This window comes from Zalophus californianus, chromosome 10 (assembly GCF_009762305.2).
Source record: "Zalophus californianus isolate mZalCal1 chromosome 10, mZalCal1.pri.v2, whole genome shotgun sequence".
Taxonomy (NCBI): Eukaryota; Metazoa; Chordata; class Mammalia; order Carnivora; family Otariidae; genus Zalophus; species Zalophus californianus.
This window is the reverse complement of record NC_045604.1, coordinates 49,956,316-50,028,404: the sequence shown is the minus strand read 5'-3', so window position 1 is coordinate 50,028,404 and position 72,089 is coordinate 49,956,316. Positions and strand designations below refer to the sequence as shown.

The 72,089-nt window shown below is 43.2% G+C and overlaps 1 protein-coding gene and 1 long non-coding RNA gene across 2 annotated transcripts; one reads left to right on the top strand and one right to left on the bottom strand.

The window, feature by feature from the left end:
* Positions 1-33,333: 33,333 nt before the first annotated feature.
* Positions 33,334-34,141, top strand: LOC113932845 (V-type proton ATPase subunit E 1-like). Its single transcript, XM_027612322.1, has one exon. It carries the CDS (start codon positions 33,461-33,463, stop codon positions 34,139-34,141), a length of 681 nt encoding a protein of 226 aa, XP_027468123.1. The 5' UTR covers positions 33,334-33,460.
* Positions 34,142-34,401: 260 nt separating this feature from the next.
* On the bottom strand, positions 34,402-45,609 carry LOC113932846. The gene is made up of 3 exons (XR_003523146.2): positions 45,213-45,609; positions 37,185-37,333; positions 34,402-34,624 (listed from the first exon to the last, which is right to left on the bottom strand). It is a non-coding gene; the product is annotated as an uncharacterized LOC113932846 (long non-coding RNA).
* Between the last annotated feature and the right edge of the window lie 26,480 nt (positions 45,610-72,089).

The window sequence follows — 72,089 nt, the reverse complement described above, 5'->3', positions numbered from 1 at the left end:
CTGTTGAGGTGTTAAAACATGGAGAAGCTCTGGGGCACCTGGGTGGCTCAGATGGTTAAGCGTCTGCCTTCGGCTCAGGTCATGATCCCAGGGTCCTAGGATCGAGTCCCGCATCAGGCTCCCTGCTCCTTGGAAGCCTGCTTCTCCTTTTGCCTTTCTCTCTCTCTCTCTCTCTGTGTCTTTCATGAATAAATAAATAAAATCTTAAAAAAAAATAAAACATGGAGAAGCTCTGTCGCTAGTATTGGTAAATAGTTCAACAAGTAATACTCCTTTGGGGATCCCATTTCCTGTTTCATGAGTTCTCCAGCCAGCCTCTTGTTGATGGTAAGCTGATAGCACTGGAGCTTCCCAACCTAGCATGTGTCCCTGGTTCTTGCCAGGGACATGCTCTGACTTAGCTATCTGTGACATGAGTCCTCACGCAGACTGTACTTCGCTTCTACACAATCCAGCCTCAGTTTTAGTGATTATTTGCCATGCCATACCATTCAAACCTATGTATGTCTGTTTTTTTCCCATTTCACTCCTTTCTTCCTTTGTCTACTCCGTCTCTTTGACCAAAGGGAATCAGTACTGCTGCCTCTGAACTCCTTCTTCAATCTGGGGAGAACTTTTTTCTTTTGGACTTTCTCCTTCATTGATTCATAGCTCTTCCATTTAAAAATGAATATCTGTATATCTTCAGTGGTTTTAAAAAAATCATGAAAATATTATACTCATATTTTAACAGGAATAATCTTCATCCACAGTCTAGATGGCTTCTCTGGAATTTTTAACCACAGCTCTAAAAGATTCTATGCTATCTCTTGAAGGACTGAGTGAAACTCTGGAGTTGGAAGGTACTAATGAGGTCAAAGGGCTCCCTCTGGAGCCAGAAATCTCTGTGACCATCTGTCTTAGATGGTCCTGCCAGGACAAGGACACGGGACAGAGCAAATCATGGGAGGTTTGGTGCTCATGAGATTTGAGTTTGGCCCAACTAGACTGGACCTCTAAGGTCCTTCGGTACTTCAAAGTCATTCTTAGACTTTTCCAGAATTAGTGTGAGATACAAAGTCTATAGAGGTTTTATCCATTATGACTCATTGTCTTAAAAGCCTTCTGCCTATGAATCAGAGCCATATATATATATATATATATATATATATATATATATATACACACACACATATATATATATATACACTCATGAATATATATATGAAATATATATATCTTAATATATATATGAAACCTATTTAAGGCAGAGCTATAAATGGCCTTTGAAAACAGAAAATTATATATCCAATTGCAAGCAATGTTCCAAATTAGAATATACTTAATTTGGGTGTTTTCTTTGATCTTTCCTTACAAAGAAGAGTGGTCTGGGGACAGACTGCTTTCATCGTAGACTTTTCTGGATTTCAGGAAATTCTTATTCTTCTTACCCTGATCCTCCTTGGACCTGGGAAATCCAGAGGCTTAAGTAGGTGCTTGTATAGAAAGAGTATTCTATTTAATACACAAAGGGGCCCATATGGTACATCTGTTGCTGCCTAGGTAGCATAAGAAAGTCCTGAATTTCTGGCTGCATTCATGCTCTGCACTTGGAAAAACCTATAGCAAGATAAATACATTCAATTGTCTTTTTCCCTCTTTTACCTTAATTTTTTATTTCTTCATCCTAATATCTTGTGAACAGAGCATATTTCTATTATGTCCAATATTATAGATAGGCAAAAGCAATATTTATGTTATATTGTATTATATATTATTATATATGTGTACATAAACATATATATATGTACATATCTACATATGTGTGCGTGTGTGTGTGTGTATATATATATAGAGAGAGAGAGAGAATCATATAATAATTGTCTAGGTCCAATAAGATATCCCTATCATGACAGCTCGACCTGAAAAAAAAATGCTTTGTTCCATTAGGACTCATTGTCTCCTGGCTATAAGTGTTGTTGGAAAATGCTCAGTGGTGAGAAATACATGAGTATGGAAAACAAATCTTGAAAGGAGAAAGTATGTCTGATGATATGCTTAAGCCAAAGCTGTTCTAGAGGCAACCTGAGTCCCTGATTGTGAATAAAGTATTGATCAGAAAAACAGAAACTTGAAGGAATCCTCAAGAAAAAAAAAATGTGTGTGTGTGTGAGAGCAAATTATTGTAATCATGGGGGAAGTGGTCTTAAGGCTCTGTTATGTGGCTTTTCTCATTCTTTCTGTGTCAGCCTGGCCTGTAAGAGAGAAAACACAGGGGTGTCAGAAAGAGCCAAGACCCAGAAATTTAAAGGACAAGTGAAATCTGTCCCTCTAATTCAAAAGAAGCTGGGTAGCTGGTAATAAATAGCAAGAGACACAACCAGGACTCAGCAGTTTGCCCTTTCTCACCCACTCTGCTCTGTGAAACTCCCAAGGAGTGAGATTCCAAGTACCCTAGTGTCTAACCTAGAACTGGTATAACCACCTGCTCTAGGCCTTCTAAGAGCAGCGTGAGATTCTAAGTGGTGTGCTATGAAAAGGAAGACCTCAGAAGAAATATCATCTCCAAAGAGATAAAGAGAATGTCTCCGACATTGGCTCAGTAAATCTCTTTGACTGTGGTCCGTTTATATCATCCTGTCTTCACTAGGGGATGGCAGTGAGTCAGGGTGGAAGAGGTAGAGAGAGGACTGAGGACCGAGCCTAGTGCCTAGCTCTAAACCCCAAACAGTGTGAATAGATCAATAATAATGCGGGCAAAGGAAAAAAACAGTCCCCAGGTCTCTGGCAGCTGAGGAGGGCCCTTCAGAGCGGCTGGTGTGGCAAAAATTCTCCAGAGTAATGTGGCAGTTTAGAAAAGCAGCACCACGATAGGATGTGGAGTTCATAACAAAGGAAGAAGGTAATTTTAATCAAGGTATGAGGATAAGACGAGACTTAGATTACCATAATTTGTGAGAAATATTCTATAAGAGCTTGTTCTTTCTGATTAGGTGCATCATCAATAAATTACAAGTTGGTAGTATAAAATTTCTATATAAAAGTTGCAATAAATATATGTTTATTTTCTTCCAAGGAAAAATGGCCAGGATGTAAGTAGTTTTGCCTTGCAACTATTTTCCTGGCATATAGTATGTCTACAGTTATATGTTGAATTAATGAGTTCCTGAATGAATAAGCTACAATCCATATTTTTAACTTCACGGTCTTCTATTACACATTTCCATCTAGTGGCTGCATCCTTATTTGTAAGCAAAGTGCCGAATAAAAAGACATTTAACAACTTTGAAGTATTAGTAAATACTACTGGGAAGGGGTTTGTGGGTTTGTTTTGTGTTTGTTTGTTCTAACAAGGAAACCACTAACCATAGAATGTCTAAATGTTTGTATTCTTACTCTGGATGATTCAAGAGAGCCAGAGAAACCCCATCTCAGAAGTTCTGTCTTCTTTCCTTGGAATATATCCTGGCCTTCGGAACATTTTCTCAGATTTAGGACTCCGAAACAGTGAAACTCTTTTTACGATTCTAATGTCCCTTGACTCCTAAGTCACAGGAGAACTAATGACTTCACACTTTCAACTTTTCTAAAACGTTTAAGGGAATATTCATTCTCCAACATGAGATGAGCCCAGAAGTCCAGTGGGCTTTCAGAGCCACCTCCTCACTGACAGTGATGGACTTCTCTTCTAGCCAAGAAGAGAACATAGGGGGCTGACACAGGCTTTCTATTTTTTACTCTAATGAATGCTATTTTCATTTGCTTTAGAGAGCAGTCCCTAAGAACACTAGTGACAAGATGAAGGTTCACTGGTTTCCTTTTTCCCTGACAGGTTCAAAAGTGTGGTGCAGGTGGCAAATTAGACTTGGCTTCCCATTAATTGGTAGGAAGAAACCTTCTCTCCTGCTGTTCAGATTGTCATTGGATCCTTTAGCACACATTGAGGTTTTGTAGAATTATCATTATTATATTTATCATTGCTGCTGCTAATGCTGTAGGCAATTTTTCTGAGAAAATGATGAAGGGCTTATGTCAATTAGAAGCCCCTGTGAGTAAATGTCTTAAAGTAACTAGAAACTTGAGATACCTATTTGCTGCTGTGTGAGCGGCAAACCAACTGATATAAATTCTCAGCTCTGGGTTTGGGTACGGAACTCATTCTGTGATTGTCTTTAAAGACTTTGAGAAAGGAATAAAAATATTGAGAGGATAATGATTATGATGTGTTATCTCATTTATCAAACTTCTACTGTGTGCAGGCAACATACAGTGTTCTACTTTTATTTGGTCATTTAAGCGACAGAGCTATGCTAAGAGATGATTATTTCTTGAGCCCTGGAGAAGTAAGGGATTGGCCCAACTTCACACAGCTTATAAGTGGTGAAGCCATTATTCAACCCCAGTTTATAACTGGAAGGACCACAAAAACGTAAACCACTAGAATGAGAGTATAAATCCTTCCTTCCTAGGACATTCCAGTAAACAGAGCCAAAGATTGCCATGGTGAGACTGGATAGGATTTGAGACCAAAGAGGACAAGCAAAGGAAGAATAGAAGAGGACAGTGTGTCTTTCTAAACCCTGGTGGTCTTTTCCATGGGATTCAGGGAAGATTCTTTTGGCAGACCGGTCCTGGATGTGTTAAGGGGTAAGAACATGAGTGTGAAGCAGAAGGACACATGTGAGCATTGAACGCTGTGATGGCTTTGGGATGTGTCAATCTGGCTAGCTAACCTACATTCCTCCAAACTCCATTTCTCGTATGTTTTTGATGACAGTGGGCTACCCGGGAGGTTCTTTCAGGAGAGTTAGAGCTTCAAAGCGAGAAGGGAGCCATTTTGTAATATACACACACATCCTCCCAGTTTTTCAATTAAACATTAGTCTAGATGCTACAGTGAAGGATTTTTTGGATGCAATCAAAGTCCCAAATCAGTTGATTTTGAGTTAATCAAAAGGGAGATTACCCTGGATGGGCCTGACTTAATCAGGTAGAAGCCCTTTAAAGGGAAACTAAGCCCTCCTAGAATATAAAAGATTCCAAGCAATAGAGGAGAAAGCAAACTGTAAACTCTTCCTGCGTTCTGAGATCTGTATAGTTATGTCATTTTTGCAGATCTGCTGACTCACCTTGCAGGCATGAAGCAGCAGCTGGGGCTGTATTTGCGCCCCCCCACCCCACACCGCTTCCTGCCTGCCCTGTGCACTGTAGGATTATGGAGCCAGCTCCTACAACTGCACAAGCCTGTTCCTTGTAATAAATCACACACACACACACACACACACACACACACACACACACACACACACACATCTCCTACTACTTTTGCTTCTCTGGTTGCTCTCTGGCGCAAACACGGAGGGACAGCTGAACCATTGCACATGGGAACACCAGCCCTGTCCACCAGCGAAACAAGCTTATATAAGGAGTTGTCTTTCCAGGAGAGGAGGGGATACTGATTGGTATGGCATTCTAGGTAAAGGAGAAAGCAGGAAAAATTAATATAAAGCCATGTCCAACAGGTAGGAGGCAGGTGTTCTTTTAATGGAACACCACACCATAGTAGTCTGCCTGGGCTGCCATAAAACAAAATACCACTGACTGGGTGGCTTACATAAGGAAAACTTACTTTCTCACAGTTTCGGAGGCTGGGGTGCAAGAGGAAGCTGCCGGCAGTGCTGGTTTCAGGAAGAGGCCTATCTTTCTGGCTTCCAGGCTTCTCTCTTCCCAGTGTGCCCTCACACCCCACACCCCACACACTGCTGTGTGTGCAGAGACAGAGAACCCTGTGGTGTCTCTTCCTTTTCTTAGAGAGACACCAATCTTATTGAATTGGGGCCCCACTCTTAGAACCTCATTTATAAGAGGTTAATTACCTCCCCAAGTCCCCATCTGCCCCTATGGGAGCACTGGGGGTGAAGACAGCAACCTATGCATTTTGGAAGGACCCAATTCAGTCCATAACACACTGCTAGTGAACAAAAAGAAGAAAAATGTTTCCAAAATTAAGGAAACTGAAGGCTGGCCACTCCTCCTAAGGATGAGCTAGTTATTGGTAGAAAGAGGAACTGCTCTATTATTCAGGTCGTCCCTGGGGACCTACGCACATTTTTTTTTATCCGACTTTCCTTTTGCCCTCTGCCAGATTATATCTCAATCTTGACTCCTTCACTGTTTTTTTTTTTTAACCCAGTTCATGGTTTGTTTATAGATTTCACTGAAGAATCATAAGAAAAACAGAAAGGAGAGTTTACACTGTACACTCCAGAGCAAAACACTTTAAGTCTTCTCATCAGAGAGAACTCTCCTGTACTCCTCCTATGGTTCTCACACAAAGCTCCCACACCCAAAGTCAGTCTTTTATTCCTCTATTGTCTCAAGTCGTTCTGCCTCTAACCTGCCCTCATCAGGCTGCTACTTCATGTAAGATAAATTTGAAATTTTACCCACCAAACCAAGTGATTTATCAAGCAACACACAGTAGTCTCCCTCAGAGAAGGTCTAGTAAAATCTACTTTTCTCTCTCTCTTGCTTTAAGAAAAAAAAGGCATAGTTAAAGGAATCTGATGCCTGTACAACACAGGGACACCCAGTCCCAAGGGCCCCCGCAAGTGAAGGGCTGTGGCACACCTATTTGTGAGTCATTGCTGGAGTGTAGGCTGATGCAGACGTGGACAAGCCTACCCAGAGAGGTGGGCTTCAAGTGACCAAAGATGATCAGATATAATTTCCCAAAAGCTAGATTAAATTCTTCAAGAAAGAAGAAATTCAGCAAACCTAGTATCATTATAGTCATCTGCTCCTAATCATTGGGGAGAAACAGGCACTCTCTTGACAGCCTGTTAGGACAGTTGGGCTCATGGAATATAGTGCAGCTCCCCCTGAAGGAATTCTCTCTGCTGTTCATAAAAATGGCTAATTTAACACAGCGTCAAATTAATAATGGAACGTAACTTTGCCACAGCACTGAATGCCTCACATTTGTCTGCTGCACTGTTGGGACATGCCCTCCCTATGCCCTTCCCTCATCTCATTACACAAGCTCCTCTTTCTGGAACTCACAGAGAATCATTCCCTGTGGAACTCTTATACTTGGGTGCCTGAAAAATGTTGCAGCAATTCAGTTTGGAGAGGCAACACGGTATAACAGGGAGAGTTTAGGGATAATGTGTGTGAATGTGCTTTGCTAATGGTTAAGGTAACACATAAATGTAAATTTTTCTATTGTGAGTCAGGAGCTGAGGGTACTAGTATCCATTCTACTAATGACCTTCAGCAAGTCCCTCTCCATCTTGAGAATTATTTCCTTATTTGCAAAACTGTAGTATTTAACCAGAGGCTAAGAGCCATTCTGGACCAACAGTGACCATTGTCCTATGATGACTTGATATTTACTGCATGCCCAGGATGCTCTTCTATTTCTTTGACATGTGCTGTCTCATTTGGTCATCAAAACAATCCTATTGAAATAAGAGCATCATCATCACGCCCATTTTTCACATTAAAAAAACTGAGGCACAATGACATTAAGTAGCTGGTCCAAAGTCACGCAGTGAAAAGAGGAGAGCTATGATTTTAGCCCGGACAATGTGCCTCTAGCACCTACGCTCAGCCACTATGTGGTACTGCTACCATGAGTCTATTTTAAAGATATGTTCTATAAAAACAAAAACAACAACAACAACAAAAAAAAACCACCCTTTGAAATTGCCAACACAACATCAGTAGGCACAGCAAGTAATAAACTGGGTTTTTTTTTTTTTTAATGGTGGTGGCAGATTTATCATAATCCATTTATGTTCTTGTCCAGGCTTCTTATGACTAACATGGAACAGTTGGCCCAGGGTTAACAGCACAAACCCATGTAGTGAAACAGGCAAAGCTGACGGGCCTACCCGGGACTGAACCCTTGACACTTTATCATGTGCAAATGTTTCACTTCCCAAATTTTGGACAGATATTTACTCATGCTATGCCTAGAGAAGCAGGCTTTAAGATCACCAGCACAGTCTGCTTGGATTGCCGGTGCACGGGCAGATGGCACATTGCCATACCTTCACCTTGGGAGAGCCTTCCAAAGGGGTAGAACAAAACTCAAAAGAGGGGGACGGCTAAGAGCACCAGCTGAAGGTTAGCTCTTTGCTACTACCACTGAGCACATTTTCCATACCCTGAATGGCCTTCCTCATCTGCCTGCTCACCCCAACACTGCTCACCCCTACAGAACAGCCGTCCACATTGGTTTAGCCTTCTTTGACCTCATGTGTTATTGTTAGCTCTGCATCAGGGTGCAGGGCCTGAGGATGAGTGTGAGCCTGCTGCTTTGCCTCTGTTTCATGCGTAGGCAAGTCTCATTTGCAGCAACAGGTAGGTACCTCCAAAAAAATGAGGCTTACTTCTTTAGTTCTTCCATAGAAGAACTTCCATCATCAGCGATATACGAGCACATGGTTCTCTTACCACTAGCAAAACATTTGCTGAATTGGACTGAAAGGAGCACTTGCACACAGGGTCCATCTTCTGAAAAAAAAAAAAATCCTTAGAATCCAGGAGTCATTGTAGAAATGAGAAGGGGAAGGGAGGGAAAAATGAAACAAGAGGAAACCAGACAGGGAGAAAAACCATAAGAGACTCTTAATCTCAGGAAACAAACTGAGGGTTGCTGTAGTGGTGGGGGGTGGGAGAGATGGGGGTGCTGGGTGATGGACATTGGGTAGGGTATGTGCTATGATGAGAGCTGTGAATTGTGTAAGACTGATGAATCACAGACCTGTACCCCTGAAACAAATAATACATTATATGTTAATAAATAAACAAATAAATAAAATAAAAATAAAAAAAGAGATGAGAACCACTGACCACAGTGTGCATGGGAGCTCCTATCAACCTAACCCCATACTCGGTGTGACCACTAATCACATATCTTCAGATTGTGAACATCAACAAAAGCTTTTAGAGAATAAACGCCCTTGCTAAGTCCGTTCTAATTAGGCTGGTATAAAACCAAGAGGAAAGTCAGATCCCCATGGCAATCTCTCCAAGAATGCACAAAGGTCAGGCCTAAGGCAGGACAGTCAGCTCCCAGACAACAACAACAAAGAAGGTGAGGAAGATAGGAAAGTAGGAACACCAAAAAAAGAAAGTGAGGAAGCCAATGGAAAATATTGTTATCCGGCCAACCTTTGGGAATGCCTTTTGAGTACGTTTCTGTGAGGACATGTGCATGTCTGTAAGCAGGAGACACCACAAAATAATACAAATACCACATCAGTTCACAATCTAAAGGAGCCAAAGACTCTCTTTGTGTTGTCCTGATCTGATCTGGCATTGTAGGTCCCAATGGAGTAGTGATGTCTTATTTTGAAGAAATCACTTTGTAATTATCCATCACCTTCTGTAGAGAAATTATAACCATGGTTCTCTAAGAGGGTTTACTGGGTTGAAGGGACATTTGAACATCTTCCCTTCATGAAGTTTCCTACGGTGGGTGGTAGAATGTCCAATCTGCTCAGCTGGATGTGTGTGTGTGCAGAGTCTTCTAAGTGCGTATGTGATCAGGTCAGGGTAGGGCAAGAGAGCATTTGAGTATTTCCGTCACAGTATGCGTGAGGTTGACTGGGAAACAAATGTGGGCAGTTCTGAGCCAAACGGCCATTGCTGTCCAAGGCATCTGCTAACCACATTTGTTTTTTGGCTGTGATGGAAAGGGGTTGACTATTTCTGTCTTGTCTTCCTTCACTGCCCTAATCCCCTGAGCCAGAGGAAGGTGTTGCCAGTGAGGTCTTTCCCAGGCATGGTTTGTTGTTGTTCTTTGTAGATTTTGTGCATCGGTGGCTAAAAGCCTTGAGTAAGGAAATGATCCTTTAGGAACAAAAAGCTCTTTTGTATGTGACATTTAGGACATCAGGCAGAATGGTCTTTCCAGATAAAGTTGGCTGGCGATGGGAAGAGTGGCATCTAAGGGTCATAAAGCACCATGTTTGTACATGTTTCCTGCTGACAGGCACTTCCTCTGCATGCCAATCCCATGTGTTAATGTCAGTACTTCCTTCCTTGGGATGGCCAGGCCTTTTTGCTGAATAATTCTGCCAGTGGAAGGTCGTTTGGTAGAGCTAGGAAGGAAGAGTGCCCTTTTCACCTTTTCAGATGATTTTAGTTTTTAGTTGGCTATTTCTAAATGTTTAAATTTTTCCAAGAAGCAAAACAAAAAGGTAGAAAAAAAGAAATAAGCAGTAGCTACCTATTCTTCTTTTTCTTCTTTTTACTGGATTCAGAATTTAGAATTTGACTGGGTATTGAATCTAGCCCTACTGCAAACTCTTTAGAATACAACAGTGTAGCCAAGAGAGTCCCAAGCCCCCCCACGGTACCAGAAGTGTCACAGAATACATGAGCACAAATATTAGCCACTTGCTAGAAGCAGAGCATCTTGTCAAAGTGACTTGACCGTGTATGGAGACCTCAGCTCTTTTCTGTTAACCTTGTCATAGCTCCCAAACTGGTTTTTCCCCCCCTAGGGCATTTCTATGATCTTTTATGTCATGAGAAAATATACACACGAATTGTACTTTTAAGCCCAAACTGGAATTACCCCCCAGTGATTTGGGAAAAAAATAATTTTGGATTTTTTGTTGTGGGGAGGAGGGGCAGGGGTCAGAGGAAGAGGGTGTTTTTCCTACTGTTCACTGATACTGCCTCCTACAAGGAAAAAAAAAAAGCTACAGAAAGGTGAGAAAAATGTAAGTTTGTCTGACCAACCTTTCCCCAAGGTAATGGAAAGCTATAAATCTTAACTGAGCAATGGATAAGAGAAGTTCGATCACTTTCATTGATTTGCATAAATGGTGTGTCATTACGATCAATGATTTTAAAAATTGTTTCAATTCTTATATGCTTTATAACTTTAGGTTTGGGGTTTTTTACATAGATAAAATGTAGGGCAACAAGAGGAAATTGAAAATGTATGTTTCCATTCTTAAGTGAAATCAGTTGGATTCTTAAATAATATTTATTCAAAATATGTCACATTGGAAAAAGCCTATCTTTGCAGCTTCTCTGTGATGCTGTCCTCAGGGTCCATAACTCAGAACTGCCTCAGTCTAAAAATATTTCATAATTCTGATGCTAAAAGGACAGAGCATTCAGTCTGAGGTAGAGGATTCTGAAGAAAGACATATGAGTTGCTTTCAATTATAGGGACCATTATTGCATGAGGGATGACCGTCAAATGTTCTCTATTCCTAATGATGAGAAAAGGGGAAAACTGAATAAAGAAGAGCTATAGTTAGATCCGAGGAAGAACTAGCTAATGGTGAGGCTTATTAAAAATGGGAGAGAACGTGGGGTAGTTTCTTGTCTCCCTTCTAGAACAGTTTTTTTAGATGAGAAGATATCAATAGACTAGAAGTTTTACCTCAGTGCAGGCAAGAGACTAGGTCTTCTGACTCACAAAGTCTAAGTAACTGAAAAATTTAGTACAAGTGTTCACAAACTTTAGTGTCAGGAAAAATCATCAGGGAGTTTAAAATATGGATCCCATGGCCCGTTTCCAGAAATGGTCATACAGTGGATCTGGGGTGGTATCTGAAAATCTGTATTGATTTTGAAGCCTATCAAGGCTTGAGATGCACAGATGTAGTATTAAGTGTAGGCCTCTGACTTAAGTGCCAGAAGCCTGCGGTTCCCCGTCCCCCCCCCCCCGCCCCCCCGCAAGCCCGTTGCTAATTCATCAAGTGATCCTGTCGAGCAGTAGCTTCCTTGCCTGAAAAATCCATACTTTCCTTGGTCCTTCTATCCTGAGAGAGGGGCTGCAGAAGATTTGGTAAGGTAGAAAAGCCCTTTACAAATCTGACGGCATATTCTTTTTATCAAATTTTACATTCCTCATTAATCACTCTCCCAAATTAATCAGAGAAGGCCTTCTCTTCTCCCAGCTAATTTTGCACATGGCATGGACTCTCCACTCCACAGATATTAATTAGGAGGCTGCCCTGGGTGCGGACCTATAGAAACCAGTGCTTACTTCCCACCTCTGGGACCTTGGGCAAATTATTCAAATGACCTGAGTTTCTATAGCCTCCTATCTGAAATGGAGATGCTCTCACATGGCTCCCTGGTCATCATCAAGATAAAATCTGCCAAGTCCCTGCTTCCTTACAGGAGCCTGGTTCTTCTTAACCATAGGCCTTCCCTTTCTCCTTCTCCTACAATGGGACATGACTGTCTTGTGACAGATGCTGACGGGTCCATTGTATTTGGCAAAAATCAGATTAGTAGAAGATTACCCAGGATGAACAGAAAAAAGCTTTTTATTTTCTCTGAAAGCTGATCAGAGTTCTCACTTAAAAAAAATACATATATATCCAGAAATGAGACAGCAATTCCTGTACCTGTGTCTGTGGCAGGGGATAAAAAATTCCCTGGGGCTTCTGCAAACCCAGCTTTATTGAGAACTCAAGGCCCCTCAGCAAACAACACATGGAATGTCCAGAGGCTCTTGTAATGTAAAAAAGCAACCAAAGGCATATTCATGGGGTCTTTTCTGGCCTTGGCTCTGGAATATTTTTGGCCCTCATTCTGCTAAGAGATCTGGGAGAGAAATGGCTCATAGAAGCAGCAGTGTGACACGGGAAGACAAATGACCCATGATTTGGGAGGGACTTTAAGAAATAAGGCTATGGGACATTTCGTCCATAAAAATCTTTGACATCAATAGAGAGCAGGTGCCTTTGGGTTTTCTTTTTTTGGAGGGGAGACCTTGTTGTTTAAAATACATTGGTGGATCTGTAGCCTGTTGTGGGCATAACTGCAGTTCTCAAAGAGAATCTAACACCCAACTAGAAATTTCGTACTATTTTTTTTCATCGCAGACAAGCTCAACACAATGGGGGAGACGTCCTTGCAACTTCAACCTGACGGTGTGTTTGCAGGAGGTGGTGACATCGAGAATCAACTGAGGACCTGGGCAGGTGTTCTGAAGCCACTGTCACATCCTGAATGCTTAGTGGCAGAAGACATCCTGAGGCTCAGGCTGGCCAGTCACTTCCTTGAGTCTGGGGATGTGGTGAGTAATCCCACTGAAGCTCACACACCCCAGTGTGATACCCGAGGCCTCTCCGTCTTGCTGTTTCTTCCTGCCCCCTCCTCCATAGCTTGCTGTGCAAATCCACTCCCCCCTCCAACAAATGCAGTTCTGTGTGCTAACATAAGGCACCTACCACCCTCCTGCACCCACCTACTTGGCCAATCCTTTCTTTCCTTTTACATCTAACTTTCCACCTCCCTTTCTCCCAGAAACCCTCCCTGACCCCCCCACTTCGCACCCCTCAAAGTGCACAGGCACCTCTCCTGGATCCCCCAACACCATGCTTCACTCACAGTTGTGTTTGTTTATATGCATGCCTTTTGCCCATTAAACTGGGAGCTCCTTTAAAAAGTAGTATATGCATATTCATCTCTGTTCCCAGAACAAACACTTGTTCAGAAGGACTCAGTCAATGTTAACTGACTGGCTGATTAATTGAACGAATGAACGAATGAATGAATCCTTCCAGCAGCTTCTTCTAAGTGAAAATCTCACCCTCCCCTCTCTCTGTCTCTCACAATGCCACATTTTTGGGAGATGGAGCTCTTATACTTTACACTTTCTTAGACCTAAGAGATATGTGGGGTGCGGAACACTGCCGACAGATGATCCTCTGAGTTTATCTGATGATACCCTAATCCCATCACCCCCACCCCAGGTACAGGGTGCTATCGACTGAATGTTTGTGCCCCCCTCATTCTGTGTTGAAACCCTAGTCCCCAGTGTGACAGTATTGAAGGTAGGATATATTAGGGTCAGATTAGGTCCTAACAGTGGAGCCCTCCTGATGGGACTAGTACCCTTACAAAAGAGGAAGAGACACAAGGGCTTTCTCTACCATGTGACGATACAGAGAGAAGGCAACCACCTGCCAGCGAGTCCTCAGTGAACAGCATCAGCTAGCACTTTGACCTCAGACTTCCCGGCCTCAGAACTGTGAGATGTAAGTGTCTGTTGTTTAAGCCACTCAGGCTGTGGTCTCCTTTTACAGCAGCCCGTGCAGATTAAGACAGGAATTGGTACTGATTATGGGGTGCTGTAACAGACACCTACAAACGTGGAAGCGGTTTTGGAACTGGGTAATGCGCAGAGACGGCCAAGTTTTGAGGTGCTCGCTAGAAAGAGCTGATACTGCTGGGGAAGAACCGGGAGAGGTCATTCTGGGGAGTGCTCACACAGTGTGGGAGCAACCGGTTTGGCCACCTGCCTTTGAAGGCTCTGAGTTCTACTCACCACTGTGCTTCTATGACCTGGAGGCCTTTCATCTGTAGTGTGCGCTGAAGGGCAAGGGTGGAAGGACTGGACCCTCCTGCTGCTGGTAGTAAAGCCTGGCTTCTAGGGTTCTTCTCTGGAAGGAGGAGAGGGTTCTGGAAAGCCAACTTGGCATCTGTTTGCAGTTTGGAGAATAGAAAATTTTAAATGGAGAGAGAAATCCGGGGGAAAGAATCCCATAAGAGGTCAAAGTGGGGAGAATTGAGAGAGAGGACAAGTAAAGGAGCTTGAAGTCTAAAGAGGAGGCATTTTAGGAGAGAATGGCTCAGGCCCACTGCCAGTAGGTGAAGGACTAGGAACTCCTTTGCTAGTCTTTCCTGTCCCCAAACCCCACCCACCAATGTGTAGTAATCCAACAAGTAGTTGATGTCTCTTTATGGTGCATTCAGCATGGTGCTAAGCCTACAGGTCAGACAGAAAATATAGGAGACTCAGTTGCGTACTCAAGTTGTTCATAGCTTCATGGAGGAAACAAGGTTCACTGTGTGCAAACAAGCATGAAGACAACAGAATACAATACTAAGCAGTACAGTTTACAAAGTGCTCTAGACAGTGGTTCTTTACTGTGTTTTAGAATCACTTGGAGAACTTTTATAATATTGAGCCCCAGCCCTACCTCATTTAAATGAAATCAGAATCTCTGGGAGTGGGACCCAGACATCAGTATATTTTAGTTTCCCAAGTGATCCCAACACACAACCAAGTTTAAAAAGCCACACTGAAGGGCATTAGCTCTAATGGAAAAAAAAAAATCTGAGCTGTCCATTCATTAGCTCTGTAACCGGGGAATAGCCAATGAATATCTTACCAGGAGCCTGGCTGATCCAGAGATTTGTGTAAGTCCCATGAAAGACACTTTATACTCCCAATGACTGACATAATGACTGACACACAGAAGGTACCCCAAAGAGATGTATTTATTTAAAAGAATAATATATGGGGAGTTATTTAAGAAGCTTCTGAATGCATTTTTTAATAATACTACTATCTGTGAAGGATCGTTTAGTGATAATATCAGTAATAACGGCTGTGGTATCAGGTTCCAAGGTATAGAGTAGAGAGGGCCCCAGTGTTCAATATGGCGGCTGTACCTAATGGTGCTCTGCACATGTCTGTTCAGTTCAGACGTGCCTTGGGTGGATTGGAAGAATCAAGAGCAAAGCTTTTTAGTTCACCTTGGGAAATTGCCTACTTCATTGCTCTGGTCCCTGTCCATCTGTCCAAGTACCAGTGATATGTCAAGCCAATAAGCCATATGGCAGAGGTTCAGAGAAGTATAGAGGATAAGAGAGGGAGAGAAAAAGGGAGCAGGGGGCAGGAGGTGAGGAGTCCTGGCAAACACAGCAGAGGAGTGTGACAACAACAGTGGCGAGGGATGTGGGAGAGGCTGAGAGGTGGAGAGTGGCCAAAGAGACACTGGATGGGCACAATGGTTCAAGGGGATGAGGTGACAAGAAAGGTTTTGTTTTATGATGATTTGTAGGTCCTAGGAGATGAGGGCAGAGGAGACCGGGGGTTGGGGGATGAGGGTGGGGGAGGGGGTTGGACTTGTAAAAGGTTGTTGATTAACCATAAGAATTCAGAGAACAGGGACATATAACCCACCAAGAGCATGTCAGGTTTTACCTTCCTGACTCTTTGAAAGTCTGAAGGTTGTTAAATTACCTCCCGTTCCTGAAAAACCCGGGCAGGCAGTCCGCTCTGGGACTCACATTAACCCTCGTGCTCTGTTGCCTGAAACAGGAGCTCATTCCGCTCAGCCGTCTGCAGCCCTAGCAAGCACGATCAAACTTTATGAGGCTTGTTACAAGCAGATTACATGGGAAGCTGCAAAGGATTGGAGGGAGGGGGACAGCGGCGGGGGGCCAAGGACAGTGCCGGGAAAGGGGAGCAGGGGTAGGAATGCAGGGCACAGCCCGGGCTTGGACGGCACTGGAGCCCATCACTGAGCAGCTGACAGGTCCTGCCTCCAGGGCCCAATTCTCCAAGCGATGACTTGGGTGTTCACACCTGCACTGGCTGGGACCGGGGCTCTCCCTCCGCAGAGTTAATGGAGCAAGCAGAACCCAAGAACGCTTTCAGCCACAACAACGATTTCTCTCCTCTTCGGGCCCCACCTTCTCTACTGGCAGAGCAGGTTTCTCTCAGGCTGTATGTCAGCTTCTCCTTCCAGGCCTCTCTGCTGCTGAGGTATGCAGGTGTCCCAGGCAAGGCAGCATCAGAGGGGCCTGCTCCAAGGCACAAAGAACTCCAGCACTTTTTCCCCTTAGTGGAGCAGCTGGGTCTCACCTCCTTCCCTATTAGCTTCCTCCTCCCCTTCCCGACGTACAGACTCTAAACTACGTAAGACATGACTTTTTCTTTCTACATTACACGAGCTTGGACAATTCTTACTTTTTTTGGCTTCCCCTGGTGCATTCTGCTGGAAAGAGCCTGAGTATGGAATAACTAAGAATACCCCAGGAGCTGGGATTCCTGTGGCTCAGTGTAGCTCCTACAGAGAGAAGCACAAAACTCCTGCGGAGAATTTTGCTTAAACTCTTTCCCATAGCAATGGCTGCTTGGAGGGTTTCTATAACCAGGAATCCTTTTTCTTTGGTGCTTACACCCTTGTGAATGCACCCATGCACACACACACGCGCGCACACACACACACACACACACACACACACGTCCAGGTAAACACATGCTCACTCAGAATCCTGCTGAAACAGACCAAATCAGAGTGTGCAAACAGGCCCTGTGGTTTTTGGACAATTTAGGAGGTGGATGCCAGGTACATTCAACCCGGGCAGGGATCTGGAGAGATGCCTTAGACCAACCAGAATGCAAGAAGCCAAGAAAGCATAGGAAAGATGCTATGTGCATGTTGTTATATAAATTTCTCTCCCAGCACTCCCCGAGGTGGTTAGATGCTGTTTCCATCCAATGGGAGCTCCTTAAGCTCTCCCACTAATGCTGGAAAAACATTCACTTAACAGGCTTGTCCAAACAATTCTTTTTTTAATTCAGACATGATGAACTGCAGGGGGGAAGCAGAGCCCCAGGGCTGTCCGCCTCAATACCATCACTCCTGACAGGGCACAGAGCCACACGTTCACCTCAGCGGTCCATTAAAAAGCCTGATGGGGAAATTGTGTTTATGGTCAGGTTACAGAAACAGGCGGGAAGAAATTAATGCTTTGTCCATTGCCCCGTCCTTCTATTTTCTCTCCTTCCCAACACCCACACAACACATGCACACAAGCCCAACTCTTGCCTTCACTGAAATGCTCTTTCAAAGGCTCTTTCTCTGACCCCCACCCACCGTCTTGCACACGCTCCCTTGTGCAACAGCTCTTTCGGAGTACAACATGCAGGAGAGACATATATTCAGACATGGACCACACACTCACGCTCACTCTCAGATCACATCTGTACCCACAGCCTCTTTCTGCTTTCTTTCCCAACACGTTCACTTGCCATTTCGTCCCTCTGAACTTGAATCTGTTCCCATCTTCCTTTCTCACAGTCTTTCAGAAAAACATCTCTGCTGTTCCCCTTTCCCCCGACCCAACCCTCCCCGATTGCTCTCCTCTTTGTCCACCTCCCAGCAGCCACAGTGACCCTGGCCCGGCACTCACAGGGGCCCCCACACGAGGCAGTTTTGTAACTGTGTTATTGCTCCAGTTCTCTGTCAATATATTCCTGTCCTTCCAACTGAACTAGATTCCCCTGAGTTAAAAACCTAACTTTGGATTATGTAACAAGTTCCTTAGGGAATACATGAAGCTTCAGCCAGTCACTTACAAGTAAAGTAAACTGCCAAAAAAAAAAAAAAAAAAAAAAAACTATTTAAAAAATGGCTAGTTTACCCAGGAACCTAATTAAAGAAAGATCTAGTTGGTGGAAAGTAGTGAGAATACAGGCAACTCTAGGCTGGGTAATGTTAGTTTCTTGTCCAGTAGCCATTCTGCAAGCATTAACTGGATACAAAATGCCACTGAGGCAAGGATGCCTCTGTGAATACCTAATGTGTGCTCCAACTGTGTCAAATACAGCAGTGCTCACTGCAGCGAGGCAAAATACATGCCGCAAGTGTGACGTATTAGCCAAAGACAATCTATACCGTACGATACGAAGCATTCACTACTGCAATGAAGTTTAATGACATCCCGTGTCTCGCTATGATTAATACACAGGTGATTGTTCAAACATGGCCATGCTGTGCTTATAGGTTCTTTGTACGAAATGGAAATCATTGTAACACGTTCCACACATAGTTCCATATATAACTTTTTTTTTCTGTGATATTTCAGAAAGTTGGATGTAGTCCCCATGTGATTGCTCAAATGAAAATCTCGTGTACATTGAGTTTCACTGGCAGGCTGGCTTCCAAAAAGAGCAGCCTGAGCTGGGCACGGAGCTGTGCAGGCGGCTGAAGGGCAGAGCCGCGCCGGAGACAACAGGGGGAACGCTGTTCTCTACCTGCCTTTGTGGTGGCGGGCCCCCAATTGACGAGCAAAGACACACAATAACAAATAATTGCTAAGCACTTCTTGTTGGGGGAAATTTAGACTACTAAATCAAATTGACAGGCCAGCGCTTAAGACACTCTCTAGTGCAGGGGTCAGCAGATAGTAAATCTGCTGGTAAAAGAGCAGATAGTAAATTTTGTTGGCTTTGGGGGCCATATGGTCTCTGTCGCACCTGCTCAGCCCTGCCGTTGGAGCGCGAAAGCAGCGGCCCGCAATAACCAACCGGCAGAGCTGTGTTCCAATAAAACTTTATTTATGGATGCTGACATTTGAAATGCATATAATTTTCACATGGCACAAAATATTATTCTGCTTTTGATTTCTTTTTCCCAGCCGTTTAAATATGCAGAAACCATTTGTAGCTTGTGGACTGTACAAAAGCAGGCAACAGACCGGATCTGGCTCACAGGCGGTAGCTCATAGACCACGCTGAAGAGTGTTTTATGGCAGATATTCCCCGATTCTGCGGGTCCCTCCCTGCCCTGCCTTCTCTGCTGCCCCTGCCCACCTCTCCCTCTCCTCTCTACACCTACCACCATCTGCCTGCCCCACCTCCCACTGTTAGCAAGGGCCTACTGACAGGCCAGATATTCTCTGTGGCTACGGAATCTGTGTTTTGTTTATGGTGGTCATTCAGAGGGAAGCTTTCTGTTATTTCCTCTGGAAAACGCCAGTGAGGACAAGCCTTTCTGAACACCCTCATCAACGAAGCTGCTTCTTCTCACCAACAGATGACAAGAGCTCTTTGGTCCTGGTCAGAAGTGGGGAGCGAGTGTAACGGGTGCCTTAGCATGGCTGATGTTCCCACATGTTCCTACAATACAACCAGAGTCGACCCTTTGGGCAATGTGTGCAGGGGAAGGGGACGTGGGCAGTCACTTCAGCCCCTGGCCAGGGTCTCACAAAGATAGATATTAATGCCCCCCATACCGATTTCCTGCTGGGGGACCCAGAGTCCACTTTGACATTCCCTCTGCACTTCCGAGCTCTAGGCCAAAGGGAGACATTCAGAGGTTGCCTGCATCTCTGTCTGTGAGTCTCCCACCCAACAAGCACAACGCTGGAACTGGAAGTGGGCCTCCGAGGTGCTGCACGTGAACATTATCTGGGGTACAATTTTGCCTCAGGCCGACCCTGACTTGTACAGGCTGTGAGCATTCACCAGAGCCAGACAATATGTGAGGGGTCGAGCAAAGTGTTATATTACTTCCAATTTACGGAGCGGGACACCGAGGTTCAAGGTCAGGAAGTAATATGTCCACAACTGGAACGTGAGATCCAGTTGTAGCTGAACATCAAAAAGACTTCTGTTACTGGCCTTTTGTCTCTATTACAAAAGTCCTGTATGAGGATGTGTTATCTTATTTGTCCTCAGTGGGCATTCTTGGGTTTCTATGGCCCCGAGGTTTGCCAAAACGCAACTGCACCGGCAACATTAATGTCACATTCTAGGCATCCCCCACTTCTAGCCCCAGGTTCTGGGGGGTGAGGAGGGAGAAATTAGACTAGATCTAAAACAAGCAAAACTACAGAACTACAGACAAGTACACATTATAAATAAAAATGGAAAGCCTTAGTCCCTGCTCTGGCTTTGTCCTTCCCCCTGTGACCCATGTTCCCTGATGCATGAACCACACCTACAAAAAAAACCAATCAGCAAGGGGAGGTTTCTGAGAGCTGGTGAACCTCTGAACATGTCCACGGCATTTTAAATCTCTCTACATATTCTGATACCACTGCAAGCCCACACTGTCCCTCTAACTAGTTATTTTTAACCACAACAAAACAACAGCAGCATAGCTGTAGAAATGGGCAGCCGTGAAGGGCTGTACCAATCACCAAACATCCCTTCTCCCTGCAAGGAGACAAGCAAAACATTCTTCTTTTGCACAGAGAACTCATCCCTCCGGGGGCCTAGAGTCCATATCACTATTAAACAATTGGTTGAGTGTCCTAGAACTGTTGGGGAAACAATAATGCCTTGCCACTCTGCACAACGATTACAAAGAGGTCAGGACGGATTTAATAAAAGCTTATAATATGTGGACAAAAGGCAGGAATCAATATAAAAAAATAAAATTGATTTGTGTAAAGGGATAATGATCAGCCAGTGTCTAGTTACTTTGAATCAAAACCATGATCACAGAAGAGCATCGGGCACTGCCAAGACATATCTGAGACCAGGAGGTGTTTCTGAGAACATTCCTCTAAAGTATGAGTTCATGTTAAGCAAAGGTTCTCAAATGTTTCATGAACCTGGCTAGCAAAAACCAACTGTTGACCTTGTGGGCTTTCCTTTAGAAAGAGCCAGAACATGCGATCAGTCCAAATGCCCAGGGTCTAGGATATTAGGGAGGAGAGATGAATATACCCAGATCACAACATGAAAGGGAGGCCTTGCAAGGCCACCTGAACAGAATTATGCCTAAGCGACTCCTCAAAGAAGTGATTCTGACATTTAAGACCCAAAGGAAAATACTTTGGAAGCTCCTCATGTTAACTATTTCAATTGATTCCAACTCTTCAGAGCCAGTAATGAAGAAAATGTTGGCATGAGCTACCAAGCAGGCAGTCATCCAGTGCCCTGACCCAGGAGGAACATATTACTACTTACTGCGGATACACTCACTTTCATAAATTCACATATTCCTTCATTCAGCAAACATTCATTTAAATACATACTTTGTGCCAGGCTTTATAGTAGGGGCTGGGGAGATTAAAAAAAAAAAAAAAAAAAAGGCATGGTCCCTACCATCAATGAACTTCCAACATAATAAGGAAACAGACATGAAAATAAATACAACACAATTAGATAATACCCACAAAAAAAAGATGCATATCAGAAATAATTATGACTTGTCTCAAGCTTACTGGGTGACTTAGGGTCAGATTATTTATATCATTTACATGAACTAAGAAAGGAGTGAGAGCCCAGAACAAGTGTCTTCATCTTCCTGGGAAAGTCAGGGGAACCTTCTCAAAGGAGATGATATTTAAGTTCTCCCAAAAAGCATGCAGGCCCGCAAGCCTCCCAGACAGAAGAGGCAGCAAACACATGGAGACAGGGGGAAGTATGGGGCCTGCAAGCAGCTGCTAGGAAATCTGAGTCTTCTTGAGGAACTTGGCAAAGTGCGAATCTCCCCTAACTAGCACCTCCTGCTAAGGAGGTGAGAAGTTACCACTTTTCTCCAGTGGGAAGCATGGATATGCCAGCCAACCTCTTGTGGGTCCACGTGTAACCTTTCCACATCCCCGTTCCGTATGTGTTCTGCATCCTTACCACACCAATGACCCATCCTGACAGGAGTGACAGATTGCACTCTGGTTTTCCAGTCAGTCGCCAGAGACAGGCCAAGCAGTGCTGCGACAGGATTGGCCTCCATTTGTAACCTGGACCATGGCCAAGGGCGTACACACTCCAAGGTCCTAGGGTGGAAGCATATTTCACTGCTGCTCTGTCCAACCCTTGCTCCTAAATCTCTGTTATTTCTGACTAGAAAAGCAGCCATTGAGACCCAGTCTGGTGCAATGGGAAGAGCACTGGATTAGATGCCAGGAGGCCAGGGGATCTCTGGGGGTCTACTATTAATTCACCACAGTTCTGCTGTGTCTCTGAACCATTCTGAACCTCAGTTTCCACATCTTTAGAATGGATGGATTGGAGCAGGGGACTCCCAAGTTCCTTCCTAGCTCTAAGATTTTCTGAGTTACTGCTACTCGGGGGCCACAATGGGTGGAAGCTGTCACCATACTCACAGTTCAGCCAGGCTCGGTGTGATGGAAAGTTATTCTAGAACAAAGGTTGGCCAGCTACAGCCCCTAGCCCATATGTGGCCTACAGCCTGTTTTTGTACATCCTACAAGCTAAAAATGATTTTTACATTTTAAAATAATTAGAAACAGAAAAAAGAAGAATATGTGACAGACCATATGTGGCTTACAAAGCCTAATATCTACTATCTGGCCCTTTACAAAAATAGTTTACCGACTTCTGTCCTAGAACATCCAGAAACTGTCTGTATTGGAGGCCTTAGCCATTTACTATTCTGTAAAACAGTGTTTTCTAACTCTGCTTAAGCTATGGGGCAGATTAAATGTGGCCACGCTTTTTTTTTTTTTTTTTTTTTTACATTCTTCCTACTGACAGGTGGGTCTGTGTCCTGAGCCCTTGGCTCTGGGTGGGCTCTGTGGCTGCTCTGTCCAACAGAACACTGGGGTGGTGTGCTAAGCCAGTGTTGGGGCCCAGACCTTGAGAGATTGGTCTCTTGGGACACTTCCTGTCTCTTGGGACACTCTGGGAGCCTTGAGTTGTGTCTCTAGAAAGGTGACAGACGTGTGAAGCAAAGCCATCATGGGCTCTTCAGACCAGCTCATTTGCTAACTGACTATCACTAAGTGACCTCAATCAGCACCGCATAGAAAAGAATTTTCCAGTCAAGCCCTGCTTAAGTTCCTGACGCACACAATCTGCACATATAATAAAATGATTGTTATTTTGAGCCTATAAGTTTTGGAGTAGTTACATAACAATAGATAACTGGAATAGGATCAGAGCATGGGGTGCCTCTGGAATAGAGACCAGGCACCTCATTTGTCCTTGGAGGGGCCCTGGATCTGTATTGTCATAAAGCCCTCCAGGAGATTCATAATGCCAAACAATTCTGAGAATTAACATACTGGCTCTGTTCTGATAGCATGATTTTCCAGGATGCACTTGGAACTATTAAAAAAAAAAAAAAAAGCACATGGATTCTTCTGTGGTACCACCTGGGGGACTCTAGGTATGGCCTGGATCCACTCGGAGACCACTCCCTAATGCTAGTCACCTCCAAGATATGAGTTTCTTCTTTGGGCAGAATTCTACCCAAAACACTATGGGGCCTAGGTTGATTGTAAGACACCTGAAGGCCAGAGCTTGGTATTATTTGTCATCGTATCCCTCGTACCCCCCCCCCCCCCTTAACCTAGCATAGCACCTAGCAGGGAATAAAGTAGCTGTTTTATATATGTTTATGGACTGAAAGCAAATAATAGCAATTGCCATAAATGTATTGATCATTTACATCATGGCGGCATGGCATTAAATGTTTTATATGGGTTGTTTCATTTAATCCTCACAACCCCAAGAGACAGATGCCATTAGCCTCATCTGACAAATAGCAAAACGGAAGTTCCGCATATGCGTTTGGCCCAGGTAGCTGGTGGAACAGCTATTCAGACAGGGTCTCTTTGACTTCAGTGCTCTTACCCACTGCACGATACTTCCTCTCCTAGGAGAGGCACCTGTAGTCCCTGCCTTGAAGGAGCTTCGGACCTAGGAGAGCCGGAGCACACCTGCACGCTGGCAAATGCCATGCAGAGTGCATTGTGAAAGTGGTCCAGCTCCATCAGCAGAGTGCTGCAGGGATCCCTGAGAGCTGTATTAGTTTACTAGTGCTGCAGAGCAAATACGCACAACCCCGTGGCTTAAAAGAAACCCATTTCGTTAGCTCACAGTGCTGTAGCTCCGAGGTCCTCGCACACTGTGGCTGGGTTCTCTGCTCAGAGTCACCCAATGCTAAAATCAAGGTGTCGGCCAGGCCACCTTCTCACCTGGAGCTCAGGGTCTTCTTCTAAGCTCACATAACGGTTGTGGTAGAATTCAGCTTCTTGTGGTTCCAGGACTAAGGTCCCTACTGTCTTGTTGGTTATCAGGCAATGGCTGCCCTCGGCTCCTAGACATCACCCATGTTCCTCACTCCTTGGCCCCTCCACCTTCAAAGTCAGTAGTGGACAGTCTCCCTGGGGTTAAATTTCTCTCACACTTCAAACTCTTTAGGAGGAGCCCAGTCCCTTTAAAGTTCCACTGATTAGGTCAGACCTATCCAAGACACTGTCCTTTCCTTAGAGTCAACAGATTTGGGATCTTAATTACACCTGCAAGATCCCTTCACAGCAGCCTACATTAGTGTTTGCTTGAACACAGAGGAAGAGGTGTGCGCACACCTGAGAATGGGGATCTTAGGGAACATCTTTCATTCCTCCTAGCACAAGTGCGCAGAACAGGAGCAGACTGAGAAACAGGCTACCTCACAGGTGTTGTCCTCTTGCAAAGGCTTTATCTTTCTCCATACTCAGAGGCCTCAGAGGTAAGGGATCCACTCTGGAACCTTAGGGCAGATAATTATATGGTGGTTTCTTAATCTGAGAGTGGAGTTTGAAGAGGAGGGAGTGCTGTCCCATAAAACAATGACTCTGCCTGTTAATGTGCTGTACAAAGGTATGGACGCTGTGAAGAGTAGTACCCCAGGCTGGTTCCCTGTCTTTCTGTTCTTAATAAGGTCTCTTTGGAGAACATTCACCCCAGAGGTGCAAGCTAGGCAGGGGCTGGGTTTGCCTTTCCTCACAGCCCTATGTTCATAGCAAACTCTGCTGCTTTTGCAGGAGGAATTGATTACTGAATAATGAATTATCATTCTTTTTTCATTTTCCAACCCTCTTCTGAAATGTGCTCCTACTTTTCTACTTATTGAGGCTCAAAAATGGGAAGAAAAAAAAAGGAGACTCTTCTTTCATCCAGAGGAGAAAAAACTACAATTTTACCTAATAACCCTATCTCATTCTTGGGGATGATAGTAATAATTGTTTTAATAAATTCAATTTCTGACCTCAGAGTAATTTAATTTCTTCCTTGACTGGACAATAATGTTTCCAATGAAGTGAAGCTTCACTGGAGAATACCAGGTGGGGCCCCTTGGTCAGATCAAAGAAGTTCTTACCCTCTTGGGGGGCATGAAGAGAGATCCTGGAAATAAGTACAGCACTCAAAGAGAAGAGAACTGTTCCTGTGTCAGAGAACAAAGGCACGCTTGGAAGTCCTCATGTCACACGGTGGAGAGCTGCCCTCCACATCACAGGCTGTGGAAGTTCCATATGATATAAATCTATTCTCTCGGGAAAAAGGGTGTATACAGGGGAACCACCATGACAGAAGAGATCAGTGGATTAGGTCAGGCAGCCATAGGTGAGGAAGAGGTAATGTCACCCACGGACACCTGACTGAGGAAGGCTACAGTTCTCACAGGACAGAGCTAGCAGAAGGAGCCTGCGGATAGCTTCATGAAAACTGACTTGTGACCTGAGTTCATTCCTACTACAAGGTGAATACTTGAGAGAAGGAAAAGGTTACAAAGGGCCGATTCTGTGAAATGATTGCTTCAGAGGACCTTCCTCAAGGGCTAATTTAAGTTGCAGAGCATCAGTGAAGCTCTAGTGCAGGGATTTCAGTGTGTGAGAGAGTGTATGTGAAGGTTTTGCATGAGTGTGAGAGGGTGGATGTGAGTGTGTGAGGGTGTGCAACTATTGTGTGTGTGGAAATGTGTGTTAGAGTGCGTGAGGATGTGAGGGTAAGAGTGTGTGTGAGAGTATGCGAGTATGTGAGTGTAAGTGCAAGTGTGTGTGGGTGTGAATATGTGAGGGCACACTTGAGGGTGAGTGTAAGAGAGATTATGTGTGAGTGTGTGAACGTGTGTTTTAGAGTGTGTGTGTGGGTTGTTTGCGAGGGAATGAATATGTGTGATTGAATATGTGTGCGAGGCTAAGGGTGTGTGTGTGAGATGGTGTGAGTGTATATGAGATTATATGTGAGTGTACGTGGGAGGGTGTATGAGTGTGTGAGGGTGAGTGTGTGTATGAGAGAGACTGTGTGTGAGGGTGTGTGTGCGAGAGAGTGTGGGTCTGGGAGGGACAGGTTGCCAGAGTGACGTTACATCTCTACCACTGATTATTGGTGGGAAGGGAAGGAGGAAGATAAGTAGCCTTGTGATGAGGAGATTCCAGAGGTTTGAGCCAAAAAAAAGCCTGTCGTCCCAGAGATGGAAAGCAAAGCACAGACCTTAGATGTTAATACTCAGATAGAAGCTACAAGAATGTGACATTGAAGTCAATTTGCAAAATCATTTCTTTTGTACAGATAAACATCTTTTCAGACCCTCATGCTCGCAGACCATAGGTTCTTCTTAATCCTTGGAGGAGATTAACCCAGTGGATGGTCAAAACCTATTTTTTAAAAACATTAACGTGTGGTATCTGGATTTCCTGCTTTCTCTCATATTCATTCATCTCAGGTGTATCCCACCTTTCCCTTGTCCTGGAATTCTGTAAAATCCCCAACCAAGGAGAAAGAATTCCTCATTCATTCAACAGACATTTCTTTCAGAGTCTTCCTTTGGGTGGGCTCCAGTTTTCTCCTTGGCACCTCCCACCATGCAACATTTTTACTTTTCATCTTATTCACCCTCTGGCGCCTCAGCCACAATGTAAGCTTCATGAGGGCAGAGTTTTGTCCATAGATTTTTGCTGCTACATCTCCATTGTCATTACTAGTGCCTGAGGCATAATAGATGATTTGAAGTATTTGTTCAGTGTATGAGCAAATTTGATGAATGCCAGTAATGCTCTGAACCCACTGCTAAAGGCTGGAGAGCAGAAAAGAAATGACACCTCTAGCCTTTCTTCAATTCCCAGGTTGGTGGTAGAATCAGAGTTGTATGCAAATGATTGGAGCCCAGGTAATTAAGGGCCGGCGGAAGTCCATGCCTCTGATGTGGGAGCTCGTTGTATAGGGAGGTGAGAAGGAAGCTGGGCAGGGGTGCCCTATATTGAGCCAAGTAGCAAGCAGAGAGGGGGATGTTTGAGTGGGTCTTTAGGAATGAGTTGAGTTTGCCAGGCATAAATGGGGCTAGCAGGTGCAGGAGCAAAGGAAGGGACGCTCCGGGATAGGGCATGCGCAGTATAAAGGTGCTGACGAATAAATAGTGTGGCAGGCTCAAGAAGCTGCAAAATCTAGCGTGCCTCGCACTGTGACTATAGATCAAAGGACAGAAGAGATAAGGCCAGAATATTAGAACTGTGTGCCAGCTCAGGATTGGGGATTTTGTTCTGGAGGAGCCTGGGAGGTTTTATTGTTTTCATTTTGTTTTGTTTTGTTTTGTTTTAAGATATCAGGCAGATTACCCATGGGCTCAAACTGGCAGTTGTGGCAAAATGAAGGGGAGCTGAGAAGGGAAAAGACTAGAGGCAGAGGTGAGTCAGGAAGGTCTTGCATACTTCTGGCAGGGCAGTGGAGGAGAGACGTGGGTGGATTCAACACTTAGAGAACAGAAATGATTGAACTGGGGACTGGGGCGGGTGAGGGAGTGACAAGAGAGTGGGAGTCAGGAGGAATCTGAGCTTGCGGCTTGAACAGCTGGGCGAAGAGTGTCACCATTAACCCAGAGAAGGAGACAAATGGGAGCGAGGTTGAGAGGACCTCATTAGAAATGAGGACACACTGTTGAGGGAACCACGCAGGTCTTCAAGAAATTGTTCCTGTCCTCAGAGTCTGCAAATGCTTGAGGTATGCCATGGCTGGCATACTGAACTACCCAGAACATGATTTCATGCCTCAATCATCATTTCCTGCCTCAACATCAAGCTGCCTTCCTCTGCGTCACCAAATTTTCCCTCCTGTCCTGCTCTCAGAGCTTTGCTTTTTTCCCTGCCCATCCTGTGTACCCTTTCTACAAAGTCAGACTTCATGCCATGTTTTGTTGCCTCCAAACTGAACACAAGCACAGCCAAGGCACCAAGGAGAGACCCCCCGCTGCTCACTGACTTGAGCAACATAGAACTTAAAGATCCCAAAGAAAGAAAATTTGTTGGTAGTTTCTATGGTGTCTAAACTTTCTTAGCTTGATACCTGTAAGGAAGTTTGGAGACACCAAAAAATAAATAGAAATGAAAATGGAAGCAGGAGTTTCTTCTGCTCATGGGAGACCTTGCCCCTTCTCCATGCTTAGTTTATTCATCTGATGACTGTCATTGGAACCAGCCTTCCAGGCAGGCTGATAGCCCCTGGGAGTTTAAAAAGCTTTGTTAGGGATGGGGGGAGATGAGATGGCCTCACTCTCCGGCTTCAGTCAGGGACCTCCGGAAAGGGCAAGGAACAGTGAGCTTTGAGACCAGGGGAATGGGGTAGGGGGGGTGGTTGGGGGCAGCTTCCCTGAAAGGTGGCCAGGCCGGCTCAGCCGTGGCAGTAGGGAATCTGGCCCCTTCCTAAGTCACAGGAGGCTCCAACCGAGAGAGAGACTGTCTTTTCAGATAGTCCATTACTGGAGGATTACAATTTAAAAAATTAACTAGCCCCCTTATGAGAGGGACCAGATTGAAGACAGTATGCTGCTTTGTTTTCCTAGTTCTATCTCATTGCAAACCAGGCTCTAAAAGTCCTTAGCAGAACTAAACCGTGAATCATGCAGGAGAGCGCAGTGAAGTCCTGATGAAGGAGAGGCCGCTGTAGCAAGTTCCCAAAAAGCCACAGCAAGGGTGCTCATTGGCTGGAGCTGAAGGGTACGGGTCTTGCCGCAGGAGTTGCGGAAGCATGCAGAAAACCGAGGAAAAGAAATCTGAGGACTAAGAAAACTGGGGTTGGGGGGATCTGGCTATCAGGAGCCCTTCGAGGGGCTGAACTGTGAAGTATTCCTGTCACAGGTCCTGGCACGTGGTGGATTGGTGCCTGGAAGGGCATGGAGAGCTTGCTCGCAGTCACAGGTCAAGTCACTCTCTGGCACCCCCAGCTGTTCCTTCTGGCGCCCAGATCATCAGCGTCCGAGAGATGAGCAGTGATCTCAGTCTTCTGACTCAGCCATCACAAAAGCAAATTCTAGGGGGCCCAGGCGGGAATATAAGGAAGTGCACCCAGACAGGTGTAGGAAAAACCATCTGGATCTCACCATAGGTGGAAACACGGATACAGATATTTCTCTACCATCAGGAAATCTGCATTGTGAGAGGATGATAAAGGGCCACTTACACTGAGTCTCAGGGTCAGAAGCCTCTAGGGTGTGGTGGGAGAGGTGGCAAGCCGGATGGTTCCTTCTAATGCTGGGGCCACGCTTCCTACAACCCACTGGCACTAAAGAAGACTGAATGCCCTATGGCTGCCTCAGCTGATTTTCCAAAGAAGCTATACTAATTTTGATGTGATGTCTGCCAATTATTTTAAATATTCAGATTTTTAAAAGACACGACTGTATTCAACCTGTGTGCAGTCCATTTAAAATCTCCGATTTTAAAGATGAGGAAATGGAGGCCCACAGAGAAGTGTCCCGCCCTCTGCTCCACTGTGAGCTGGAGACAAGACTCCACCTGGAGCTAGCTCTCCGCACATCTGGGCCTGTTCCATCTCGCACTGTTCTAGGCTGCTTCTCTGGAGGCCTCATCCTCCCCTCTGAGAAGCTGCTTCAGCCTGGCTGTCAGCAGCATCACCGCAACACTCCACTCAGGGAGCATTCTGTGCCCCACACATAACTCACCTGCCAAAAGAAAATAGGCCACATACCTTACCCACTCCTTCAGGACCTCTAGTGCGTGGGATGGTGGCCCCCTGGCTATGTTCATGCCCTAATCCCCAGAACTTGTGAATGCTACAAATGCTATCTTATTCAGAAAAAAGATCTTTATGGATATATTTAAGTTAAAGAAGTTGAGAGGGGATCATTCTGGGTTATCTGGGTGAGCCCTAAACCTAATGAGGAGTGTCCTTCCAAGGGGGAGGCAGAAGATTACAGACGAAGGAGGAGGAGAAAGTGTGACCCAAGAGGCAGGGACTGGAGTGATGTGGCCATAAATCAAAAAATGCCAGCAGCCACCCGAAGCTGGATGAGCCAAGAATGAATTTCCCCTAAGGTGCCCAGAGGTAGCATGGCCCTGCCAACACCTTGGTTTCAGACTCTGGCCTCCAGAACGGTGAGAGGATAAACTCTGTTGTTTTAAACCAGCTAGTCTATGGTAATTTGTTATAGCAGCCCCAGGAAACCGAATCAAGACCCTTCCTTCTGCTGGGGTGTCGGCATATCCTGTGAGACATAACAGTAATGACCACCATGTGTTGGATGCTTCAGCTATACCGAGTCCACAGAGTTTCCCAATCCTCCTACCGCTCTTTAACATGGAGTTATCTCCTCTCCTGCCCTCTTTCCCACTCATTACAGAAACAGGGAAACTGAGGCACCGAGAAGTCACACAGCTCTGAGGCAGTAGAACCAAGATTCAAAGCCCATGCTCGTTACTCTCACCACCTTACCCCTGTGGACTCCCTCCAGTAAGCCCTTGTAACAAAATAGTGAACTTCCATAGCTCTAGATGGGACCCAATGGTGGGAGTTTCCACTGTTGGAACAGATCAGTGCAGACTTTTTTTCGGGGGGGGGGGGACAATGGCCAATTGTCTTAGATTTAATATTTTAGACAAAATTACGACAATATTGGTTGCCTCGGTGGCTCAGTTGGTTAAGCATCTGCTTTTGGCTCAGGATGTGATCCCAGGACCCTGGGACCCAGCCCCACACTTTGGGCTCCCTGCTCAGCGGGGAATCTGCTTCTCCCTCTCTCTCTCCCCCTCCCCCCTGCTTGTGCTCTCTCTTGTGCACACTCTCCCTCTCTCAAATAAATGAATTTTTTTAAATATGCCAATATTAAAGAAAGAGCTGTGTCTGGTGCATAGATGTGTGGGCAAACGCACATCACTTTCAGATGTAGGCTTTGCATACCATAGGATGAACCACCATGAGGAACATCCCTGACTGTTCATGCATGGATAACTTCAATTTTTCAGACCTTCAACCACCACACAAATGCAAAAAGTCAGGAAAAAATGACTTCACCCTAATAGAGCAGAGGCAAATCTTAGGTTGACCAAAAATGGAACAGGCTTTACTAGAGAAAAAGGGAGGAACGTGGAACTGTATGATGTTTAAGTAACTAGAAATATTTTGAGGAGTAGATTATGATTCAGAGAATAAGACCTAACTGTGGATTTTAAATAGTAATCTTGACTACTTAGATAATTAAAGTTAATCTCTTGGAGCGTCAATTTAAAAATCTGTAAAATGTAAGGGATAGAAAAAATATGTACATATATGGATGAGTATGTGGCTCATATTTGGTTCTTGATAAACAATAGTTATTAAATTATCATTATGGTTGTTGCTAATTGTCCTTGACTTATCCTGTTCTATTACACAAAATTTTAACCCAAATATTCTGTAAGAGGGTATCACAAAATATCCAATCACCAGTTTAATCTCTTTTTATCATCATATAAAAAAATTACAATTCCATACCAGAAATAAGCACGCTTTCAAATTATCCCTTAAAATAACTTGTTGTAAGTATACATAAATTCGTTCCATGTATAATATTCTTTCAATTGCCTTAGAGATGTGAAGGCAGACTTGTTAAGGGGAAAAAAATCTATAAAGGCTGTACTCATTCATCCACCAGATATTTATGGAGGACAGTCTCCAGAATCAATGCAAAGTACAATAATTGCTCTAATAGCTATGGGTAAAATGTTGTAGGATTATAAACAGAAAAACACAGTGAAGTTTGTTAATTAAAAAATTAAGTGTAAATTCAAAAGAGGGAGAACTCCCTTCTAATACAATATAGGCTTGGGGGACAGGGGAAATAAACAATAGGAAGGACAGCATATATAGCATAAGGAGAAGCTCTATGAAGGAGGTAGCTTTCTGGTTGAGTCTTAAAAATCAGATTTTGACACTGCGGGCTGCAAAGGTTTTCTAGACAAAAAAAAAAAATGGAGATTGAAAATTTCTATGTGCCTGTGGGAAGCAGCAAATGAGTTTGTTTTGATGCAGCAAAGGATACATAAAAATGAATGTTTGATTTAATATTGGAAAGGTAGATAATAGAGACCTCAAATATGACCTGAGCATTTCAAATCTTATTTGTTAGATAGTGGATGTCCTTAACATCCTTAGTAGAGGGGAGATGTGATCAGAAATGGGCATTTTGCAACCTAGGTATGTAGCCTGTGCTAGTGGGAATAGATTCAGAGATAGATTGGTTAGGAGGCTAGGTGATAATCTAGGTGAAAGGGGAATCAATAATTAACTAGTGGGGGCGCCTGGGTGGCTCAGTTGGTTGAGCGACTGCCTTCGGCTCGGGTCATGATCCTGGAGTCCCGGGATCGAGTCCCGCATCGCGCTCTCTCCTCGGCGGGGAATCTGCTTCTCCCTCTGACCCTCTTCCCTCTCGTGCTCTCTATCTCTCATTCTCTCTCTCTCAAATAAAAAAATAAAATCTTTTAAAAAAAATAATTAACTAGTGGGAAGGGAGTAGGATGGGGAGGAAGTGAAAGACAAAGAGGAGCTACGCGAAGGACGAGTAACTGATTGGATGTGGTGGCCAAGGTGGAGGGGTGGGGGTGGGGAGTCAGAGATGACTCAGAATTTTAGATCTAAATGCTTAAGAAGATCTCATAGTAACCCGAATAAGGAAAAAAGAACAAAGGGCAGACTTTCTGGAAAAAATGATATGCTTAATTTGGGATGCATGGAAATACCCATCATGCAAATGAAAAACAAAAACAAAGAACAAAACACCTTTATTTAGAAGAAAGTTTCGCTCTGGAGATTAAGAAGGAGAGGGTCCAAGGAACCGGAAGCCGGAGTTATAAAGCGAAGGAAGCCGAAAGCTCCGCTGGCTTTTCTTTTCCCCTTCCTTCCACAGCCCCCTTCCAGCCTAAGCTAGAGCCAGTGGGCCTCCGGCCTAGCAGAGCTTTCGCCATGGCCCTCAGCGATGCTGACATGCAAAAGCAGATTAAGCATATGATGGCTTTTATTGAACAAGAAGCCAATGAGAAAGCAGAGGAAATAGATGCGAAGGCAGAGGAAGAGTTCAACATTGAGAAAGGTCATCTTGTGCAAACCCAAAGACTGAAGATTATGGAATACTACGAGAAGAAAGAAAAGCAGATTGAGCAGCAGAAGAAAATTCAGATGTCTACTTTGATGAATCAAGCAAGGCTAAAAGTCCTCAGAGCAAGAGATGACCTTATTACAGACCTACTAAATGAAGCAAAACAGAGACTCAGCAAAGTGGTAAAAGATACAACCAGGTACCAGGTGCTGTTGGATGGACTGGTCCTTCAGGGTTTGTACCAACTGTTAGAGCCTCGAATGATTGTTCGTTGCAGGAAGCAGGATTTCCCTCTGGTAAAGGCTGCAGTGCAAAAAGCGATGCCTATGTACAAAATTGCCACCAAAAAAGATGTTGATGTCCAAATTGATCAGGAGGCCTACCTGCCTGAGGAAATAGCTGGTGGAGTTGAGATCTATAATGGGGATCATAAAATAAAAGTTTCCAATACCCTAGAAAGCCGGCTGGATCTCATAGCCCAGCAGATGATGCCAGAAGTACGGGGAGCCTTATTCGGTGCAAATGCCAACAGGAAGTTTTTGGACTAAACCTTTGGGCAAGGTGGAGTTCATTCACTGCTCTCCTTCTGTCATGCGGAAGTTTCCGATACTTGAAAAAAACAAGATATCTGTGGCTTCCCCTTTGCTGTTCTAATATTCTGTATTTATCAGTGGATCCTCTCTGTAGCTAATGCCCTTGGCCTAATTGTTAACAGGAGAGAAAGTTTCACTTATTATGATCAGGAAACCTCCTTCTTAGCTTACAACTTACACAACTTACATGTAGCACAACTTACATTTGCTTCTGTAGCATGAAGGTGAGGGTATCAGATGGTGGTTACCAGTGCTTCCCCGAGTCTCTGCTCTTCCTCTCGTCTTCTGCTGTCGTTCTCGAGTCTAGAGGGTGATGTGTGTGGTGTTCTCTGACATTCAGTCTCTGCTCTTTAGGCTTCAGATGCATGGGGCTCATGCATTCCTGCCAGCACTAGTAGCTTCACTGTTCACCTGTTTGGGCCTAGAAGCGTTCCTCATCTGTAAATGTGATTTAGAATCTAAGCCATGATTTGGTCTTCTTATTTATTAAAACAAAAGGTTTACATGGAAAAAAAAAAAAAAAGAAGGAGAGGGTCCTACATCGGGTAATGGTTGATAGTCTGGAGAAAGCTTCAGATTACTAACGGAGGGCATAAAGGGAAAAAAAAGAGACAAGGGTAGTCCCTTGAAGGCAGCATCTAATTTCATGGGGTTTGGAGTAAAATGGCATCCAGAGAACAGTCTGAGAGGTAGGAAGAAAATAAAATGGATCCCATGTCTCTAGAATGTTTGAAAATCAAGAAGGTACAGAAAGCTGTGTTTTTTGCCAATGCAGTTGTCTGGAATGCCTAGCCCCCTCCATCTGGCCAATTCCAATTCATCCATAAGGCTCAGTGTAAATGTCACCTCCTCTGCGGAGTCACTCTAAGCCATTTCCTAAGAAAAGAGTCCTGTTCTTTCTCTGCTATAGGAATTCTCACTTTACATTATCATTGCTTCTAGTCATTTGGTCACATGGTAGACATTTTTTAAATGCCTGTTGATGGGTGCCAGGGCTAGTATTGAAGGCATAAGAGAAGGGGCTAGTTTTGCTTATTGTGGGATGTGGGTGCATGAAATACATGCATAATATACAAACAGGTTTAATATGGTTTGAGATGATGCATCCAATAGTATGCGTGCCCTGAACCTGGGAAGACCTTAAACCATCCTGAGAAAAGACCACCAGAGCAACTTTGAAATAGAGAGGAAGCAAGAAACAGTGCACACTTATTGGTCCTCTGTGCTGGTCACTTTATTTCACATACCTCACTGAAATCAAGGCATGAGGTTATGGTAAAGACAGAGAAGCTAATCCTATAAAAATGTTCTCTTCCTTGAACATCCTTGTTTCACCTGTAGCAGTGACTGACATGAAGGCAGGTCTACCTTGACCTTCAGGAACAGAGAACATCCATCTAGCAGTCTAGTGATTTCAGTCCAAACCCCACAAACAAGTATCTAATTGTTATAAAAAGTTCAACTTATTAATAAACAGATACAGGCAAAGCAAGCTCTCCACATCCCACAAAGAATAATTATGATGGTTTTAGAAACAAGCTATGACTTACCAGACTTGTTGGCAACTTGCAGCCCTTGTTAAATCTATATACTTAGTTTTGTTGCCTTTATAAAATATATTAACAAAATAATAGCAATAAGGCTCTGAAAAGATGCAATGCCTTGATGAAGCCCGGGGTGGGGGGGGGGCGGTTATGGAGTGAAGCAATCAGAGGAAGGTAAGCAGTGCCTTTTAGCTTACAAAAATTTTCAGTGGAGTTTTTTTTATTAATTTCAGATATTAAAAATGGGACTACACGCGCAAAATATAATCTCATTGATGAAAATGACAGCCTAAAATCCTATTTCAAACTCAATTTTTAATACATGGAAGTTTTTCCCGAGTATCTGAGTCATATTAGGATATTCTTGTTGAAATTACCACAGTCTGTGGAGAAAATTAACTTTCTGAAGTATCCCATAAGTGCAGAAGTTATGGGCTTTTTAAAAATTAACATTGAATTTTCTAAAATATATTGCTGGGTTGTCCTAGGATTGTATCTTTAAATAAAATAGGCATCATCTCTATTAAATGTATACAAATTTAAATTATATACAGTTTTTAATATAACTGTGGTATGATAATCTTATACTACGTATCTGACATTATATCACTTTCTCTACATATGCATCTTTCTCTCTGGTTATTTAAAATGAAACAACTCACAGGTTTTATTAATGTGTCTCTGAGAAAAGAAAGGCAGAGGCAACTGCCTTCCCTGGCAATCAATCACTGCCACATTATTTTCAAATTTTCATCATGAAATTGCATTTATGAAAAGTTACCCTGGGGGAGGGTAGGGGTGAATATTACAAGAAACCAAAGTGAAGAGGCAAAGAGAAAGTCAAAACCCAATGATCATTTCCAGGCCAAATATCAGGCCAGACTTAATTTTTTTGAATAATCGAGCATTATCTTAATGTCTTATGTGTTGTTCTGGATATAAAGATGTGGCTTAGAATATCTCCCTATCCTGAAACCACACCAGAGAATCAAGAACGGATGTCAGCTTCCTCTAATTTTGTGGAGTTGGCAAAGGGGCAAGAGTCCTGTGGAGTAACAGGGAGAGTCAGGCTTGCAGTCCCTAATTGCTCTATTTGCACTTTAATGGTTCTCTCTGCTGTCTTCTGTTTTGTAGAACTTCTATTCATGATCAACAGGCTGTATGTACAAGGTAGTGACTATGCTTTTACAACTTTTTAAACTACTTAGAGCCACTTGCACATTTGGGAAGAATTCCATTTGCAGAGACCAAGCTATCACATTAGTTGAGTGAATATGCATCTTAAGGATTGCATGTTAATGAGACCAAGTAGAATTCGGTCATTTGAAAACAACTGACCAGGCATGCAAATGCTGGGACACTGTGTACAAAAGGAAGTTCTTGATTGGGTCGTTGATTTGCATAATTGAAGTAATTCCCTTCGTGGTTTGTTTTACTCTGACCATAAAACTCACCAGACCATGGAGGAGGGTCGTAGGTCAATCAGAATGATGACACATTTTAAGCCTTCCTCTGCTCCAGTTGCATTTTCAGGTAATCTGGTTATCTGCTCTGTGGTAGGAAGGGTGTGCCCAGTATGTTAGATCAATTGAGAATTTTTCTCCTGTGTTCAGATCAGGGAAAGACAGAAAGTCAGAGTCATCACTTTCTATAGTCTTGAATCCTGGAATACGTTCGCTTAAGCTCAGAGAAAGTGTATAGAAGGGAGCTCAAGAGTGGACGAGGTAGGAGTTAGAACAGGGTTTTGATCTAGGCCTTGTGGCCACTTAGTTCTAGAACACCAATCAATCATGTCCCCATTCCAGCCCTCAAAAGACCCCAGGTAGAATGACCAGAGGAACTAGGCTGAGGGCCAAGGGAAAGAAATCTGAGTCAGATGGCAAAACCCATTCCTAAAGCTCAGAGGTGGCCAAGCTCATCAAAGTAGGTTTGGGAAACCATGCTCAAGTTGGATGGAAAATATGAAAAGACCATTTTTATACGACAAAATAAATGGCCGTTTTATGTGGTTCAATTCAGCTATTAGGTGTCTGTTTTGCTGGAGTAGGTGTCTTCCTCAGTAAAAGAGTCTAGTGGGGATGGGTGGTTAGTGAGATCTTAGAGGTTTTGATGCTGATTCCTTTCAAAACATTCTATTTCCTCCTTAAATGTTTGTTTTAAAGAACAACTTTACAAGTAAACACAGGTATAGCATTCGATACTTATGAACTGCTTCAAAACATTTAATCTGATCAAGTCCTCATAGCCCTATCAGCAAAAAACCCATTATCATTCCTTGGCTTCCAACACATGGCGCCATCCCCTTTACTCCCCCATGAATGGGCCATTCTTTTTCTGACTTCCTAACTGGCTTTTCTGTGTTGGCTGCTTGTTTAAGGGCATTTTTTCAGGTTCAAGTCTCCTTCTTCTTTTCTACCCCAGAGACATCACTCATTTTTATACACATGACCTTGACATTTTTATCTCCTACCTGGACCTTTTCCCTAAACTCTACTTCTACCATTCAGACTGCCCACTGGACACTTGGTACTTAATTTTCCAGCATCGCCTCAAACTCAACAACTTTATGGCTGAATTCATCATTTCTTTTCCGTCGTCCCTTCATCCCTTGCGGCTCCTCCTTCTAACTTTCCACTTCTGTTAATGGCATCATCATTCTCCCAGTTATCTAGGTGCAACTTGTTTCCATCACCTTGGACTACTCTTTCTCCCTCGTCTTCCACATTTCATCAGTCAAGGCCTTCTGATTACTCTTCCATAATTTCTCTCTACCAACGGTGTCAGAGAATGGAGGTAGGAATTGGATAATTTACCCATTATCAGAATACACTGTTACCTCACTAACCCAAGGAACACTCAGGCAATTTCCTTCATGTTCCATGTCATCTGTGTCCTAGGCTTTCCCTTTTGAGTGGTAAGAAATATTAAAGTCAAGACCATCAGATAAAGAACAAGCAAACAAAACTTCCCTGGGGGTGTCTGGCCTGTGGTTGCTAGGTTGGGGAACTGAGGTAGAAAGGGGCTTTTGTACAGTTTACTTGGGGGATCCAGACTTTAAATTTGCAACACCAAAAAAATGGAAAACCAAGGAATTCCAAGGAAGAGTAGAAAACTCTACAGAGGAAGATAGATTTGGCCCTGAGATCCCAATTTGCCACAATTTCAAACATTATTTTAGCCCTCAGGACAAAGAAAGTGATACATTGCAACTGTCAAAAAAAAAAAAAAAAAAAAAAACCTACTCCATTTTCTTTTCTATTTCTTCCTTCTGAGCAGAGGTATAGGTACAAATTGCTGCTCCAGACCAGGCTAATGGGGAAAATAATGTAAAATTTTAAATAAGTCATCTCAGTTAATTAGATGACTGGGAATAGAGTACAAATGTGACCATGGACCCAGTGGAGGAAAAGTGGGCACCATAGAGATGCTTGACACCCTGAGGTTTCAGTAATTTGTTGTAAAATTATTATAATAATCAAGTAGCATATAGTGCATGTAAGGATTATAAGGAGAGACTAAATCAGTAGACAAAAGGACTAAGTATATTGATGTGTACATTAGGGAGAGCAATTATGTATAAGTTATCATAACCATGTATGCCCAAGCAATGATTATAGCCTTCATACCCTGACATGTTATTTACTAAGGGGCAATATAGCACAGGGATTCAAAGATAAATGCATACTGGACAGCCTTGGATTTGAGTTTTTTCTTCTGTCAATCACCATGTTACTTAATTTTTAGGCTTGAATTTCTATTTTCTATAAAATGGGAATTGTGATGTCTACTTCATAGGTTGTGAGGATTTAATGAAATAATGCATGGAAAGCACTTAGCTTTAGTATAAACTTTAGTAAGAGCTTAATTACTCATAGTTTTTATTAGTGTTAACATTCTGTTTTCATGTAAATATGCACCAAGAAATCAAGTCAAGCTGTGGACAGTGCTATTGGTTTAGGCAAATCCTTATACTTCTTAACCTAGAGTCATGGATCCATAGGTGAAATATAGATAGATGTTGGTGAATGTTGCTTTGTGAATTGGTAATAGTCTCAGGCGATAAGTTCAGAGCTCTTCTGTTTTTAAGCATGATAATTTAGTGTGCTTGAACAACCTGTAACACATTTTGGCAAACTGTCATCCATTTTTGTGTATTACATTGCCAAATGCTTTAATGAAAGCATGATGTCTGTCAGCCTTCAGGCTTAGGGCAAGTCTCATTGAGACAGAGAGCCATGGATGGTATCCAGTCACAGGCAGTTCTCCCCAACACCTTCTACATGGTTCCCAAGGAGAAGAGAGGAGAATGAATATCTCAACACAATCTACTTGAATTGCTACAAAAGCAGTTGAAAGGGCACCCCAATGGGAAACAGATATTCCAGGAGAGAGAGGGAGAGGCCCTTCTCCTGTGTTTCCTCCTGGTGAGATGGAAAGAATAGAGGATTCTCCTTTCAGGGACAGTGTTCTGACATCAAAATATTAATCATCCAACACTGTGAACAAGGTATTGGAGGGGAGACCCTGAAACTTCAGTATTTCCCAAGGAGAAGGCTTTAAAAAGTTTAAAGAAATTTTTGCAAATTATAAATACACTTGTATTATTATTATTTATTTCAGAGATCAGCATTCATTAAAGTGAAATGAGCAGTTAATGGGCTACTTTGTGGCTTATCTTTTGCATCATCATTAAATTTGAGGGTAGGTACATGCATTCCCTTAAGTATGCTAGAAGGCAGAATGGTTTCAGTTTTTTTTGTATTTATTGTTGTTACTGTTTTCATTAGTAGCCAATTAATTATTCCTAATGAATTATCAAAGGCACTAATGATATCTAGGTTCTTCTTTTTCACTAACTAGTTCAACTATAGAAAACAATATTTCCTGGAAAGTTTTTTTTTTTTTTAACCCATTTATTCTCTCCTCTACTGACCTCAAATTGATCCCTCCCACTGGCCAGTGGAGGCTAGAAGAAAGTGAGGAGAAGGTCGGAAAAGTGTAGTGGTGGTAACAGCTCTTCCATGCTCCAGCTCAATGCCAGAGGAAGGAGCTCCAGTAAAGTAAATCAAGTCAACACCACCCGGCCTGTTCCTTTGTCCTTTGTCCTTTGTCCTTTTATATACAACTATTAAATCAGCTTTAAGTTCCCTGAGGGTAGGAATATAAGGTCTACTTGCAAACTGTGTTCAGGATCTAGCACCTCACTTAATGTTAAATAATAACAGTGCATTTTAATTGGCCTACTTTCAAAGCACCAGATTAAATTATTCTCCTAATTAATTGGTTGATCTCATATTTCACTTATATTGTCAGGTTATTATTTTTCCCTTTAGGGCTCAAGACACCACTGACAGTTCAAATACTTCTTCATTAATTACCATGTCTTAGATTCCATATAATCTTATTATAATTATTTTGATATCATATTTATTGCAGACCAGCATGTATTAGGAGCGATTAAGAACAGAGAATTAGTTTCAATTCTTCCCACTAATATACACATTGAGTCACTGCTCAAAATCCAATGGAAGGTGTACTTGGCTTGGCAGAAAAGAGGCTTCAACTAGGTTTAATTGGTCAGACATTAAACCAGTTTTGTGAAAGTGATCAATTAACATTTTTAGTGTTGGATCAAGTTTCTTTTTCACCAGCTTAACATTTCTTGTTAACTGGTTCATCTTCTCCTCCTTAGGTAGCTGTGATAGACAACTACATTTTAAGAGGGAACTAGGCAAGCTGGTAGTTCTTAAAGGAAAAGGAAGGTGGAGAGAGAAGGATCTGAAAATCAGCCCACGTCCTATACATGGTTAAAGGAACTGTGAGTGTTTAGTCCGGAGAGCAGAAGATGTGGGGAGACCTACATGACACTAACATTTAAAAGAACTTACATGGATAGGAAATGGGTTAATTTCATGTAACAGAACCAAGGTCAAAGGGTGGATGCTGCAGAGAAAGAAACATTTGCACAATATAAGAAAAACTAAACAAACTGTTAAAATCATATATACACTGGGGACCCTTATACAGATATTCCCGTCACTCTTAAAAAGGTGTTAAAGAAGCTAGATTTTTAAAAATTCATCAAATAATAATTATAATTGCCTACTATGTGAGACACATTTATAAATAGAAGCGAACAAATCCAAGTGCAGGTTACCAAGGAGCTTAGTTTTTAGTGTGTCTTATGGTGGGGGTGGAGGGAGGGTTGGGGACAGTTCCAGAACATGAGCAGTCACACCTCTGTGTCTCAGGTAGAGGTATGTGGTATGCCAGGAAGTCAGGGGACTGAGATCAGAGAGGCTGTTTGGGCCTAAGCATTTCAGAGATTTATGGAACAGGGTGGAGAGTTGAGATTTGAAACTAAGTGCAAAGGGCCTTTGGAGGGTTTTAAGCAGAGAAGACATGATTTGAACTCCATTTTTGAAAGATCACTCCGTCTGTTGCGTGGAGAATGGATTAAGGAGAAGAATGGAAGCAGAGGTACCCACCAGAGACCACTGGTTGAGACAGGTAAGGTGCAGTGGACAGACCCGGGATAGTTCTGGCGGTAGAGGTGCTGCTAGATAAGAAGCGACAGATGAGAGAATGGCTGGAAGGTGGTGCCTCCCTCCAAGGGATGCGTGAAACAGGAATTCCTGTAAGAGGGAGGTTGGAGATAAAGGTCTTTGGAGGCCCCTTCAACCCTGAAGTTGTGTAATTTTGTGGTCAACTTTGGGTGTGGCAACACCAGTTCCTCCATTTAACCTCTCTGCTAATGCAGAAGCACTTATGTGAGCACCAACATAGATTATGGGACTGAGAGAGAGCATGGCATCTCTGAAGGCAGAGATGTTCTATTGTTTTCTTCACTACTGTACTTCTAGTGCCTATTATAGTGCCTGGAAAATAATCAGAACCCAATATATATTTGGTGCGTGAATACAAAGATGAAAAGTCCATAAATCTTTTAAACCCATAGTCGACGTTCAAACTGACTCATCCTTATTCAATCCACCTTGCTCTTATTGTAATGTGAGAGTTGTACTTGGTGCCAACATGAAGAATAAATAGTCGCTTACATATATAGGTTTTGAAGCTCAGCAGTTAAGATGTGTCAGAATATTACTCTCTCAAACTCACAAGTCTTGAACTTGTCTTTTCTTGTCCAACTATGCCAAGTCTTCCAAATGAAGAAATACCATAAAAACAGAAATAAATAACAAGCTAACATTAAGTAAAACCACTTGAATAGTGTGTTTGTGCTTTAAGGACATGTGTGCTATGTGGACACTAGGGAAAGTTTTTTGCCGAATCATGCAGCAGGCCCTCAGTAAATGTCAGTGGATTTCCCAAAGTCTAAGTTCACTGACGGTGAGAAAATATGCCAAGTGTGGTTCTTCAGTCTACCTGGAAGAGATATTCAGCTCTGCTTATGACGTCCTCGGTTCTTATGATTCTCACCAGAATTAGACCATCATGTCAAGGTGTCTATATAGCTGCCTTTAAATCATTTTGGATAAACTGCTTCCTGGCTTTAAGTTTTTGTTCAATGTACAACTACCTGGCAAGTTCCAAAGACCCAACAGTGGGCCCTCTAGAGGTTTTCTCTGCCTGCTCTTCCCTTCCCCCCCCCTCCCCCCCGTCTCTCATTGGACTGTTTCCTCCGTTCCCTGTCATTCACAGAGTTTTATTGCGCAGACGGGAAGACAACGATGAGGATCCAACACTAAACAGAACCTACAACAAGCAGAAACTGTTGTCAAGGCAACGGAATCAGAGAGTCCTGCATCCAGCCATCACAGTGTGGGGGAAGTTTCGGATGAGATCACTTGAGGGGCAGGGGGACCCTTCAGGAAAAAAGCTGAGCTGATAAAGGACCAAGCAGTTGCCATTCCAAGTGATGTCTTTTTCTGTTTTCCTTTCTCAATAAAGAGAAGAGCCTGTGAAAGGCCTGAAAGATAAGCAGGTTGGGTAAACTCGATGGGATTTCAAAGGCTCCTGTTCAATTAATCTGACTGCAGCTAGATGAGAACAGTTGTGCTCCTGGGTACAAGCAGAGGGGAGATTTTAGGGCAAGGAGACAGGAGGAAAGGGGACAGGGCATTAAAACACACTTCTGAAGCACCATGTACACTATAATAGGGGTGATCGCCTTTATTTATACAATGCCTTTTGTCCAGGATCCTGCAAGCACAGCATAGACATCACCTCCCTGGGCTTCCAAACACCCCTGTGAGCTGAGGATCAAGGACAGGGATTATTTTCCAGATGGGAAAACTGGCACTCAAGAACAGCATATGTGCCAAGACCCCTTCACAAGAGAGTGGCCCAGCCAGAAACTGGATGCAGGTAAAAATAACAATAAATTCTTTTTAATTGCTTCTTAACATCGTCCCTGCTGGATTGAGAATCTATTTCACAAAACTGACTTTAAAGGGCCAAAGTCTCTCTTTCTCCCTGTCACAGTGAGGCTGCATACTCTGAATGCAGTTGTTTAAGCCCCTGATGCATGGACTGAGGGGGGTCAAGGGTGGGTTTGCGGGATACAGTCATCACGTTAAAATGCTCTTGGACAGCACTGCAGTTGCTCTGGACTTCATGCTCCTGGCATACTGCCCTTTTAGGGGATTCATTTTGGCACCTTTCTGCCATGTGGATTCTCAAACTGGGAATCTTAATCAAACCAATGTTTATTGATTGCCTACCACGTTCAGACCTCGTGCTATGACTGAGTCACAAATGTTACCTACGGTACTCACCTGCAAAAACCACTGTGTCTACCACAGAGCCTTCTACAGAAGAAGGAAGGAAAACACACAGTGAACAAGATATAAATGAAGGGGAAATGAGCTCTAAGGTACCACAGGCCAAATAGTGGTAGCAGGTGTGCAGGCTTCTGAGAAGAGCAGAGTGTGGGTGAGCAGAAGTCAGAGGAGCCTTGGCCAAGGAAGGCCTCGTGAGCCATTTGTTAGAGATTTGGTCTGTGAGTGGAACGAGATGGTATCAGCTCCAGATGAAACAGACCTGCATACACACCATCACACGCCTTCCACACGTGCTCCGGCAAGAAGGACCTAGCGAGCTATATTGCAAATATTTATTTACAATAAATGGCAGTCAACTCCTTCCCTAGACTCGGTCCTTCTGGGTTGGGACTGTGCTCTAGCCTTCGCTGTATTGCTAGTGCCTCGTTCTGGGCCTGACACACAGTAGGTGATCAGTAAACATATGATAAATGAGTGGATAGGTGAATCAGTGAATAAAAAATGTCCTGAGATGACAACAACAACAACAATAATATCTAATGCTAGCTTTCGTGCAGCAAGAATTCATAGCTGATGTTGAATAAACAAACGGTAATTCCAAGTTCCCACCTAGGACAGTAGGCTATGATTTGGGCGGTTTGAGTCTCGGCTCTGCCAGGTACTACCACTATGACCTTAGGACAAGGCTCCAAATATGTTTCCTCACTTGTCAAATCTGAATGAAATAATTATATTTACCTCAGTTGTCGTGGTAAGGTTGAAATAAGGCACGCGAAAGTGCTTCGTAAAGTGTAAATCCGTGTACAAATCTCAGTCTTTTTTGCCATCCGTAGTATAATTTAGCATATTAATTTATGTCAGCCATTACATATTTCTCCCACCAAAGTACTATTGTAAATCATAGGCCTTTTAAGGCTGAAATGGCCTAATCTTAAGATAAATAAGCCAAAGTTGACATAAAATAATTTCTCCCAAGTTCCAACAGGCAGGATTAGAGTCATGTTCCAGACTCCTGGGCTGCGCTCCTTCCACAGAGCAGCTCTTAGAAGGCCCCAGGAGCAGATTAGTCTTGCAAACACGGAAGATAATGTGGTTGCCTTTCTCCCTTCTCTGTTCTCATCATTCAGCATCACCACATCGGAGCAGAACTGGAAACATTTCTGCAGTCACTTCTCGTCTCTACCCTCACTCAAGGCCAGATGCTACTTCTCTGTCCGGAAGCTGTGGCAGTGTTTGGCCAGCCTCCCAGCTCGAGTCCGCCCCCCACCTCCACTCTGGACTCTCGTGCTAAATCATCTTTCTCAAGCATCATGCGAGCAGGTGATTGCCCATCTCAGACACTTCAAAAAGCCTCTGATTGCTTCTTTTCCTAAAAGCCCCCTTCATGAAGTTTGAACCTCTTTATGCTTTATGCAGCCCTTCCCAGGCTTATGGAGCCCCCTGGTCAGGGGTGGAGGGGTGGGACTCTGTCCCTTACCATTATCTACCAAGCCCCCCCTAGATCTTCAGTACAAATTTATTAAGTTAGAAGAATCATATTGAACCTTATGAAATAACCATTCTTCCAACTTCCCTTCTCGGTTGTGACACACAAGCTCACAAATTCCCAGCCAAGCCTTATGACATGCACGAATTCCGCGGACTGTATTCCACGACACTTGATACAAGCAGGGCCGCCAGCAGGGTGCTCATGCATTCACCATATTAACCTTCCTCCTCTGGTCCGCCAGCAACTCTCTTGTTTACCACCTCCACCTACTTCCCTTAGCTCGGTAGCAGGAGTCCCCTGATCTACCAATCCCGCACACATACTCCCACTACCCTTCGTACTTTGCACAATATACTTGCCATTACTCCCCCCCAACCCTCAACCACCCTCTGCAATCTCCTTCAGCAAACCAGGCCCTCTTCCCATTTAGAACTGCCCAGGAGGAGGGGCCCCACCACACACCCTCACCATTTCTTCCTTCACATGGTCCATTTCAAAATGGGATTCTCTTCAGCAGCGCCAATCGGTACTGAATGTCTGATAGACAGCTCTTAGTATTAGGTGCCAAGAAAGCGACATGGTGTGTGTTTTAGTCCCTACCCTTGGGGACCTTATGATATAGCTGATGATACAAGACATATGCATAAAATAGTTTCATGGCTTGCAAGGTCCTTACATCTGCAGGCATTTCTCTCCCCGCAACCCCCCTCCCGCCCCCGATGTGATTTATTTATTCAGGCTGAGCCAGCTGCCGACTTGTTGTTTTCATGTCTGTGTCCTTTTTGCACTGTGCTTGTTTGTGAACATTTCTCTGAGTGTGTCACTTCTGCTCAGAGGTATTTCTGTACATATATATATATATATATTTTTTTTTTAATGTATGTCCAAGCTCTCCCACCAGAATATAACCTGGGAGGTTGTGGTAATTAGGTCCTCTCTATCACACTACAGACTGCCGCATGCGGTGGCTTTCAGCAAGGGCTAGTGACAGAGGCTGGCTGAAAGAGGACATCTGGCCCAGTTGCTACTGTCACTCACACACACACACGCACATGCACACACACACACACACACACACACACAGATTTGGAAGTAGAGCTCAGAATCACAATGCCACCTCTTCCAGAGCGATGTTAGTCAACCCACATCAACGCCCTTGTGATCAGGGGACTCTATAACTTAACATGACACCAGATGAGGAGCTACTGTGTATGCAACCAGGTGCCTAGGGTCACAAAAATCGCCAGATCACTCATACTGCACTGGCAACACAATTTCACCACGGGACTCAGTGAATCATTTTCTCCATTCCCTTCTAAGTTCAAAATATGCTGTTTCTTCTATGCTTTGCACATGTAACATATGCTACCTCTTACTGTTCGTTATTCACTGAAAAATACTTGTTGAGCATCTCTCTATGCTGCTAACACAACGGTGTGGCAATCAGTCTCTGCTCTTAAAGAGCTTGCTGCCTAGTGATGAAAGTAGGCAGAAATGTAGGAAAGCACAAAGTGCAAAGGTGAAGGTCAGAGAAGGCTTTGGTGAAAGCCAATAAGGGAGTTATTCAACTCAGAAAAGGCAGATTTCCTCAACCTAAAGTTTGGCCTATGGATGAGCAGGTCTTAAGTAAGGTGCAGGCGGAAGGAGGGAAGCATCTACAGATGTGAACATCTTATACACCGTGTAATGATTTCATGCCTATTTCTTGTATCACCAACTATATCAAGAGGTCCCTAAATATGGACTAAAATGTATACACCATGTTGCTTCCTTGGCACCTGATACTAAGGCCTGTCTCTAGCAGTTACTCAATATCTATTGGCTGCTGCGTTAGGGAATCCCATTTTGATGTACTACAGCTGTCCAGTTCCGAGAAAAGGCACTAGCCTTCAAATGGGATATCTTCCGGCCCACTTGGCTTAGTGGACAAAAAGGTGGTTGTAACATGCACTTGATGGGGAGTTCTGTCATCCTTTCTTCCTCAGATAGTCTAATAAAAAATGAGACTCTCCCATGCCCCAGTATTCCTTTTTTTAAAAAATTTAAATTCAATTTAGTTAACATACAGTGTATAATTAATTTCAGGGGTAGAAATCATTGACTCATCAGTTGCATACAACAACCAGTGCCCATTACATCATGTGCCCTCCTTAATGCCCATCACCCACTTAACCCGTCCCCCTACCCACCTCCCCTCCAGCAACCCTCAGTTTGTTTCCTAGAGTTAAAAGTCTATTATGGTTTGCCTCCCTCTCTGTTTTTATCTTATTTTATTTCTCCTTCCTTTCCCCTATGTTCATCTGTTTTGTTTCTTAAATTCCACATATGAATGAAGTCATATGGTATTTGTCTTTCTCTGACTTAATTCACTTAGCAAAATACTCTATAGTTCCAACCACGTTGTTGCAAATGGCAAGATTTCTTTCTTTTTGATGACTGAGTAATATTCCATTGTATATATACACCACCTCTTCTTTATCCATTCATCAGTCTATGGACATTTGGGCTCTTTCCATAGTTTGGCTGTTGTGGACAATGCAGCTATAAACATTGGGGTGCATGTGCCCCTTTGAAACACTATGTCTGTATTCTTTGGGTAAATACCTAGTAGTGCAATTGCTGGGTCCTAGTGTAGCTCTATTTTCAACTTTCTGAGGAACCTCCATACTGTTTTCCAGAGTGGCTGCACAAGTTTGCATTCCCACCAACAGTGTAGGAGGGTTCCCTTTCTCCGCATCCTCGCCAGCAGGATATTATTTCCTGAGTTTTTAATCTTTGCCGTTCTGACTGGCCCACACACACCCCAGTATTCTTCTGTATGCTGGGGATCTCCTGAGATTGCGAGATGGTAGGGGCTGGGAAACGTAGCCGCATCAGAAAGTGAGAGGAGCCATGGATGAAGCCTTTCTGGTGGGTCTCCGTTGTCCAGTTACTGGGCAGGCTGGTTTGAAAGAAGCACCCAGCAGGGGTACATCTGCCCCCACTTAGAAACCCTGTTTGGAATCACCCCTGCTATAGACTTCTTGTTCTCATGATGCAGGACACAAGGTGGGGGGGGTAGTCACATTCAGATAAGGCACCTCCTCTGTGACCACCCCCAGATGGGACAGAGAGAAACAGCCCAGTGAGGAGTAAAGAGAGGTCAGTGAGGTACCAGAATCCCACCCTTATTCTCCCCACTCAGCCCCACCTGACTCTTCACCAAGTCAGGCCGGAAGCGCTGCCTGGAAGGCGAGGCTCGGCCCCACTCCCAGCCACCCAGGGCAAACCATTCAGATGCTTTACTCACATGCCAATGATATAAACTTTGGAGGACATAGATTTTAAAACGCATGACTTTTCTGAAAATGCCTGGATAGTGTGAGCTGTAAATAACTAATACTCAGAAAGTAAAACATGCTATCTGAACAGTACGATTTTGGCTCTTAGGAGATTCTACCCATAAGTCTCCCAGGGCAAGATTCTTGGCAAAGTCATCTTCAGCTAAGCTAGGAAATCTATTGAGAGAAATGGAAAAGACATACATATGTAGGTGCAGCTGGCAAGAGATGGGAACAACAAAGCCTTCTTATTTCCCTTTCAGGAATGTGGGCTCTCGGTACCATGCATACCACTGGGCTAGTATATTGCTGAGTCATTACAGAACAGGGTAAACTGTAAGATGAAAATTAAAACAAAAAAAGGAGAAAAGAGAGCAAAGGGCATTTAGAAAATGGATAAAATATAGACTAGAAAATTAAAGACCAGAAACTTTAAAATGAGTTACAGACAACTGAAGGCAATACACAAAGAGTTAAAATCTAGGCTAAACATTTCACATGATTAAGAGTTGAAAAATAAGGCAGGGCAAAGTGGTGAGAAAACAAAGGGAAGCTCAGAGCTATCAAGGTGAGAGATTAAAATGTGGAAGTTAAAAGATGCAAGGTTATGAAAAAACTAAAATCCAAAGATAAGTTTAGAGCTGGGGGAAGTGGGGCTAGGAATCAATAGAAAGAAAGAACAGGGTGTGTGTTGGGGGGAGGGGGAGGACAGCCAGGGAGAGATGAAAGGCAGGCACGGGTCGGAAGAAGCTAAGAGGAGAGGGTCTGAGGGAGGGTCTTGAAGGCTTGGCTTCTGCTGCACAGTGGAGACAGATGCATCCAGCATTTCTCCCTTGGCCCCTCAGGGTGCTCCTGGAGACTGCTGCCCCAACACCAAGCTTCCTGAGCACTCTGCCTGTGGGAAAGAAGACAGAGGCATAGGTCCTCCAGAGCTGGGCAGTAGAGAGAACTGAACCCCTCAGATCCCAAGAGCTTTGATAGGCTACCTTTTCCCAGAGAAGAAGCTCTGCTCTAGCCTCCTCTCCTCTTAAGGCTGAGAGTCAGAAATCTGGTGGTCAGGACCCCATGCTGACTGTTGCTATCAATCCCCTAGCCACTCTGTCTTTCACTATCAGGACTGAGGTAGAAAAGTTATCAGTAGCTAAACTGTAGCCAGCACATCAAAAACCAAGCCAGGTCAAGGAGATGCTATGGGGTAGAACCATTGGGATCTCCCTAGGGCCTGTCTCCCAGAGTCCCAGCTCTTTGCCCCCTTTTGGTTCCCCTGTTCTTGCTCGTCTTATCTCCACAGACTGATTCAGTTTGTCTCAACATCCCCCAGTGCCTTCCCTCCATTTGACGCTGCTTTTTGGATCATTAAATGAACTCAATGTCTTTCTGGTTCTCTGGGGCAAATCTGGATGTCCCCATGTGGACATTCTGCATAATGCTGGGCCCAGCCGCTTCTGTTTCTTCTGATGATAACAAATTCGGATTCTAATTCCAACCAGCTGTCTTAGAGCACTGTCCACAAGGGAGATCAGGCGAGTGTGTGAGTCTGGTTCTACATAAACCCAACCTGACTGCTAGAAACCGAGCAAAACACACGACGTATGGAGAATGAGTCAGTGGCATCCTGTTTCTATGTGAGGGGCAGCACAGTGCATTTTCTAAAATCAAGACACTTTGGGGGGAAAGCAAATCTCATATTTCTCTTATTCTCTGCCCTCAACTAATTCTTTGAAATGTAAAGATAGCACCAAGGGAGGAATATATCCTGGTGTTACTAACATAAAGAAATCCTGGGAAGCGAGAGGTTTGTGTTAGCAACGAGATGATGTCCATTCAAAGCTGTCACACCTGACATTGCTTCCTGTCTCATCACTTAATAATGAGTTTCCAGGTATCAAGTGAAGGCTCCTGAGTAGTGCCATGGGAGAAGCATACATCTGCGGTGCCGCAAGTGACAACAGGGACCGATTTTCATGTTGCTTAAAGCACATGATATGCCATTCTTGTAGCACAGCAGCTCACAAAACCTCCACACGGTGATGATTCTGGAGGAGCATATCAACTCTGAAGTATCAGATCTGCCTCTTGATCAACTAACTTGTGGACAGAGCAACTAATTAGGTCCCATGTGCTGGACACTGAGGGACCTTCAGACATTTTTTTTTGGAGTGACTTGAGGGTGGAGAACACAGTACGATTTAATGTAGACAACTGAGAAATGTTGTCTTAGGGCAAGGAATCCATGGAGTGAGCCCAGCGTGCATGTTAAATGGAACCAACAGCCCCAGAGTGGGTCAGGCACGCCCTGCGAATGTTCTGCTTGGCTAGCTAGGACGCCACAGCGGCCTCTAGATAAACGCTGACCTCCTCTGGAGATCTAGGTCAAGGTAGGGGAAGGGACTATCTTTTGTTAGTTAATCCGAGGGCTATTCATTTTGCCTGGGGCCGGATTTGTGCCCTTTCAAAGAAAGCCAGAAAAACAGTAATTGGTGTGTCAGGTTATCAAGTGAGCGCTCACAGCTTACAATTCAACAACAACAAAAAAGGAGAGAGACAGACTTAGGTAGGGAGGTAGTCTCTTCTAAAATCCCGACTTTTCCTTTATCCACAAGCATCCCCTCCCAACTTTCAAGACATCATGCACACACTCAGACATTCAGAAGGCACACACCATTGCCTTTTGTGAAACTTATTTGAGGTACAACTCTATAAAAGTCTATAATGGTAAGTAATGGGTCTTACTCTCCATTTGGGGTTGGCACACATGAAGCTGACACCCCTCCGTTTCTCCTTCCAGGTTTTTCTCTAGGTAGAATCTAGAGCAACGTCTCAGCCTTCTTAGTGACTGAGGAATGCAACTCTGTTCTGTTTTATAGAACCAGGGCTTAGTAGAGCTCAGAATGATTCACCTTCCTTCCTCTCAAAACTCAGCTTAGTGGGCGCCTGGGTGGCTCAGTATTCTTGCGACTGCCTTCAGCTCAGGTCATGGTCCTGGAGTCCTGGGATCGAGTCCCACATCGGGCTCCCAGCTCAGCGGGGAGCCTGCTTCTCCCTCTGACCCTCTCCCCTCTCATGTTGTTTCTCTCTCTCTCAAATAAAAAAATAAATAAAATCTTTAAAAAAAAAAAAAAAACTCAGCTTAGTTACATCCCTAAATTCTGTTGACAAAACTTCCCTGAAACTCCTCTTTTGTAGATACGAGAATAGTCAACGACTCTTCAGCATCTGTGTTTTCAAGATTTTGTGAACATACTCTCAACCTTCTGCATCTTCCATTATGAATTACTTCATGCATTTTGACTCAGTCTTTCTGAAACAGCACCTCACTCCATTCTCTTTATGAATCTTCTTTCTGTTGGAAACACTAAAAGAGGTTTTACACTTCTCCTCATAGGCCCAAGTACAAGTTCCGTCCATAGAAGGAATTTTCCACCAGCAGAAATAAATCCTCTAGTATCATCTTAGCACAGATATTTTAATAATCCAGCTTCTTTTTTTTCAGCTTCTTTTTTTATACCTACTGACCCACGGGTAGGGAGATAAAAAGTGAGAATTCTTAATCCACTAAGGTAATTAGGATTTGGGGAAAATCACTAAAGACAATAAAATGGTAAAAATATAAACAAACAAACAAAATCTATGAATAAGGAGTAAAATGTTCAGACTGTGTGAGCACTACCTCCAACTCTCCTTTTTAATTCTCAGTAATCTTGCTAAGTTACACTGACACAGAGTAATAGGAAGAAAAAGAGTTAGGTTGAATTAAGGATAGCAAGAAGTTCAAGATCCCACAGTGAGTGACAAGCTGAACAAGAGATGATCATTTTAGGACACCACTCATTGCAATACAACAGTGATATATGTTATTATTATTATTTTTTAAATAAAGAAAAGATAAAGTCAAGCAACCCAGTTTCCTTTTACTAGTAGGAATCCAGCTAGGGTAGCTGTGCAGGATGGAGACATTTATTTTATTTTCAGATGCACGTATTATGGAAAGAGTCCACATGAGAGCCATGAATGTTACCATAACTCTTAAAGGAGCCATCAGAGACAATGGGCTCTGGAGCTAGAAACAGATATGCATGTCCTTCTAGCGGCACCACTTACCAACAACGTGATGAGTACTGAAGTTGTGCATGCAGATTGCCTATGCAACTGTTTGTATATTGAATGTCTCTGTGCTCCAATATTGCCTGCCTGCCTTAAATTACCATTTCCCAGGTGCCTACCCAAAAGGCTCATGTGCTCCTGCCCAAAAACTAACAGGCAATCAAGTAAATGTAACACATTTAGATCACTAGAACCGTGGAGCTGGAGATAACCTTAGTGATAGACTTGTAACCCAGTTCTTACTCAATAATAGTCTTTTCCCTCACATTATAAAATTGGCATGTGCTCATTTTTTTAAAAAAAATTTTATTGTTATGTTAATCACCATACATTACATCATTAGTTTTTGATGTAGTGTTCCATGATTCATTGTTTGTGCCTAACACCCAGTGCTCCATTCAATATGTGCCCTCCTTAAATCCATCCCTGACGTGTGCTCATTTTAAGGAGTATGCAAAACAGTATGAACACGGAATAATTTACAATTCAATTATCAGGTTTCTAAATTTCTTCTCAGTTTTTTGGGGGGAGGGGAGGATAGTATATATGTATATAAATATATAGATGGGTGAATATATATGTGAGTTTATGTACATACATACATATATGCATATGCATACATGGATGCATACATTTTTAAACTTACAAAATTCAGATTATAAGTCCAGTTTTTAACAATATGTATATAGAGTTCCTGGGTGGCTCAGTCGGTTAAGTGTCTGCCTTTGGCTCAGGTCGTGATCCCAGAGTCCTGGGATGGAGCCCTATATCAGGCTCCCTGCTCAGCAGAGAGCCTGCTTCTCCCTCTCCCTCTGCTCCTCCCCCTGCTCATGCTGTCTCACTCACTCACTCTCTTAAATAAATAAATAAAATCTTTAAAACAACAACATGTACATAACGTGAATTTTCCCATGTCAGTAAATATCCTTCAAAAACCACAACCAAAAAAATAATTTATTGAGGTGAAATTCATATAACATAAAATCAATCATTTAAAAATGAACAATAGCATTTAGGACATTCATAATTGTGCCCACCGATTCTGCTGTGTGACCACAATTCTATCTAGCTCCAAAATATTTCTGTCACTCCTAGAAAAAGACCCAACCCATTAAGTAGTTTTTCTCCTTTCTTCCTTCCCCCGCCCAGTGCTTGGAAACTACCAATCTACCTTCTGTCTTTACGAATTTACCCCTCCTGGATATTTCACATGCATGGAATCATACAATATGTGACCTTTTGTGTCTGACTTCCTTCACTTAGCATACTGTTTTCAAGGTTCATCCACGTTGTAGCACGTGCAAGTCCTTCATTCTTTATGCATGAAAATACTCCACTGTATGTATATGCCACAATTTGTTTGGCCATTCATCTATGAATGGGTATTTGGGCTGCTTCCACCTTCTAGTTATTATGAATAGTGCCACTGTGAACGTGTGTGGACATGTACTTCTTTGACTACCAGTTTTTTTTTTTTTTTTTTTTTTTTTTAAGATTTATTTGAGAGAGAGAACCAGAATGGGAGGAGAGGCAGAGGGAGAGAGAAAGAATCCTCAAGAAGTTTCCCTGCCAAGAGCTTGATGCAGGGCTCGATCCCAGGACCCCAAGATCATGACCTGAGCCATGATAAAGAGTTGGGTGCTCAGCTGACTGAGCCACCTGGGTGCCCCCTGTTTTCAGTTCTTTTGGGAATACACCATGGAGAGAAATGACAGGGTCGTATGGTAATTCTATGTTTACCTTTTTAAGGAAGCACCAAATTGTTTTCTATAGCTTCTGGGTCATTTTACTCCTTGACCAGCATCAATGCATGAGGGTTCTAATTTCTCCACATCCTCACCAGCACTTTTTTTCTGTGATAGCCATCCATGATGGTGAGTGTGAAGTGATACCTCATTATGGTAAAACCACAAGTTTTAAATGACACCTGGTTTTCCATAATAGATTAACCAGTCCCTGCCCTGTTGGCATTCAGGCTGTTTTGAAACTGTCCCTATTATAAATAGCTATGTGATGACATCCTTATTTAAATCTTTAATTAAATCTCATTATTTTCTTAGTGAAAGTTCCTGGGCCAGTCATCTGACTTTGTAGGTCAAGAATCTGAGTTAACAGGAGCTGAGACCAGAACCTGTGTTGCCTATATCTCAGCCAATGCTTTCCTTTGATTTTCTGAAGAGGTTGGGTCAGGACTTCATATGGCAGATGTACTGCAAATTAGGGGGAACTCAGCTAAAAGCAGTGAATTCTTCAGCGTTGGGTCTGATGCTCTGTGGAAATGACTCCAAAGTCACTGCGAGTACTATTTTCACTCATTCTATTTTGCCTTAAATGGAAAAAGGGCTGTAAACACAGCAGAATTCTATGCGTTCACACACATTGTTATATACTGTGTACTATCAACAATTTTATACACTCACCTTCAACAAAGACTCCCATAACTCCATCAATGCTGCACATGCTACAGACTCTCAGTGGAGGGGGTTCAACTCAATCCCACGGGGTCAGTTGCCCCTCTGTGACATTGCTTCCCACCCCCCTATGGCATTCCACGGGTGGGTGGAAGAATGATGTGTAGATTTGTGCTGTCATTGATAGACCTCTATTTAAATGGCATCTTCAATGAGGTTTGAGCTGGTAAGAGAGTGAGATCCAATGATACATTTTGAAGTTTTTAGTGAGATCCCAGAAAGAAATATATCCAGCCACATACAGTGCATAAAACTACAGTCTGTTTCCCCTCTAATTGGTAATAAATGTAAATGTTTAGTTATGCCTGACTAGGGAGCTATGAACAACACATCTGTCTGACTGCTTTTTCAGTCTTCACAAGGACTGCAGCATTTATACCATCTGTAGCTTGTGGAGGATGAGAAAGACAGAGAGAAAGTAAGCCTGAAATTTAGAGAATGGATATTACTGGAAGTGCACAGGGAATTGTCTCATTCAACAAATATTTATTGAGCATCTATATGGCCTAGGCACCAGGCAAGGAAAAGAGAATGCTGTTGACTTGAAGGAGATAATAAATATCTTTCCTTCGTAAATTCTAAATTAATTGATGGGGTATTGTCAGACAAATGGAGATATAAATGTCAAATTTGTACTGAGAACAAATTCCCCAGTATCCAGTCTTAGGTTGGGGTGAGAGTGGGTTTCCTAACAGTGGATTCCAGAATTAAATCAGGCTACCTGCATGGACACCTGAACACTAGAGGACTGCAGGCCATGCCCACAGGAGCAGAGCACTGAGTGTTTATTTCAAGGCCTGGCCAGAAGCAGGGCCCAGAGAAGAAGAGACCAAGCTTCCTCTTCCACTCAGTGAGATGAGTGAAGAGGCAACAGAGAGAGACCGGGACATAAACACAAATACTCTGGCTCTCAGCCCTGCCTGTAGGTTAGGGTCACTTGGAGCTTTAGCAACACCGAGACTCAGTCCCCAAACCCAGAAATTCTGTTTCCATTGGATTCAGATTGGGCACACTCATGGATATTTTTAAAAACTCCCCATGTAATTGTAAATGTGCATCCAGGGGCAAAGAATCACCTAATAGAAAATGAGGGGAAAGGAAACCCCTGTTCCACACAACCCGGCAGATATGATGAGGGGTATAGACAAGGGGTAGCTCCTATCCTCTGGGCTCTCTCATTCTCCTGAGAGAGAACTCATGAAAGTAAGCACAGTGCTATTTGCCTCGTACCCTGGGTCTGCAGAGGGTGGAAAGACCAAAAGCCCAGGGTTCCAGAGACCCTAGGACCGTGGGTGGGACCACGGGTGGCCCCGGTTCTGAAGATCACTGTGGCACTGTGGAAGAGGCAACCAAAAGAGAGAAGCAGGTGACCACAAGGCCCCCACATGAAGTTACAATAGAGCAAGAGGGAGAATAAAGGAAAAAGGAAACAAGGTAGCTAGGGACACAGATTGCTCATTAATTAGCATCCGTCAGGGTTCAGACTTGGGATAACAAGCCTTCCTTCTTACAGCATGCTGTCTGTGGTCTGCCTTAGCCATATGTGCAGACTCCACTGGGGCTGTGGTGCTGAGGAGCTCAATATTCTTGGGTTACACTGAGGATTAGAGGAAAGGACGCATATCAAGTGCACAGCCTGCTGCCCAGCACAGAGCATGTCCTGATTAGATGTTCGGTGCTACTGTGTTGTTTGCTTTGAGAAGCCATAGAACCTGTGGCAGCACAGGGCTGCCCTTGGCTTGTTTGCTTGAGCTCTGAGTCACCTGTGTGGAAGTGGAGATTTTTAAATGGCTTTTCATGGACTAACGGTTTTATGGAAATCCCAGATATTTCAGTCCATTTTTTTTGTTCAAATATCATTAATTGGCAAGAGAAAAAAAAGGAAGAAAGAAAGGAAAGAAAAAAATATCATGGATTTCCAAACATTATATCTTAATGAGTTTTACTGATAACTAGATCAAACAAGGATTCAATACCAAGCAAGTATTTTTCATTCATTTGATTCTCATAGCAACCCGGTAAGATATATTTTATAATCCTGTTTTACAGACAAGAAACTGAGGTTAGGAGAAGTTAAATAATATTTCTAATGTCAGCTTTTAAGTAACAAAAGAAGGATGAAAATCAGGGCTTTTGGTTCCATATCTGTCTCTGTTTCAATTATATTACAGTGACATAACAGTGCTTATTACCACCAGAGACAAGGAGGATAAGAAAGATATGATTCTTAAGTCTTCCAGAAGCACTGCCTAACAAGTCGCCTTTGTGGTATAGAGAGAAAGGGTTTTACCAGTTTGAGAATTCCTGCTTTGCTCTATTATCCAGAATCATCACTCTTTATCTTCTACCCATTGCAAAAATTCATTATGTGAAGGCAAGAACAAATTAATATTCACACTTTCTACAAATTTATTTTCCAAGGGCTCTATAGGAGACCCTGCAGACTGGGGAAAAATGAGAACTTTCTGAACCGAGAGTCACTTGTTTCCCCAATTTAATTGCATGCCATGCGCCTTAGACTAGTATCTTCACTTTGTGTTTTTATGTGCCTGCCGACAATCCATGGGAAATACCATGAAGGGTATTGGCTGTAAATTCCTTAAATTTTCACTTGTGACTAGTGTTTGATGGATGACTTTTGACCAAGTGAATGAATGAATGTTGGGGAAGACTGAGATTGTTGAATTCAAAAGGTAGTAGAGGTGCTTAGCGAATACTCATAGAGGATCACAGCCTTTAAGTTCTGAGCATTTGCAGGTCCAACTAGCTGGAGTCTGACAGGATAAGGGGAGGCTGAGAAGGGAAAAGAGGTATCCTCATCTCTCCCAGGGCCTGGTAACAAAGCCCTTTGCTATGACTATAAGTGCTTGATGTTGCTACTTATCTTAATTTCAAACTGATGCTTTACTTGAATCAGTTAGACATTGCATGTTAGCAGCACTGCACAATACCACTTGTCTCCAGGCCTTCCCAGAGGTCATATCTTGGCAGTACTTCCAGCTGACTTGCAATTAGCTTCACCTGTCTTTTAAAGAGGCATTTGACCAGGAAAGTCATTTCCTGAAGGAAGAAATGGTCACTACATATTTTCCAATGACTGTCGCAAACAAAAGTGGTGCCTCAAAGTAGCTTCATTCCACTTAGCAGCCTCAATTCAGCTCCATACACATTTATGGAGGTCATTCTCTTTGTGAGACACTGTGATAGAGACTCTCAGAGTTTCAAGGATAAATGAGTCCTAAACCTTGTCTTCAGGTGTAAATGTTGTAGTGGGGAATAAGATATGTACATAAATAACAACAGCATCCTGGACTCTCTATTGTTTAATAACTGTCTACTGTTAGATCACATGAAGTTTCATTGCATTGGCCTTAGACACATATCTCACCGTCCATCTTACTGAATATGGGTTTAGCCACAGATAAAAAGGTAAAAGATCACACATCGTAATAGCACTAACCACTTCTAAGTCCCCTGAATCCTACTGCTGTGGCATGAGATACCATATTAGAAGTATTTTTAAATATGAGGTTTGAACTATCAGGAGCTATGAATGATAGAGAACTACAAACACTTTCATTTTGTAACGTAAGTGTATTCCAATGGCACTTTAAGGTCTAAAAGTGCTATATTGAGAACTCTTAAAGTTTCAGCCTCTCAAAGGGTCTTTCAGATCAGCAAACATTTGTGGAATGCCTACTCTGTGCTGGCCACTTAACTGGGTCCTAGGGAATAGGTACCAAAATCAATTAAGAAACATTTCCTGTCTGCAAGGAGCAATCAGCCTACGAGGGGTACAAAAATAGATGATTTCAGTAACTAACTGGTGCTTAGGCAAAGAATCACATGGCACACTACGCTAGCAGAAAAGTCCAAGATATGGATAGCCCAGCAGAGGGTTTGAAAGGCTCCTCAAAGAAGGAGCTGCTCTTCTAGGCCTTAAAGGTTAGTATTAGTCAGGTGAAGAAAGGTGTGAAGGGAAGTTCAGGTGGAGGGAAAAGAAAAGGCATGGGGAATAGAAGTGAGTGGTGTTTAGAGGGAATTCTTAGTTTAGTTTTTTAGAGTTAAGTGCAATTCAGAAAATGGTGGATGTGGCTGGACAGGCAGACAGGTCGGGACTAAGGAGGCCATGGATGCCATGTTAGGAGGTTTAGGCCCCATCATAAAACAACTGCACTCAAAGTCACCATGAGTTTCAGCTATGTAGGGAGTGGGGTTAAATGGAGCAAGACAGAGGTGGGAAAACGGGAAGCCGTGTTCAGGAGGCCACAACCAAGAGGTTGTGAAGGCCTGAGGTAAGGCTGTGAAAATAAAGGGAACAGGGAGGGTAAAATTGCAGGGCTGGAAATTGATTGGATGTGAATATTTAAGAAGAATAAAGAATCTAAAATGACTGAAGTTTGGGGCTCGGATGCCCATGGGGATGGTGGTATCACTTCAAGACACTGGAAATAAAAAAGAAAAGGGTAGGGGCAGGGGAAGAAAAGTCCAGTTTGCCATATGTGTTGAACTTGAGGTGTCTATGGGACAACTGGGGGAGATGCTGAATGGGATACTGAATGCACAAGTCTGAAGTTCAAAGGAGAGGCCAGGGCTGGAAATACAATCAGAGATTCTGTCTTTGGGTTCTCCTCTCTTAGATCAGAGTTTGGGAAGTAGTAAGCAAGGAAGTAAATAATACATGTTTAAGGCTGAGTGCTTGGGGGCCCTGGGGGAGAGCTATTTGCTATAGGAAAGAAGAATAAAGAAAATCTTTTAAGATTGTCTATGCCTTAAATTCTGCATTACAGAAAAATACTTTAGACCAAGACAGGAGTTGGCTGTTAATCCCAGCCTGAAAGGTTTTTTGGTTTTTTTTTTGGTTTTTTTGCTACCTATTTTTGGTGTCATTCAGTTTATTTTTAGTCACCATTGGAATTAACTTTGGAGAATCTTCTCTTGGAGTTTATCCAGGAGGTGACCTGGATAGTGAAGTGTCTGGAAATCCTTTCATATGAAAGGATTTCGTACACTACACACACATACATACACACAGATAGTTGCATGATAATAAAGACTTCCTCCAAATATTTAAAGGGCCATCAAATAGAAAAACAGTTATTAAACATATCTCCAGCAGATCAATGAGTGGAAGCTATATGTAGGTAGCATTCACATTTACTCAGTAAATAATTATTAAGGACCCATTTTAGGAGGCAGTGTTCTAGGTACTGATACAGGGATCTAATGAGGGACAAAATAAAGTCCCTGTTCTCTGGAAGTTCATACTCTAGTAATGGAGAGACAGATAATCAACAAGATAAATGACTTCAGATACTGATAAGTACCCTGTGGAAAGAAGTAAAGTGCAAAAAGATAGTGCATGATCAAGAGGAAGGGCACAAGGGTGGGGGAAGAGGGTGCTAGGGAAGACCTTCCCTTGGAGGAGGTGATATTTTGAGATCAGAATGACAACAAGGAGCCAGTTTTCGGAAGAACTTTTTGGGAAGGGTGAAAATCAAGTAAAAAAGCCATTAACTCAGGATTGAGCCTGGGCTATTGAGGACAAGAAAGCAGGCCAGTGTGGCTGAAGGAAAGTGAATGGAGTATCAAATGAAGTCAGACGGGTTGACAGAGGAAGCTCATACAAAGGTCTTTGGGTTTTATTTATAAAACCCAAAGCTCTTTGGGTTTTATTCCAAGTGCAATGGGGGACTCTTGTGTAAGTTTTAGATAGGACTTGTTCAGGCAGGAAAATTATATAAATTATTCTTTAAAAGATCCCTCTGGCCATTGGGCATAGAAGGGGTATACAGGAGTTAATGCTATAGCAGAAGTTCAGGGGCCAAAGAATGGCAGCTTGGACCTGGGTGGTAATGCTTAGGTATAGAGAAATGGGTGAAACATTTTATAAATAGAAACATTTTATAAACAGAAATGGCAGGAGTTGCTGATGAAGTGGATGTTGAATGGGGAAGCAGAGAGGAAAAGGGAAAATTAAGGATGACTCTTGGGTTTTTGACTTAATGCTTCAGTTGGCTGGGTGCTGCCATTTATCAAGATGGGGAAAGACTGGGAGGAGCAGATCGTGGACAATAGAGGAGAGTTATGTTTTGGATATAATTATTGAAATACCAATTTGACTCACAAGTAGATAAATTATGTAGGAATAGCTACATAAGCCTAAAGTTCAGGAAAGAGGTCATGGCTGGAGAAACAAAGGTCTGGAGCCACAAAGGTGGTACGTGAGCCATGGGACTAGGGATAGGAAGAAGGAAAAGAGACCTCAAAACTGAGCCTTGGGAGATTTTGATATTCAGAGGTCAATTAAAAGAGGCAGAGTCATTAAAAATGAGGGCTAAAAGATAGGATAAAAACCAGGAGAAGGTGGAATAATAAAAATCAAAAGAATAGGGGCGCCTGGGTAACCAGTCGTTAAGCGTCTGCCTTTAGCTCAGGTCATGATCCCAAGGTCCTGGGATCGAGCCCCACATCAGCTCCCTGCTCAGCGGGAAGCCTGCTTCTTCCTCTCCCACTCCCTCTGCTTGTGTTCCCTCTCTCGCTGTGTCTCTCTCTGTCAAATAAATAAATAAAATCTTTAAAAAAAATCAAAAGAATAAAATATTTAAAGAGGAAGTCACTGCATTTAAGGAAAATTTAAGGATGGCAACAACTAAACCCCACCAGCAGCCAGATGACCCAGGCAAAGAGGATGCTGAAGAAGGGACAGAGAGATGTTTAGTGGTTGTTCAAGGCTTGGCTTCTGGAAGTCTTGTTAAAGATATTACTGTGCTCTAGAAGACTTCTTTCCCTAATGCTGGGTGTCCTGTTCTCAGGTCTTCAGGAATGTTTTTCTTGCTTACTGCAGGACTCTCTCCTCCAGCTAAATTCTGACTCTTGCTGACTCCAGTTAAATTCTGACTCTTGCTGTGTACACTGTTCTCTCCTCATCATTCTGAGTGTTTCACCAGCATGCAACCTAACTGACAAACTTCCTACTAGAAACACTTTCCTCTTTTGTCTCCAGGATACCACACTATCCTGGATTGCCTTTTATTTGCCTCTGTCAAATTTTCTCCTAAGTCTCTCATCTTCTAACTGACTGAGATTGTCACACTTCGTGGGACTTTCTGGGATATATCCTCTTCATAAGTCTCTCCTGGGTGACATTCTCCATTCCAATTGCTCTACACATCATCTATATTCCCATGGATACAAAACTGCTATCTCCAGTCTAGTTTTATCTACTCTGGTCTTGCATATTCAACTGATGTGCTGCAGCAGTCTCGCACTTAACATGCTCAAATCAGAAGTTTCCTTCTCAAAGCTGTGCCCCTCAGTTTTCCCCCATTTTCTCATAAAGCAACAATGCCCTTCCCCCCATTGCAAATGCCGTACAATCTGAGAAATGTTCTTATTTTTCCTTCCCCCCGTGGTACAATATAATCACATATTTATTGCAGATGTGCCATGTATATAGCCCTGGCTACCCACCCCTTCTCCAGTTCCTACTGATTCTACCTCCAATATATATTTCTAATGTGGCTACATCTTTCCCTTTCCCCTGCCACCACGTTAGCTCAGGCTTCCATCAAGTCTGGTTCAACCATCATGACTGTCTTCTAACTGATGTTCTTGCTTCCATGCTGACTCCAAACTCATACCCAATCCATTTTCCTCTGGTGGCTCAGTCTCTGCCTTTCTTTTCAATGTCAAATGTGGCTCCCACCCCCCACACAGCTCTGAGCCACGTACATCTCTCAGTCCTATGAACGGGCTGACCTCTTTCTTGCCTCAGGATCTTTGTATCTGCCATCTTCTTTACATGTCTGTTCATTCTCATCCTTCAGGCCTCAACATAGGGTCATCTCTTCAGAGATGCTGCCTCTAACTAGCTTCTGTAATGTTCTATCTTGGTACTCTAGTGTTTTTTTTTTTTTCCTTTATATCTCTCATAATAATTTGTAATCATTTGTTTGCTGTTTAATGTTTATGACTCCGACTGGATGGTAAATTCCATGAGAGCAGAAAATCTGTCGGCTTACTCACAGTTGCATCCTCACCAACCACAGGGTTTGAGGGATAGAAGGCATGCAAGAAAGATGAGTTACGTGAATGAATGGATAGGTATAAGCACATCTCACAAAGAGATATCTCACTCCCCAGCTGCCTTTCCAACTGCAATGAATTTGACATCACAACATGGGAGAAATAGAAGTATGTAAGAATATTGGAACCATTAATTCATTCCACAAATATTTAAGGAATATTTATTTACTATGTGCCTAGCACTGTTGTCCTCACTGGGGATACGTTAGCTAGCAAGATTCAAGTCTCTACCCTCATGGAGCTTTTGTACTTGTAGGGGAAATAGATCACAATATATTTAACAAATAAAGATATATTATGATGTTATTCCACAAGATCAGAAAAGGAGAGCAGGCAATAGGATAGAAAATGGCAGGAATGAGACCATTTTAGAGCAGGTGGTTGGTAAGGAAGTCCTCCTCTCTGAAGAGGTGACATGTGACCTGAGGCGCAGGGAGAGTATTTCTGATGAGGGGGCAACAAGTGTAAACGTCCTGAGACAGGAAGGAGTTTGAGAGGTTGAACAGAAGGAAGACTTCAGACTGTAAGAGTAGGGTGGGGCAAGAATGGGAAGAAGAGGTTGGAGAGGCGGTCAGGGGGCTGGATCACAGTGGGTCTTAGAGGACATAGCAACAGGATGAAATGTTATTCTAAGTGTAATAGGAAACTTTGTAGGGATTAAAGCAGGAAGATCTCATTGACATTGTAGACAGACTCTCTGGCAGCTCTGTGGGAACTGACCAGAGGTAACAGTGGACCTAGGAAGACCTATTAGGAGGCCACTCTAGTAGTAGAGATGAGAGATAAGCTATGGACATAGAGAAAAGTGCACAAATTGATATCCTTTGAAGATAGGATCAAGACAACTTGGTGGTGGATAGGCTGGGGGTGTGAGGCAAAGTTCGGGCAAGGTGCTAAGTTCAGGCCTGAACCTGAGGGTGAACATAGGTGCCGTTTGCTATGAAGGCAAAGCCTGGGCAGAGCATATTTTGGAGGATGGTGAATAAAGAGTTCTATTTTGGCCACATTATGTTTGAACTGTACTGAAAATTGACATCAGCCAGTTTGATAATGCACAACTCTTAGGTTCATTGTGGTATACAACTACAGCCACAGAAAAAGTCAAAATAGGTGAATCAGTTACTGCCCCCACAACATCATTACCAAGTTATAATGAAAGCAAGTCTCAGATCAGATTTTACCACATATGCAGACATAATGTCATTAACAAGTAGGCACAAAGCAATTTATACACCTGCTCTGTAAGCCTGATGTAGTCCCAACACACTGGCCTTCCAGTGCTCCAATCACCACACTGCATGAGAAGTCTATTCAGCATAAAATCATATTCCAAGGTAGGGTCAGACATCCAGAAATCCTTTGTTCCAATGGCTAAAAACAGAACTGTTTAAGAGTCAAGTTTCAGGTACTATCCCTAAATGTACAGCCCATTAGCCTTACTAGATTCTTATACCCTGTTTTTATGGGGGTAGGGAATGTCCCTAAAATATTTTAGCCAATTCCCCTATCTTGATTACCTCTAATTTGACCTATGAAAGCCCATTTCTAACATCCATTATGCTGATTAACAAGCCACTAATTTCACAAATGAAAACTCATTTTTGACTTCAGCATGCTAATTAGCAAAATGTCTGGTGTTGATCAGAGTTAAAGATAGCTGAAGTGCTTGTAGTAGCTGCCTCTGGAGAATGGTCTTTCTGTAGTGAAGCCAGCTGTAGTGCAAATTCCTGATTAGAGCAACTATCTGTAGCTTGAAGTAACTAATACACACTTTTGGAGCACATTCTCTTTATTATAATATTACAAAGTCTATGATAGACAATATCACCAGTTGTCCAGTAGACAGCCATATGGCGGTATCTTGCAGGTAGCTGAATAAACAAGTACAATGCCCAGAACTGAAGGAGGGTATTTTTGAGTCCTTGGCACATGAATGGTTTTAAAGCCATGAAACTAGATGAGTTCATTCAGGGAATGAGTAGATATGAGAAAGAAAGAGGTCCAAGGACTGAGACCTGGGATACTCCAACTTCTAGGGACCACTTAAAGGAAGAGGATTTTACCAAGGATATCGAGAAATGGCCAGTGATGTAGGCAGATGACCAGAAATGTTTACTGACCAACAAGTTAAGTGAAAAGAGTTTCAAAAAGGAGGAATGACCACATGTGTCAAATGTTTCAAGGGGTTAAGTCATGAAGATTGAGAACTGACCATTGATCATGGCTATCTTGATAAGAGTAGTTCCCATACTGTGGTGAAGATGGAAATCTGAGCAGGGTGGATTAAAGAGAGAATTCGAGGCAAAGAATTAGGAAAAGAGTTTGGACAGCTTTTTGGAGTTGCTTTCCTAGAGAGGGAAAAGGAGAAATGGAGCAGTAGTTGCAGAGTACAAGAGGTCTACGAGATCTTTGTTGGGATGGTTGGTTTTTACTACATGAGCTACTATAGCATGTTTGTATCCTGGCAGGAATGAGCCATTACAGAAGAGAAACTCATGAAAGAGCACTCCCCCTCCTGATGCTATGCCATGGGTGGGATGCCGTTCCCACCCACGACATCTCCCTCTCCCCCTCCCCCTGCCCCATTAGTAAATTCTCTGCCACCAAGCTAAATTTCCATCCTAGAGAAGAACTGTAGGAGTTGATTAGTGATTTACTGAGGTGGAAAAAAAATTTTTTTCCAGAAGATTTAGAATTCTAAAATAATAGACCACCAAGGAAGACATACTCCAGTTTTTACACCTCTAGACCATAGGCCAGGAGTGGACGAGAGACCACATCTGTTACCCGTTGTCAGTGCTTTTGGCTGAGAAATGTTCTAATTGACTTGATCTCCGAGTCCCAGGCCCCTCCTGACCACCTGTTATATAAGCCTCAGCAACTGTAGAGACAGCCCCTGGTAACAAATTCAGGAATCTTCCAGTGCCGGAGTGATTGTGAAGAGAAGAAACATCCAAGCATGAACCAGAGAGATGAACACCATGCTCCACTGAGTGGGTGCTGAGGCTCTCTTCTTGAGATCATAAGTCCCAGATTATTAATTTAGAAGCCTCTGTGCAAAGGATAAACACATGGCAGACCCAGACAAGCCATGGAGTAAGGAAGCTGAATGCAACTGGGGTCTCTGGTCCTCTGGCCGGGGGTTGGACGTGCACTGCTAGCCTCCCTCTCCCATGGTGATTTATTCCTGTGTAGCAATGACCCTGACTAGGAACTTCAGGAGCAAACATGACCTCCCAAAGGCCCCTCTACCTCCCTAGCTCTGCAACCATGTCCAGTTTGATCTAGCCAGGAACTCAGTATCTCTCATCCGAAACTTTGTAGCTGTGTTCTTCCTGCTAGCCCCTCCACTCCCTACACTTTGGTTTATGTAATCATCCCAAGAGAAATTTGATCCCGCATTCCCTGCTGTATAATAAAAACTGCCATTTGTTCTCTATTGTTTGCAGATGGAGAACAAATGCCTTACAAAGGATGCAAGACCTTTCCTAGTTTGCCCCATCTTTTAAAAACCCTCTGTGCCTCTTTCCACTTTTCTTCTATGAAACTACCAGTCCAGGCATCAAACATGTCAGGTCCTTGGCACAAGGTCAAAGACACAAGCTGACTCCTTTGCTGGAAATGCACTTTGACCTTTCTCTGGTAAACTCTTATTCATCCATCAACACCAGCTTACGTGTCATTTCCCCTCTGAATCCTACTGCTGTGGACCTTGTTGGCCACCCATTCAAGCTTCCAGTCTCTTCCTCCTTTATATACCACTTCCCATAACACACATATTTCTCAAGAGACGTTCCTGTCAGGGAAAGGGTCTTTTTGCTGAAGCCCATAGTAAGAAACTCCTTCCTTTACAATTTCTCAGGTGGATGTTATTGTCCGAGGAATGGGTATACAACCTGAAGGGACTGGAGGGAAGACATTTTCTTCCAGAGTTTGACCAGAGGTTTCTCTCTCTCTCCTCTTAGACACACAGAAGGAAGCTGCTGGCCATCATCTTGCAACCATTAGGGAAGCTGAAGTCAGATTCAGCCCACAAAAGAGGGCAGAGTGGAGAAGAGCAGAACAATGCAGCTGGTGCCCTGGACAGACTGTAACTTTTACCACTACGACTTGGACACTGTGTTTTGTGAGATAAATTTTGATTTGGGTTTGCTGGTACTTGCAGCTGAACACCTCCTACTTCATGCATCCACTCTGACCTGCCTAGAGATTTTGCATTCCTTGATGCCCCCTTCCCATAGGACTTTGTCAGAGCACATTCATATTTCTCTCTCCATAGACTGTGACTTCACTGATATCTGTATATCTGTAGTGTCTTGAACAGGTCCCAGCACACCAGAGGTTGCTAGATGTAGACGGTATGAACAAATGAATGAATGAATCCCTTGGCAATCCCAAAAGCCGATCCACTGAGTTATAAGTTAAGAGGAAGGTAACAAATAAGAAACAAAGAGAGGAAAGAACCTTTTTCAGGGAGAACAAGGTAATAACTAAAGAGATGTCAGTGTTTTGGATTAATTAGTGCTTTTAAATTCAGTTTCCTATTGTGTCCCTACTTGCAAAAGGGACAGGAAATTACAGTAAAATTATGGCGGGGAATCTACTTAAGAGCTTACATAGAGTACAGATTTCTTGTAGGTTCAAATCTTGTCTCCAGTACTTAATAGCAATTGACCTTGAGCAACCTCTCTGAGCTTCACTTTCTTCTCTATAATAGCAAGGATGATAATTTCTCACAGGGTTTCTTGAGGCTTAAACAAGGTTAAAATTAAAGAACCCATCACAGTATCTGGGCCAGAATAAACACCTAAAATCATCCAGGGAAGTGTGGGAGTTGGGCAGGTTATCGTATGTTTGTTTGTTTTAATTGAGGAAAGTTTCCCTAACAGAGAAGCTTGCAACTCTCATTCTCTTATAGCTAAGATTCTTTGTGTCTGTCTCCACTTGTGTCTGAGCTGGACATGCAGGCAGGACATTCCTTATGTTGTGACAGGAGCCCTGCATTCGCTAGTTAAATTGGAACAGAAAAAGTAGAAAGAAGCTCAAGTCAGATGCACAGGCTGGAAAGGGCTGTCGGCTGGGCCCCTCCCCTGGCTGAGAAAGCTCTTCCCCCCCTTGCATTCAGCGGTGGGGGTGTTACCACTCCCATCTTCAAGAGAAGAGCTCCTAGGCTTAGGGGCATTAAGGACCTCCCCAAAGTCACACAGTTAGTCAGGGGCAGGGTTTCTAATCCATGTCTTTGGGTTTGAGACTAAGAAGGAGGCCAGAAAGCCTGAAAATCAGAGTCTGGGGTCCCAGCACACCCTGGACAACAGCAGGGAGATGAGGCGACAGTGTTTATTTGCATTTTTTTCCCCTCTGTCCTGAGAATGATCTATTAGTAATTTAATTCCTTCCCTGCAGTCCATGCAACATCATTCTCTGACAACGTGCATTCAGGCCAGTCCACAGGGGGATGAGAAAAAATGAAGTAAGGCTCTCAGAAATCATGTTCCTTACATGAAAATAGATCAGGCAGTGGGAGGGGGTGATCTGAAAATAGCCTGAGGGAGTGAGAGACAAAACATGTGAAACAGCGAGAGGGAGGCTGAGACAACTGTGATGTGCAGAAGAAAGGGCAGGATGCAGAGACGGGCTGGTTCTTTTCGGGATGCTGCTCCACCATCCATTCATCCCCTTGGGCAAAATCATTCCCTAAAAAGACAGGGTGTTTTAAATTATGCCAACTTACTTAAAGTACCACTTCTTCAGTGGTCTACCTGCCCTTCCAGGAACATCTGAAGGAAATAAATAAGTAGACAGATGGATTGATAGATAACATTTCCCCTAGACTTGAAATTAACACTTCATTACATAAAATTCGGAAAGTGCAGAAAAGCACCATGACAAAATCACCTATCCCACCTCATAGATATAATCATTATCAGTATTTTATATGTTGATTTCAGGCTTTGTGTTTGTGTATCTTGAGATAAGTCCATGGTGTTGCAACATAACAAAAAGAAACTTAAGAATCTCCAAATTCCTCAACAGAGACACATGTTCCTGAGCCTCCTGAAGTCTCCAGAGCTACCTGTGTTCTAGTCGATAGCAGATCCCTTGCTTCTCAAAGATTGTGAGCCTTCAGTTATGCCCTGTCCCTTCTACGTCATAAAATGGATTTAAAAATATTGGTTAAAGCCACACATTGCTCTATCTGTCGCCTTGTTTCTCATCTCTACCTCTTGAAAGGATCATCTTTATAGGCTGATGCCACTCCCATCTCTAACTCATTACTATCTTAAGATGTTCGTATATATAATTGTATATTTGTTATTAATTCTTATATCATCTATTATTTAATTACATGTGTTGATGAATTGCATAATTCCATACATAATTAATAATTGCTTGTTTTGAAATCTTGCTTTTCTGTGTCCCTCCACAGCTTCAGCCCCTCAGTGAACGTTATAGGTAGTTCTTCTCTCCAGGTTCATTCCCCAGTTTCTCCAGAAAAGACTACCAGTTTCTTCTCCAGATCTGCTGCAGTTCTGGGAGATAAATGGGGAAAAGAAGCTGGTGCTCTACTTTTCAAAATGCAGGCTTTACTTATTCCGGTGGTTTTAGTAATCACCTCCCCACCTCTGCTATTCGTGGCATGGGAGAGAAATGAGCAGTCTCATTTCCAGCCCATCCTCTCAGTCCTGCTACGGTCCCGTATGAAGGGACCTAATTCTTCACCCCTCCCATCATCCATGCACGCCCTCTGGCATGTGACTGCAGTTCCTCTCACTAAAGACCCAGATCTATTCCCGCCCCTTGGATTTAGCCTTGGTTATGGGACTTGCTTTCGCCAATACAATGAGGTGGGAGTGACCGTGTGCCAACTCTGAGCCTGGTCCTGAAGAGGTATAGAATTTTTCATTTGTGTTCTCATTTCTCTGTCTTCACTATGAGTGAGGCACAGGTGTGCTAGCGCACTGGCCGTGGGGAGAGGATGTGAGACTTGTGGAGCAGAGCTGCCCCCACTGGGGAGCCCTGGCCAAGCCCAGCCTTGAGAAAAGCCCCAGCTGAGCCACAAACACAGGAGCCAGCCCATTAGTCTTCACAAGTGGGAACAAAAAAGGTTACTGTATGCTGCTGGGGTTTATGATTGTGACTTATTATTATTGTGACTATAGCTAATCAATGCCCCTGTCCCTCTGATGCTTAAGGTCTTCCAGGGGGCTGGGGAAGGGTGGGAATATAACCTATTTTCTGTCATCTTCTTTCCAAACATTTACCATTCCTCCATCAAATTCATCTGATGTTCATGTTCAAAAGTTTATTAACATCTCTCTTTCATTGTCTTTCACTCTCCCATTCTCTTTGTCTTTCTTAACTTTACCTGTTTTACTCCTTTGTCATTTTAGAGGATTATTCCAGGGTGGAGGAAAGAAGAGATAAATACATGTGTTTAATCAGAAGTCCCTCTTTCCTAAAACACTTTGCTTTTTTGGTACGACAGAAGCACGGCTATAGTTCACTGAACAATTTTCATTTTTCTCCTGGGTACAGCCCTCCCAGCTGCTTGCATCTAAGTTCTGGCCAACAGAATGTGGGCAGAAATTATTTATGCCACTTTCATGATTCTCTCCTTTCCTGGCTATCTGACATACAGTATATTGGTAGCAATTACTGTTTAGTCGTTAGATTACAGAATATCAAAAGGAATTTTGGCTGTGCTGGGAAAGAAATGAACATCCTCCATACGTGGACACATGAGATTTCGTATCTCCCTTTTTTGGGGGAGAGGAAGAGTCACTTTTTATTCATGCAATACACAAATGCATGCTGGTAGGTGGGTGCGTGACACTGATAATGTTGTTTAGAAGTTAAATATGGAAAGAAAGATGTGTTTGGACACTGAGAGCCCAAAGGAGTAGACTGTACCAAGTGTTATTTATTAAACTTTGCACCTCTGCAGCCATTCTGTTCTTTGTTCTATTTAAGTTTATAAAGCCTAAAATAACATTTTTCAGACTTACTTAAAAGACAGTTTCTAATTAGATTCTACTAATTAGAGGCACTGCTCTGACTACCCTGACTCTCTCAGGAGGTGGTGAAGTCCAGACTACACGCTGTACTAAGGAGTGGGCAGACACCATTGAGAGACACCTATTTT

Bases quoted from the DNA above. Each gene is read 5' to 3' on its own strand.
- LOC113932845 (XM_027612322.1), top strand. From the start codon at position 33,461: ATGGCCCTCAGCGATGCTGACATGCAAAAGCAGATTAAGCATATGATG.